The sequence below is a fragment of the Rutidosis leptorrhynchoides genome, chromosome 5 (genome assembly GCF_046630445.1).
Source record: "Rutidosis leptorrhynchoides isolate AG116_Rl617_1_P2 chromosome 5, CSIRO_AGI_Rlap_v1, whole genome shotgun sequence".
In the NCBI taxonomy this organism is placed as follows: Eukaryota; Viridiplantae; Streptophyta; class Magnoliopsida; order Asterales; family Asteraceae; genus Rutidosis; species Rutidosis leptorrhynchoides.
In genome coordinates, this window is record NC_092337.1 from 7,004,952 (window position 1) to 7,077,040 (window position 72,089).

At 31.9% G+C, this 72,089-nt stretch overlaps 4 protein-coding genes across 4 annotated transcripts; 1 reads left to right on the plus strand and 3 right to left on the minus strand.

Annotated features, from left to right (window-relative positions):
- Nucleotides 1-27,651: 27,651 nt before the first annotated feature.
- Nucleotides 27,652-28,635, minus strand: LOC139847361 (wall-associated receptor kinase-like 2). The gene is made up of 2 exons (XM_071837023.1): nt 28,494-28,635; nt 27,652-28,232 (listed from the first exon to the last, which is right to left on the minus strand). Exons 1-2 carry the CDS (start codon nt 28,633-28,635, stop codon nt 27,652-27,654), a joined length of 723 nt encoding a protein of 240 aa, XP_071693124.1.
- A 6-nt stretch (nt 28,636-28,641) lies between these two features.
- Nucleotides 28,642-31,340, minus strand: LOC139847363 (wall-associated receptor kinase 2-like). The gene is made up of 4 exons (XM_071837026.1): nt 31,090-31,340; nt 29,399-30,078; nt 28,846-28,989; nt 28,642-28,751 (listed from the first exon to the last, which is right to left on the minus strand). Exons 1-4 carry the CDS (start codon nt 31,338-31,340, stop codon nt 28,642-28,644), a joined length of 1,185 nt encoding a protein of 394 aa, XP_071693127.1.
- A 12,619-nt stretch (nt 31,341-43,959) lies between these two features.
- LOC139847367 (wall-associated receptor kinase 5-like) lies at nt 43,960-46,560 on the minus strand. Its single transcript, XM_071837029.1, has 4 exons — nt 45,711-46,560; nt 45,129-45,299; nt 44,949-45,059; nt 43,960-44,879 (listed from the first exon to the last, which is right to left on the minus strand). Exons 1-4 carry the CDS (start codon nt 46,558-46,560, stop codon nt 43,960-43,962), a joined length of 2,052 nt encoding a protein of 683 aa, XP_071693130.1.
- A 7,301-nt stretch (nt 46,561-53,861) lies between these two features.
- Nucleotides 53,862-56,300, plus strand: LOC139850727 (small ribosomal subunit protein eS6). The gene is made up of 6 exons (XM_071840279.1): nt 53,862-53,930; nt 54,032-54,096; nt 54,641-54,698; nt 54,794-54,902; nt 55,012-55,284; nt 55,844-56,300. The coding sequence occupies exons 1-6, from the start codon at nt 53,925-53,927 to the stop codon at nt 56,080-56,082; spliced, it is 750 nt and encodes a 249-aa protein (XP_071696380.1). The 5' UTR covers nt 53,862-53,924; the 3' UTR covers nt 56,083-56,300.
- Nucleotides 56,301-72,089: the final 15,789 nt, after the last annotated feature.

Genomic DNA, 72,089 nt, shown 5'->3' on the forward strand with positions numbered 1-72,089 from the left:
TTTAAAACTATATGTAACATAATTATTAATTAAATGATAAGTTATTTTAATCATTATATATATTTTTAGCTTATAAAAAATAAAAATAAAAAGAAATAAGATTTTTTTTATAAATTAAATAATGAGCCCATGAATTTTGACTAAATATTTTCAAAAACAAAAACTTATTAAAAACATTTTTAACATGTTTTTATTATTTTGTCAAAATTGGCACCTTTATTTTATTATTTTTTTCTTTTCACCAACCATTTTTTACCTATAAATACATGGCTCCTCATTCATTTTTTCTTGCCAAACACAAAAACTTAAGTTATTCTCTCAAAACCTTGAAGAAAATTTGAGGTACTTTCTATTTTTATTAATTTTTTTTCAATATTGTCATTTATATTTATATTTATTGTATATTCTTTGTAAAATTCGAAATTAATTATGTTTATATGTTATAATTAGTATTATAAGTGTTATGATGCATAAAAATAATTTTGATAATTTATGGAATATTATTTATAATTAAATACGAATTATGTAGTGTTTAAACGTAAAAACAATGTAAAATTCGTAATAAATACTTTTAACCAAAAATAAAATATATATAATTTTTTTCCGAGTTTTTAAAACTTATATAGATCTTAAAAAATTATAAAAATAATTACTTGGGTTGATTTGGTATTTATTATATAATTAAACTCTATTATTATGTAATTCGAAGGTAAATTAAGAATAAATATAAAATAATAAAAAATATTTTTTTATATATTTTTCTACAGGTTATTGGACTGATAGAAACTTATAAAAATTATAAAAATAATTATTTGGGTTTATTTAGTAATTATGTAGAATTAAAATTGTTTTGTGAATACATTAAGGGTAAAAACAAAAATAAATACAAAAATATAATAAAAACATTTTCTTAAATTTTTCTACTAATCTATATGATTAACTAAGACTATAAAAATTATGTATGTAATTTTTAGATATTTAATTTATTATTTAAACATTTTTGAATAATGTTCGATTAATAAAACACTATTATTTTTGAAGTAATTTGGGTATTTATTTAAAGGTAATTATATTTAATATATATAAGACATACTAAGGTATAATAACTAAATATTAAATAAAACTTAGGTTATATTATCACATATATAATTATTAAGTACATTAATAATTCGTTGTGTGTATACACCTAAAGTGAAGGTTAATCAAAGATAATGTATAATTCATGTGAACTTCATCGCTACTCACGGTCGTAAGTGAATGATGTCTAGGTTGCCATTTATGGGTAAGCTTGTGGATCTCGAATGCCATGACTTAGATTCTGGTCAAGAATCCTGGGCTCCCGGTTACATCTGGTCATTCCTGACTTATTTGATAGCAACGAAGTTTGAGTAGAGTTGTACAACATCTTGCTAAAGATTAACCCGAACTTTCTAAAATTGGAAAATTACTATTAGTGGAAACTTTCCATAAATAGTAACCTTCCGAAAATGGAAATTCTTTAGTGAACCATTACTATCAATATAGTACTATATACTATTGTCTGTTAGGCAATGTCTGATCATACGTTCTATCTCTAGGTTGAGATCTCGGTCACGTCCTTCCGTTCAATTCTTTCATGTGCTACTAAGGTGAACTTCATAGCCCCACTTTTTACTGTTTCATAACTGTTTTATAACTTTTGGGGTGAGACACATGCTTGCTTTATAACTGTTTTACGCTTAAACACAAGTACTAAATTGTTAACTATGCTGTCATGCTTTGATTCATGCTAAATCCCTACCGTAATATCGTCAATTGCTACGTTTAAATGCAAACTTAATTATTGTGAGTAGGCCTATTGAGAGTAACGTCTCTAACTATTCGACCGTTGGTCTTTGGTTACATAATAATGATTCCACGACACTGACAGTACAAGGTGTCATAGGGTAAACTTGTTTAGTAGCGATATTACAAACTGCAGCAACACTTTTAGATTGATATATCTATATTGATCAACTTTAAACTAAATCTTGTGCTCTAAAACTTTGGATATTATTTATAAACCTATGAATTTCACTCAACCTTTTTGCTTGACACTTTAAGCATGTTTTGTCTTAGGTGATGATTGAGCTAGCTGCTACTTGATTCTAGATGATTGATGTATGCTTTGCTGCTTGCATGGAGTCCATCATTTATATTTATCATGTTATTTAGACATTTCCCATTTACTGTACTCTTATGATGTAAAACTTTGAATAATGCTTCCGCTGTTTATTTAATAAATAAAACGTCTCATTTAGAGTCGTTCTCGTTTGTACAACTGTGATTTGATATAATTAGTCACAAATACCCTAGGCCCTATTTGGGGGTATGACAGATTGGTATCAGAGCAGGTTGTTGTAGAGAACCAGGATTGCATTTTATGTGTGCCTTATACAATTAGGTACCTTAGCAATGTAGGACTACAACTTCCTTTGACTATAGTACCTTTAATTGTTGCCTTAAACTGTTAAATGCTACACTATACTTTAGAAACTTTACTTATCTTAGAATGCCGAGCCAACCTAAGAACTCTGCTCACTTTTATATGTACTATTCAATTCCGCCACCACATTTAAATGCGACACCGTTCTCGACATTCCTATGTCATCTATCATAGTTTTGTGTATTACATATGTATTACATGAAATGTTATCCATGATTTTTGAAACTCCTATATTTGTTACTATTCATATTCAAATGTATATAACCTCCTTGTTATATCACGTACCTATATGCTTTATGCCTTTATGCATCGGTTTGTGAACCGGAAAATGTCATTGAGTTATCTCAAAGACATTATAATGTCATCACTACTCATATTCATTACTTTTAAATCTTTGATTTCTCGTTATTTTTTTATCATTGAATTTTCTTGACGGATGGCGTCTACGAAACTCTAGAATAGAAGGGTTTGGATTATCGATTTAAAGGATCCTATAGCTCAAGCCGTAGACCTGAATAGGCCATTACGAATTGAAAGTCTTTAATCGAAAGATTATCAGATTACATACTTATCATTTTATGATCTCGACACGTCATACTGCTATTATTGGAGTATAGACACATCAAATCTTATTATATCTTATCATATCTATCTTAATAGACTTTTTCTAAGACTTTTTCTAACACTTTTTCTAAATTTCCTCCGTAAATTACGGAAATCTTTTTGCTATATATACGTATATCAAGAAGACAAATATATCATTCAATATTCAACACTCATCTTATAACAAAAACCCTTATTCCGATAAGATAATATGGATTTCTCACTTGATTCCTTGAACTCCTCAAGCTCTAATGGCAGCGTAACCGGAATGAACCAACCAATTAGTCATCACCTTTTCTGGATGAATTGGGGGTGAGTTCGTAGTCTACTTAATCAATGGAGAAGTGAAGAAGGTGATCCTTTTCACCCACCACATTGCCCTATTGGCGAAGAACCTGAAGCACTTACTGGCGAACCCGTTCGGAACACTATTTTCACCCTCATTTCCAGGATATCCCGTCACGAATATATAATATCTAGAATTTCTGATCTTATTCATCCCCTTGTCCGAACCGCCAATCATCCCGGAATAATAGAAGAAGTCAACGAGCTTCGCGCTCGAGTAGTGGCTTTGGAAAATATGGTGCAAAACCTACGAGCACCAGTAGCAGCACCAGCAGCATAACCAGCACCACCAGTACCATCAGCATCACCGCCAACAGCATCAGCTTCACCAACAACAACATCTGCATTCCACGCCTCAACATCACACTCAGTACCTCAAACATTAACATCATACACCCCATAGATACCAAGGAATATTAGTAATAATGAGTTAAGATGTATTGACTCATTCTTCCTGAAGAATTATATATGTATACTTTATATATATATGGTTTGGAACAATAATAAATATTTTCGTACTAAGCTATTACGTGTGAATCCTAACTAGTAAATACTACTCGGTTAATTCATATCACTAATATGCTATGATGTACATCCTTCGTTAATGACTTAACAATCATTAATCACTGCTTCAGCACACTAAACTCCATTTTCATAATAAATCAAGTGTATTTTTCAAATACATGTTTGATTTTACACTTCCATTTTTGATGTACTCAAAACTTTCTAGAAAACATTATTCGTGCCTTGTGACTTTCACAAGAAATCCACGAGCACCAACATCATATACCGAGATATATCAATAACAATGAACGATGAATTATTGATTCATAACTTCATTAGCGAAATATTTTGCGACAATTATTAAATCTCTAAGGTTTTGGAGATTATTAATTCTCATTTCAACCGTAAATCAAATGAGTTTTAAATTATATTAACTCATTAAATTCATGATTACATCTGAAAGAAAATATATATGTACGTATATTTTCATAAAGATTGTAATTAAATATTCTGTTGTACAAACTGTTGACGGTGAAAATATTTTTACGGGTAGGTAATACCCGAGAAATATTTATATCTCACATTAATATGTTACACCGTACATTCTTCAATTCTGATTCAACAGTCATTAACTATACTACTTACATCCACATATGTATCCGTTCACTAAAGAACAACCATTTTCATACAAATTCAAATACATATTCTGATTTTGACATATCGGAATTTAAGTAAAACTTTAGCAAGTGTTATCTTCTTAAAGATCACTACATTCATGAATTATATTCATTCGTATTCTATGATGAATTATCACATCAAATCACCGAACTTACCATTCCTTACTTTTGAAAATCACAAACATTTCTTCGTCAACTGTTAGATCCATTGATGGATGCAACTTACGCTTAAACACTTCAAATTCAAAATTCTTCAAAACATCCTTTGAATCTTGACGATCACAATCAGCGTTTAATCATCTAAAAACGAAATTTTTTGAAACCATCTCGGATTGATAACCGATGATTCAAATATGGCTGCATTAAATGCAGAGGAAACAGAAAAATTGTAGATGGTCTTAAGGGCCAACAGTTTGATAATAAAGAATGGTACGTTGGAAAAGCTCAAAAAAAAATTTGGAACTGAAAAACGGATTGACCTAACCATGGAGGAGACCAAGGAAAAATACAAGGACAAAACCCTATATTCAAAGAATCCAGGTAATTCTGGATCCAATGAAATCTTTAGAGAATATCTTGCTCCGAAGTTATGTTAAAAGCTTGCGGAAAATTTTTCTTCATCAACCTTTGAACTTAGAAATTCCAAAATGTCGTTATAAATATCCTCTATATTTCTGAAGATATTTTCATAACGATTCTTGTCCACAATTAAGTGTCTCTTTGCGATATCTTTATAAAGGAAACTATTTTAGTTTCTATATTCAGTAAAATTCAAGTTTAAATTATAAATGTTTTGAAGAAATGTTGGAAATTGAAGCATGAGTTAGTATAATAAAATGACGTCAGGCCAACGTGATTATATTACAGTAAGTCATGCTAAATTTTTAATGGAAGATGATGATTCATAGACTTTATAATCATCATTTGCCATGTTACACGACTCTTACATTCTACTTAATCTCTAAACATATCAAGAACATATATTCTTGATAGTTCCATCCTCAGTAATTCTGGTAATTTACCAAATCAAATCGTGATATTACGCTTAGAACATTAGGTTCATTCGAAACTTCATACCTACAAATTCTGGACCATTACTCGCTTAACTTAGAGTCGAGAGCAGAATAAAAAGGTAAAGAGCTCCGACATATAATGGAAAATACAAAGCTCGATAACAACACAGAAATTACAAATTGAAAGGACCCATTCATATACATTATAAATGATTCACAATAGTTGATTACATCGCGAGGTATTTGACCTCTATATGATACATTTTACAAACATTGCATTCGTTTTTAAAAGACAAACTTTCTTTACAACGAAAGTTGACGGCATGCACACCATTTCATAATACATCCAACTATAATTGACATAATAATAATTTTGATGAACTCAATGACTCGAATGCAACGTCTTTCAAAATATGCAATGAATGACTCCAAGTAATATCCTTAAAATGAGCTAATGCACAGCGGAAGATTTCTTTAACACCTGAGAATAAACATGCTTTAAAGTGTCAACCAAAAGGTTGGTGAGTTCATAGGTTTATCATAACAATCATTTCAATATATTAATAGACCACAAGATTTTCGTTTATAAATATGTGTACACTCGCAAGTGTATAAAAGTATTCTATAAGTTGTAGGCACCCGGTAACAAGCCTTAACGTTCATGTTTTACCCTATGAAGTACAACAGATCAGGTGTGTTTAAAATAACCTCGAAGTACTAAAGCATCCCATAGTCAGGATGGGGTTTGTCAGGCCCAATAGATCTATCTTTAGGATTCGCGCCTACCGTACATAGACAAGTAGTTTAATGTTACCAAGCTAAGGGTATATTTCTGGTTTAAACCCACGTAGAATTAGTTTTAGTACTTGTGCCTATTTCGTAAAACATTTATAAAAACAGCGCATGTATTCTCAGTCCCAAAAATATATATAAAAGGGAGCAAATGAAACTCACCATACTGTATTTCGTAGTAAAAATACATATAACGTCATTTAACAAGTGCAAGGTTGGCCTCGGATTCACGAACCTATATTAATTATATATATTTATATGTTGGTCAATATTTGTCTAACAATTTTTGGTCAAGTCATAGTGTACCACAATCCTAATGCTCGAGACTAATATGCAAAAGTCAACAAAAGTCAACTTGACCCAAAATGACTTCTAAAATTTATACGTGTTTATTATATAACTTAACTATAGTCGTTTTATATATTTAAATATATTTATTAGATTTTATAATAATAAAAGTCATTTATTAATAAAAATTTATATTAACTTTTATATATAATATATACTTTTATATATCTTAAGTAGTAAAATTTATAAAGTTCACTTAATATCATAAAACTATAGTGGTAAGTATTATTAATGTAATTATATTACGCGTGGTGAAAAATATCTTTGTATCCCCTATTTATTTGATAAAATAATATTGATCATAATAATAATAAGTAAAAGTTGTATTATTTTGTAATAATAATTATTATTATTCTATAACAATATTTATATTTACTAAAAATGGTATTATGATAAAATGATAATACTAACATAATAGTAATAATGATATTTTATAATAACAATGATATTTCTATTAAAATAATAACGACGATAGTAATAATAATCATTTTAACAATAATACTAAAATTCAGTTGACTATAACTTCTAATCCGTTCATCGAAACCATTCGATATCTAAATGAAAAGTTCTTAATTTTTCGCTAGCTTTCCAATGACATGCATATCATATACCCTATCTCAGTAGCATATGTATCTAATTCAGGATTCAACAAACCTATCTAAGGACAATATCGAATGTACAAGCATGCATAATCCTATAAACTCGAGCACTAGTCAGGGATACATTATTGATATATAAAAGTTAAGTTATGAGTGCTCACGTATCAATATTGAGATTCAATATTGCAGGAAAGTACGTAGACGCAACGGAGATGATAAACACTAGATTGACCTCACGAGCATACCCATGAACCATACCCATCACCTCCATAGCTATAACCCATAATTTCCTTAGCTTCGACTCATTCAAAAAACTATTTTAAAATCACTCGGACATCACTCCGTCGTAATATTTTATGTATACTAATAATATCTTGAAATAATACAGAGCAAATATATATATATATATATATATATATATATATATATATATATATATATATATATATATATATATATATATATATATATATATATATATATATATATATAAATCGATTGAGAGAGTTTAGAGAAATATATTTTCAAGTTTCTATGAAATAATGAAACCTATTGAATTCTATTTATAATAGATTTTTGAATTATTAAAGTGAATTATTAAAGTATGAATTATTAAAGTGAATTATTAAAGTATGAATTATTAAAGTGAATTATTAAAGTATGAATTATTAAAGTGAATTATTAAAGTATGAATTATTAAAGTGAATTATTAAAGTATGAATTATTAAAGTGAATTATTAAAGTGTGAATTATTAAAGTATGAATTATTAAAGAGAATTATTAAAGTTAAAGTAATGTAAAGGTAAAGTAAAGGTAAAGTTAAAGTATAGTAAAAGTATAAAAACTATGTATGTATAATACGCGTATAAATATATATAATATTAATTTAAATCGTTATATATATTTAATGAAATAAAATATAAATATCGTTATATTTATTATACTGGTTAAGTAATGAGTTGTCAAAAGTGATTCTAGATATTTATAAAAGTTATATACGTTTTAATAATAAAGTTCTTTTTAAACTGAAAATGTTTTTGTACGTTTGAAAATAGATTAATAGAATATTATGGAAACCAATTTTGCACTAGCTTTTGTCTAACTTTCGTAAATGACACTTTTTATTTTTATTTATAAATAGCTTTATAAATTATTCCGAATATCGTTAAGAGGAATAGATTTTCTCAAATCATAGTGGACCTCTCAACAGAGACTTGTAATCATAATTCAATGTTTCTGATAATTCAATCATTTAATATATATTTTTTTTAATTTCGTCGATAATCATATTGAAACAAATACGTTCATATAAAGCATTATACGTTTAAATACTTTGTTTACATTTTTAATTTATAACATATACACATATACATACATATTCATATATGTTCATTTAATGGTTCGTGAATCATTGGAATTTGGTCGAGATTTAAATGAATGTATAAACATAGTTTAAAATCCTTAAGATTTAACTTAACACTTATCGTGTCAGAATAATATAAAGATAAAGTTTAAAATTAGTCAGAAATTTCTGGGTCGTCACAGTACCTACCCGTTAAAGAAATTTCGTCCCCAAAATTTGATAGAGGTCATTATGGCTAGCAATGAGAATGTTATTATGACTTAACGATTATGAAGTTTTATCATGTCTAAGAAGTATGGATAAAATGATACGATTACTCGAAGCGTATGAGGGAAGTTATTTTAAATGAAGGAAATAAGATTATAGTGATTCGTCATATCTTTTGACGTCATCACAATTGATCTCCGAATTTAAAGAAAATCTTTGTAATCTATGTTGGATTTGATGCTTCGGTGATTAAGGAGATTATGATTCTCTTCGAATTAATACGATAATCCATCTTGATTTCTCTGTCGGGTATTTCACTATAAATCCACCTCCTTCGTTTCCTTACAACTCACACCTTCTATTCTTTCTCCCTCAACTCATATTTTAATGTATTTGTCAATATGCTTCATCCAGTACTGATTCTCGATATACTCCTCACTTTCATATCTGCCATTCTTCTTTTTCATCTGCCTCCAGAAGAATCTATTTACTTCTACTATACTATCAGTTTTATAGTGTTTTTAGTTCTCCCGTGTCTTTATATTGCTATATGCATCGATATATACGGTTTATAATTTTTGGGTGGTTGTTGGATTTTATATCTTCCTTTATATTTCAAAGCCCCTGCTTTTGTCTTCTATAATCATTGACATCCATAGTTAATACTCCATTCTATTTGCTGCGATTTATACCCCAATTTCTATTTTGGAGTTTTGTCCTTTCGTTTCTTCTTCTTGCGATTAAGCAACGTTTGTAATGGTCCAGTATTCGCAGATATGAATTTCAGAATGAACATAGTTAATGTTCTAAGAAGGAAATGGTAATGGCACGATCTTGATTTGTTAATTTACCAGAATACCCTGAAAAGACCGAATCATCAAGAAAATATATTCTTGATATTTTTTAGAGAATAAATAGAATACAAGAGTCATGTAATATGGAACATGATGACGGCATGGTCTGTGAATCGTCATGTCCCATTAGAAACTCAGTATGACTTACTGTAATATAATCACGTTGATCAAGTGTCATTATATTATACTAACTCATGCTTCAGTTCCCAACACTACTTCAAAACATTCATAATTTGAACTCGAAAGTTTATAGAATATAGAAACTAATAGTTTCTTATATGATGTAACACTGATAGCGCAAAGAGATAAATGACTTCAGATAAGATTAGTTGTGAAAATATCTTCAGAAATATCGCGGATATTTATAATGAAAGATATGATAATATCTTAGAATTTCTAATATTGATGGATGATGATGAAGATTTGTCTGTAAAGGTTTAGAATAAAGAGTAAGGTATTCGTTAATGACTTTAGCAGGCACTGAATCATTTGGATTCTTTGAACGCAGATTTAGTCTTTGTGATTTGTCCACAGCCTCCTTCATAATCTGTTCAATCCGTTTTCCAGTTCCAAATCTTCTCTTTTTCTCAGCTTTACCACCTTACTATTCTTTGTCATCAAACTCTTTACTGTTAAGATCGTTTACAATTTTTGATACTTCGTCAGCATTTCAAGAACTAGTTTGCAGTTCAAAATATTTTTCAGAACTTCACATTCAAAGTATATAAGTCCAGGAGATAGACGTTTTACGTACACCTATAACTGTTGGCTTAGACATGCTGCGAGATTTCAAAATACTGGTTACTGTTTTTCGATGATTCGTATGACAATTCTCGTTACAAGATGCAAATGAGTAAATGATGTGATTTCAATAAATATAATGATTTTTAGAAAAGTCAAAGATAATTGAAGTTGTTGGTAAGTTTATTGCTAAGGTGGCGGGATATGAAAGGTCCCCAGTAACGATGACGAAAGGGCAACGTATCTATCGAGGTTATAATAAGACTAGTCCGACTGAAAATTCGAAGTTGACTTGCTAGAGCTGTGACAAAACTGTCTACTTTGAAAAGGAATTGAAAAGTCATTTTAGCTAATAAATGCCAAAGGGTCTGACACGGATACGCGTCGAACTATGACTTTGGCTTCGAGAGCTTTTTAGGTACATAAATGTGGGTAATATGTGGTTGGATCATCATTTTGATTGTTCATTGTTTGAAGTGTCTTCAAAAACTTCGGAGAGTTTGAACACAGTTTGTAATCGTTAATATACATATGATGTTCTAACACAGTTTTGAAGTTAAAGTATAGCTTTGAAAGATGTAGGAATCTAAGAGTGATGTCTTCTGTTAAATCATGACTTGGATTTTGATTTGTCAAAATCAGAATGCGTAATCAAATTTGGGTGAGAATGGTTGTTTTGATTACTATACAAGAATGTATATTGTTGTGAGATTTTGGGAGTGTAGTTGATGATTTGCTTAATCAGATTCGAAAAATGTAACATATTAATTGTGAATTTATATATCTCTCGGGTATTACCTACCCGTTAAAATTTTTTTTTCACAATTAATATTTTGTACAACAGAATTTTATTACAGTCTTTATGAAAATATATATGTGCATATTTTCTTCAGATGTAACATAGATTTAATGAGTTAATATTAAATTAAACTCATTTGATTTACGGTTGAAACTACAACTGAATAATCCCTAAAGACTTTAGAAATTACATAACTTTTACGGAGTATTTATTCAATAAAATTGAAATTATGAATTAATACTTCGTTATTTGTTGGTGTTTGTAACCCTTGCACCATATTCTCTAAAGCCACTACTCGAGCGCGAAGCGCGTTGACTTCTTCTATTACACCGGGGTGATTGTCGGTTCGAACGAGCGGATAAATAAAATCTAGAATTTGATGTAGTATATAATCGTGACGAGATACTCTGGAAATGAGAGAGAAAATGGTGTTTCGGACCGGTTCGCCGGTAAGTGCTTCAGGTTCATCGCCAAGAGGGCAATGTGGTGGATGGAAGGGATCACGTTCTTCTTGTCTCCAATTATTGAGGAGGCTACGAACCTATCCCCAATTCATCCAGAATAGATGATGGCTAATTGGTTGATCCATTCCGGTCACACTGCTTTCGGAGCTTGAGTGGGATTCCATATCGGAATTCGAGGGACTTGAACTAATGACGAATTCCATTTCGTTCGATTGAATAAAGGATTTTTTGATATGAAATGGTTTTTTTGGCTATCGGGTGGTATTCTAATTACATAGAATATCTATATATATAGTGCAAAAGATTTCATAGATTACGGAGGAATTTACGGGATATGTCAGGCAAAGTTTACAGTAACAGATACGCTAAGATATGGATTAGCAGATACGCTAAAATATGAATTTTGTCTATACACTATTCATGCAATCAATGTAGTAAGATGTGTCTAGACTAAGAATGATAAGCAGGCAATTTCCGACAAAAAAGATAAGCAAAACTTTTGACATGCAGACACGGTCGAAGTCCAGGCTCACTAATGCATCCTAACGACTATCAGTTAGACACACTAATGCAGACCTGGTTCGCTAAGACCACCGCTCTGATACCAACTGAAAGGACCCGTTCATATACATTATAAACGATTCACAATAGTTGATTACATCGCGAGGTATTTGACCTCTATATGATACATTTTACAAACATTGCATTCGTTTTTAAAAGACAAACTTTCTTTACAACGAAAGTTGATGGCATGCACACCATTTCATAATACATCCAACTATAATTGACATAATAATAATTTTGATGAACTCAATGACTCGAATGCAACGTCTTTCAAAATATGCAATGAATGACTCCAAGTAATATCCTTAAAATGAGCTAATGCACAGCGGAAGATTTCTTTAACACCTGAGAATAAACATGCTTTAAAGTGTCAACCAAAAGGTTGGTGAGTTCATAGGTTTATCATAACAATCATTTCAATATATTAATAGACCACAAGATTTTCGTTTATAAATATATGTACACTCGCAAGTGTATAAAAGTATTCTATAAGTTGTAGGCACCCGGTAACAAGCCTTAACGTTCATGTTTTACCCTATGAAGTACACCAGATTAGGTGTGTTTAAAATAACCTCGAAGTACTAAAGCATCCCATAGTCAGGATGGGGTTTGTCAGGCCCAATAGATCTATCTTTAGGATTCGCGCCTACCGTACATAGACAAGTAGTTTAATGTTACCAAGCTAAGGGTATATTTCTGGTTTAAACCCACGTAGAATTAGTTTTAGTACTTGTGCCTATTTCGTAAAACATTTATAAAAACAGCGCATGTATTCTCAGTCCCAAAAATATATATAAAAGGGAGCAAATGAAACTCACCATACTGTATTTCGTAGTAAAAATACATATAACGTCATTTAACAAGTGCAAGGTTGGCCTCGGATTCACGAACCTATATTAATTATATATATTTATATGTTGGTCAATATTTGTCTAACAATTTTTGGTCAAGTCATAGTGTACCACAATCCTAATGCTCGAGACTAATATGCAAAAGTCAACAAAAGTCAACTTGACCCAAAATGACTTCTAAAATTTATACGTGTTTATTATATAACTTAACTATAGTCGTTTTATATATTTAAATATATTTATTAGATTTTATAATAATAAAAGTCATTTATTAATAAAAATTTATATTAACTTTTATATATAATATATACTTTTATATATCTTAAGTAGTAATTTATAAAGTTCACTTAATATCATAAAACTATAGTGGTAAGTATTATTAATGTAATTATATTACGCGTGGTGAAAAATATCTTTGTATCCCCTATTTATTTGATAAAATAATATTGATCATAATAATAATAAGTAAAAGTTGTATTATTTTGTAATAATAATTATTATTATTCTATAACAATATTTATATTTACTAAAAATGGTATTATGATAAAATGATAATACTAACATAATAGTAATAATGATATTTTATAATAACAATGATATTTCTATTAAAATAATAACGACGATAGTAATAATAATCATTTTAACAATAATACTAAAATTCAGTTGACTATAACTTCTAATCCGTTCATCGAAACCATTCGATATCTAAATGAAAAGTTCTTAATTTTTCGCTAGCTTTCCAATGACATGCATATCATATACCCTATCTCGATAGCATATGTATCTAATTCAGGATTCAACAAACCTATCTAAGGACAATATCGAATGTACAAGCATGCATAATCCTATATACTCGAGCACTAGTCAGGGATACACTATTGATATATAAAAGTTAAGTTATGAGTGCTCACGTATCAATATTGAGATTCAATATTGCAGGAAAGTACGTAGACACAACGGAGATGATAAACACTAGATTGACCTCACGAGCATACCCATGAACCATACCCATCACCTCCATAGCTATAACCCATAATTTCCTTAGCTTCAACTCATTCAAAAAACTATTTTAAAATCACTCGGACATCACTCCGTCGTAATATTTTATGTATACTAATAATATCTTGAAATAATACAGAGCAAATATATATATATATATATATATATATATATATATATATATATATATATATATATATATATATGTGTGTGTGTGTGTGTGTGTGTGTGTGTGTGTGTGTGTGTAAATCGATTGAGAGAGTTTAGAGAAATATATTTTCAAGTTTCTATGAAATAATGAAACCTATTGAATTCTATTTATAATAAATTTTTGAATTATTAAAGTGAATTATTAAAGTATGAATTATTAAAGTGAATTATTAAATTATGAATTATTAAAGTGAATTATTAAAGTATGAATTATTAAAGTGAATTATTAAAGTATGAATTATTAAAGTGAATTATTAAAGTATGAATTATTAAAGTGAATTATTAAAGTATGAATTATTAAAGTGAATTATTAAAGTTAAAGTAAAGTAAAAGTAAAGTAAAGTTAAAGTATAGTAAAAGTATAAAAACTATGTATGTATAATACGCGTATAAATATATATAATATTAATTTAAATCGTTATATATATTTAATGAAATAAAATATAAATATCGTTATATTTATTATACTGGTTAAGTAATGAGTTGTCAAAAGTGATTCTAGATATTTATAAAAGTTATATACGTTTTAATAATAAAGTTCTTTTTAAACTAAAAATGTTTTTGTACGTTTGAAAATAGATTAATAGAATATTATGGAAACCAATTTTTCACTAGCTTTTGTCTAACTTTTGTAAATGACACTTTTTATTTTTATTTATAAATAGCTTTACAAATTATTTCGAATATCGTTAAGAGGAATAGATTTTCTCAAATCATAGTGGACCTCTCAACAGAGACTTGTAATCATAATTCAATGTTTCTGATAATTCAATCATTTAATATTTTTTTTTTTTAATTTCGTCGATAATCATATTGAAACAAATACGTTCATATAAAGCATTATACGTTTAAATACTTTGTTGACATTTTCAATTTATAACATATACACATATACATACATATTCATATATGTTCATTTAATGGTTCGTGAATCATTGGAATTTGGCCGAGGTTTAAATGAATGTATAAACATAGTTTAAAATCCTTGAGATTTAACTTAACAAACATTGCTTATCGTGTCAGAATAATATAAAGATAAAGTTTAAATTTAGTCAGAAATTTCTGGGTCGTCACACAAATCGTGTATATCAATGCGTATAGCAACATAAAGACACGGGAGAATTAAAAACACTATAACCCCAAGAGCATAGTAGAAGTAAACAGATTCCTCTGGTGGTAAAAGAAAAAGAAGCATGACTGCATATATGGTCAATATAATAACAAGTATCAATACGGGATTGAGCATATTAACAAATCTTTTGGGAAGTATGAATCTAGGAAGAAAGTATAGAAGTGGTGAAGATAATGAAACGGAAGAAGCTAATTTATAGCAAAATTTCCAAACACAGCAATCGAGGCAATTCACCGCATTTAATCAAAGAAATCCCAAAATTCCGTAAATACCGGAGAATCAAATCTTATAGATTACGAAGATTTCCTTTAATCCCTTAAATTCCGAAAATCAATCGTGACTACGTCAAAAGTTAAGGTGAACATTTAATTTTCTCATTCGCTCTTTTAAGATAACTTCATTTATACTCTTCCTATAATCGAATCGTTTTATCCATATTACCCAATATTGATAAAACAATATTTTCAACTCATATTCATCATTCTTGTTGTAAAGAATGACAATCTCTATCAAATTTCACGACTATGATTTTCATGAACTCCTCTCTATTTTGTCTACCCTAGCGTGGTGGCATAAACGCTCAAGGTTTAAATGAGCTCGATATTATTCATAACACATTTTATAAATCCAATTTACTGAAATGACTTGTATAACATCATCATTTTGAATGATCTCCGCATTAATAATAAAATGCACTTCGTAGAAGAACTTGTAGAAATTATGGTTTGTATGATTTTAATTCTTGAAACAGAACAATATTCTATCCGTTGGAATTCACGCAAGGCCCCGAGCATACCTGGGAACGTGAAAACCAAATAAAACGTAAATATCCTCGTCTATGTACGAACAACACCGATTAATGGCAACAACTAAATTTCGGGACGAAATTTCTTTTAACGGGTAGGTACTATAACAAGCCTCATATTTCCATGCCTGAATTGACTAATTTGACTATAGGGTTGTTATCCATACGTAATATATAATTAAATTTGACATTGATCAAATATTTATTTTTAGTCGACACTTTTTGTTAACTAAAGTTTACACTAATTATATAAAATAACTTTAGTTAATATTAATGCGTATTATATTTAAAACTATATGTAACATAATTATTAATTAAATGATAAGTTATTTTAATCATTATATATATTTTTAGCTTATAAAAAAATAAAAATAAAAAGAAATAAGTTTTTTTTTATAAATTAAATAATGAGCCCATGAATTTTGACTAAATATTTTCAAAAACAAAAACTTATTAAAAACATTTTTAACATGTTTTTATTATTTTGTCAAAATTGGCACCTTTATTTTATTATTTTTTTCTTTTCACCAACCATTTTTTACCTATAAATACATGGCTCCACATTCATTTTTTCTTGCCAAACACAAAAACTTAAGTTATTCTCTCAAAACCTTGATGAAAATTTGAGGTACTTTCTATTTTTATTAATTTTTTTTCAATATTGTCATTTATATTTATATTTATTGTATATTCTTTGTAAAATTCGAAATTAATTATGTTTATATGTTATAATTAGTATTATAAGTGTTATGATGCATAAAAATAATTTTGATAATTTATGGAATATTATTTATAATTAAATACGAATTATGTAGTGTTTAAACGTAAAAACAATGTAAAATTCGTAATAAATACTTTTAAATAAAAATAAAATATATATAATTTTTTTCTGAGTTTTTAAAACTTATATAGATCTGAAAAAATTATAAAAATAATTACTTGGGTCGAATTGGTATTTATTATATAATTAAACTCTATTATTATGTAATTCGAAGGTAAATTAAGAATAAATATAAAATAATAAAAATATTTTTTTATATATTTTTCTACAGGTTATTAGACTGATAGAAACTTATAAAAATTATAAAAATAATTATTTGGGTTTATTTAGTAATTATGTAGAATTAAAATTGTTTTGTGAATACATTAAGGGTAAAAACAAAAATAAATACAAAAATATAATAAAAACATTTTCTTAAATTTTTCTACTAATCTATATGATTAACTAAGACTATAAAAATTATGTATGTAATTTTTAGATATTTAATTTATTATTTAGACATTTTTGAATAATGTTCGATTAATAAAACACTATTATTTTTGAAGTAATTTAGGTATTTATTTAAAGGTAATTATATTTAATATATATAAGACATACTAAGGTATAATAACTAAATATTAAATAAAACTTAGGTTATATTATCACATATATAATTATTAAGTACATTAATAATTCGTTGTGTGTATACACCTAAAGTGAAGGTTAATCAAAGATAATGTATAATTCATGTGAACTTCATCGCTACTCACGGTCGTAAGTGAATGATGTCTAGGTTGCCATTTATGGGTAAGCTTATGGATCTCGAATGCCATGACTTAGATTCTGGTCAAGAATCCTGGGCCCCCGGTTACATCTGATCATTTCTGACTTATTTGATAGCAACGAAGTTTGAGTAGAGTTGTACAACATCTTGCTAAAGATTAACCCGAACTTTCTAAAATTAGAAAATTACTATTAGTGGAAACTTTCCATAAATAGTAACCTTCCAAAAATGGAAATTCTTTAGTGAACCATTACTATCAATATAGTACTATATACTATTGTCTGTTAGGCAATGTCTGATCATACGTTCTATCTCTAGGTTGAGATCTCGGTCACGTCCTTCCGTTAAATTCTTTCGTGTGCTACTAAGGTGAACTTCATAGCCCCACTTTTTACTGTTTCATAACTGTTTTATAACTTTTGGGGTGAGACACATGCTTGCTTTATAACTGTTTTACGCTTAGACACAAGTACTAAATTGTTAACTATGCTGTCATGCTTTGATTCATGCTAAATCCCTACCGTAATATCGTCAATTGCTACGTTTAAATGCAAACTTAATTATTGTGAGTAGGCCTATTGAGAGTAACGTCTCTAACTATTCAACCGTTGGTCTTTGGTTACATAATAATGATTCCACGACACTGACAGTACAAGGTGTCATAGGGTAAACTTGTTTAGTAGCGATATTACAAACTGCAGCAACACTTTTAGATTGATATATCTGTATTGATCAACTTTAAACTAAATCTTGTGCTCTAAAACTTTGGATATTATTTATAAACCAATGAATTTCACTCAACCTTTTTGGTTGACACTTTAAGCATGTTTTGTCTCAGGTGATGATTGAGCTAGCTGCTACTTGCTTCTAGATGATTGATGTATGCTTTGCTGCTTGCATGGAGTCCATCATTCATATTTATCATGTTATTTAGACATTTCCCATTTACTGTACTCTTATGATGTAAAACTTTGAATAATGCTTCCGCTGTTTATTTAATAAATAAAACGTCTCATTTAGAGTCGTTCTCGTTTGTACAACTGTGATTTGATATAATTAGTCACAAATACCCTAGGCCCTATTTGGGGGTATGACATAGGGTTTAATAATTAATTAGGTTTTTAATAAAACTAGGGTTTTGATTAAAGTAGTATAATTCAAATTTGGGTTTAGGGTTTTAGTGTATATATGTATATGATATCGTGTGTATATATATATGTATACAAAAATTTATTTTCTACATGTATATATATGTATGTCGATTTATATGTATGTATATATAAGTTTATTTTGTTTCCTTAATTAACCACTAACAAATCTCCTAATTGTATCTAGGGTTTTAAAGATCAAAGTTTCTTCCCCCCCCCCCCTTTTTTTAGTCGACATGTATATGTATATGTATATATTTATATATATTTTTTTACATGTAAAGATCTAGGTGTTTATGTAATTACTTGTGTATAACATGTTTATAATATGCATACGAATTAACAAAGATCAAAGTTTATGAAAATAGTTTAGGGTTTATGTTGTACCTTTGAAGATCCAAGAAGATTAACAAAGAAAAGAAGAACTTGATGAAGATGGAAGATCAAAGCCTTGAATATCTTGAAGAACACCTTGAAGATTCTTGAAGATTACGAAGAACGCGAAGAACACTTGAAGATTACTTGGAAACCCTCAAGGATTTCGATGGGTGGTGGTGGATTTCGGTTTTTGGCCGAAATTTAGAGAGGGAGAGAGAGAGAGATTTGAGAGTGAGATTTGATTGTGATTTGGTACATGGAATGGTTTAGCCTAGGTCCCTATTTATAGGAGGGTTAGGAATATTCTAGAATTAGGGTTTTATAAGGAATTACTTAGGGAACAAGTTAGACTTGGAGAAGGGGTTAGGAGGGCTCATTAGGGCCGAAAATTAGAGGGGTAAAAGGGGTATTTTACCCTTCAGAATCGGCTAGGGTTTTTGTGGGTTAGGGTTTACATTTTTCACTTAAGTCCTTGTACTTTAATTTAGCTTAATAAACCCTTAATTATTCAAGTTTATTTATTTTAATTACACAAGTCTTTATAGTTATTTATTTACTCACAAAAGTTTATTAACTTATTATTTTTATTAACTTGTACAAAGTGAATTATCGTATTTATAATTCTTAACGCTTAACTTTTATAGATTAAAGTTTAATTATTAAGTTTAATTATTTTATTGGGCATTTAATAAGGAAAAGTATTGAATGGAAAAATGAGAAATATAGAATGGAAAAATGAGAGTTGTTATAATTAATTAGGGGTTTCAACTTACTAGCCGCAATATTCATGTTATAGGCTTATAGCCATATATTGGTTTGTTATTTTTTTGAAAAGCCATATCGACAACAAGTGCTCTCATTTTTCACCCACACACGCTTTTGGAGGAAAACCAACTCGCGACGATGTTGTTAGTACCATCGAATATTGGGAAACCCTCAAAGACCTTTTTAAATCGCATTGATGTTGACAGTACCATCAAATGTTGAAAACTCCTGCATGGAGTGCATGGAGTGAGAACCGAACCTGGTGATCGAGCATTGAATAATCGGGTCGGGTTCGGTCCATGCTTGACATAAATGAAGGGGGATTTAAGGTTCAATTGGGTTTAACTCTCCGGTCCGGAGTACCATGAATAACCCCTCACGAGATGATGATCTCTGTAGGGGTGGTTAAACATAGACCCACCATCGACGAGTTATCCGGTTAGTGATGGCTCGTGCAAGAAATAAGGTTTATGTTCATAGAACGTTACCTGTAGATCGAGAGTATCTAGTGATATGCTGTGAATCCGGTAGTGCGGGTTGAGAGGGCGCTATATAGATAGCGCAGTTAGTCCGTACGTGGGTACTAAAAATAGTATGTGTGTAACTTCTCAAAAATGAACTTCTTTGCCTTGTGATTCGAGTCCGTTATTTATAGCTACAGTGCCATTTTCTTATTGGAGCCACGTGTTCCACGGTGCTTTCTTGTCTGTACTACCTGGTCGTTCGGTGGAGGGGATCAGGGAACAATATTGTTACTCTTTGTTAGATGTCGGTCCTTTTACAGAGATCGTGGTAAGTACAGGATACATCATCTTCATGTAGCACTCTATCCTAACCTGGCGTACACTAGCGCACATTTACTTGCGCCTGAAGTGCCAGGGCACGAGGAATATGCACATATGGTGCAAGTGTGATGCGCAACACGAGCCAATCGGGTATGCGTATCATTACCTGGGTTGGCAGTAGTGCAGTACCCCAAGTTAGATCCCACTACCCCCATATCACTCAAGCCAAGTTTCGGCGGTTTGTTTGGTTTTGATTGTTGGTTGCGGTTAAATGAGATTTTAATTTTTGAGTTCCTGTTGGATGTTTTTATGTGTTCTGGGAGAAGATATGTTTTAGGAGAAGGGAGAAGAAGCAAAGGGGTGGAAAAGAAGATGTAATATGTAAAATGTCAAAAATACCCTCACATGTCTACACATGATTTGACTTAACAGAAATTTTTAACGATCGTCGGTCGGAGGGACGATCTGTACAAAATATGAAAACCACGGGGACAAGCAGTGAAAAAAGTTTAGGAATTAGGAGTGTAATTTCATACAAAGCATATAGAAGAGACGTGTAATTTGTCAATAAAATGACAATATCTGCAGCTCAAATCAAATTCATAATAATATTTTGGAATTCCAAAATGAAAACCCAACCACGTAATCTTCCCTATAAATTCAAAACAAAACAATTCATACAAATAAAATAAACCATCATTTCTCAAACAACACAAATCCTTCAATTTAGCTTAGGGTTATTAATCATTCAAAAAAACAATGACTACAAATTAAAATCAAATGCTGAAGTGATGAAAGATTACAAAGAAAACCTAAAGCTACCAAATCCACCTTTAGAACTTCAAAGTCGGTCTCCAGTTCATTTCGGCGGCATCAGAGCGTCGATGTACCTCGCGGCGGAGATCCGATGACGGTGCTGGTGGAGAAGTGGTGTGTTACGATCCTACATCGCCCAAGTATGGGATTGAGTGATCGCTTATAAGTTAAGGTGTTCTCTCCTCCTACAAGCTAGCTTTTGGGAGTGAGTTCTTTACTTGGGCTTATGGCTAGCCTGAGCTCACCTCCGGTTCATCCCACAGTGAGAATTAGGGCCTTCTCCGGTTCGTCCCTCGAAGACCATGATAATTGGTAGCCTCATCTTTGGGACCCGACACCTCGGAGTGGTATGGAGTGGTGGCTTGAACCCGAGAAAAGGGTGCCAACCGTGACCAACATAGCCGTGACCATAGCCGTGACCAACGAGGTCTTGGAGTGGTGGCCTATAGAGTGGTGGCTTGGACTCGAAGAAAGGGTGCCAACCGTGAGTTCGTGATCAACGAGGATGTGAACTTTTTAAGGATGGGGTATTGTTACAATTCAACATTGCCCTAGTATGGGACTGCGTGATTGCTTATAAGTCAAGGTGTTCCCTCCTCCTTCAAGCTATGTTTTGGGAGTGAGTTCTACATTTGGGCTTATGTCTAGTTCGAGCTCACCTCCAGTTCGTCCCAGGGTGAGAATCCGGGTATTCTCTGTTTCGTCCCAGGAAGACCTTGACACGATGGAAGGTGTACTTCGAGGCGAAGCTTTGACGCCATTCACCACCACTGCAAACCCTCTGTTTTTTCCATACCCAGATCATCTTGTTGATGGTCAATTTGTTGCTTTAGATGAAATTAAATTAATGGTTTTATTTTGATAAAGATGATAAGATGATATTGCTTGTTTTTTTAAATAAATAAAATGGAGTACAACAACGAAAAAGACCTAGAAGCTGTGGATGAAACTGAAAAGAGTGATTAATTAAAATGAGTTGTAATTATAATAGGTTTATATAGATATTTTTATAGTAAGGCCTCCTATTCTTGTAAGTTTTATACTTTTATGAATTTCCGAAGTTAGGCCAAGGTTATGTCTAGTTTTTCGAAAACAATTCTTTGTACTTGTTTATGTTTTACTTAATTTGCTAGTGATTAAAGGTTATTAGCTCCTTACCACTTTGATGATATGAGGTTGAGGGGATGGCAACGGACATCCGATCCAATGGACATCCACCCGCCCCGATCCATTATAATGGATATGGATAGACTAAATGGATGAATATTGGATATGGATATGGATATGGATGTTTAGTGGATCGGATATGGATGACAATTTGTAATCCATGGATATACCCGTTTCACCCGATATATATAATTAATTATAAATATATATACTATAGATGTATCATAACACACGTAACTTAAGATACTTTCATAGCCTTCATTCTTCGTTCTAACTTTTAGTTTTGATTGAAAGTTCACTTTTGTTGATAAACGATTTTAGCTTATTAAGTTTGATCAACACTTTTAAGCTTTGATAGTCTGTTACATGTCAAATAGAACCATGTCAAATGAAAGTAATTACTTGATTCACACCATTCTGATATATGTTTCCATTCATCATGTACAAATCTAGTCTGTTACATGTTAAAACCTCTTTAGATTTTGAGTTTGATGCCAAATCCTTATATTTAGCAACCCGATGACACATTTAAAAGTTAATATGTAGTATATATTTATTTATGGATATGGATAATATCCATTAACCCGGTTCATCCACGGATATGGATATGGATGGATGAAAATGAAATTAAATGGATACGGATATGGATATGGATGTAAAAAAATAAATGGATATGGATGTGGATATGGCATCACCCGATCCATATCCGATCCATTGCCATCCCTCACTTGAGGAGCAACGTGGATGAATATATTTAGATAGCTGGTTAAAGATTTATTTTCTATATTGAAATTTTCAGTTTGTTTATTTGCAATTACTTATATAAATCACTTAGCCATTCAAGATTAATTTCTACATTTGTAATTGATACAATTGTTACGGCTCAAGTTATTGAGTCGACAACAAGCGTCAATTTATTGGCGTCTTGACTGACTCTTAGAGCCTAAATTAAATTTCAGGCAGGATTTAAAACCCATGGGAATTTGATTTTACCACTTTCATGGCGTCTCAATTTAATTTTTTTAAAATTTTTTTCCTACTTATTGGCCGGAGGTTCACTCGGAAGCAATCTCTCTATCCGTCGAATAGAGAGAGAGATGACTTTCTCTACTTTTGAGAGTGTTTTCACTATGGGTGGAGAAATGACTTGTCTTTATTCTCGAATAGGGGAAGGATTGTCTACATCTCACCTCCCCCATACACCACTTATGTGGTATTGGGTTTTGTTGTTGTTGTTGTTGTTATTGTTGTTGTTGTTGTTGTTGTAATTGATACAATTGTCATGTCAAATGAGAATATAATCACACAGCCTGAATTGTTGATGGATACAAGTCATGGTTATGATACCTGCTATGTCTCATTTTGAAGGTTTGTTTGGTGCCCTAAATTCAGTCAAGGATGTACCTTAAATGGATGGCTTAGGTCCATTACCACTCCTATTATAATAGCTTTCAATAACCAGGTCACATGCTTCATGTTTATATGGTTATGCAACATACATGTGTGCCATTGTAGTAGGTTTAATTAAGTTATTTAGTTGGTAATGAAGCTTGAAATGCCAAGGAATATGAATGTAGATAAAAGCAAAAATCAGGATAAAGTGGTCCCAGAATTTGTTATTTTCTGTTTGTATTCTATTGGTTGAAGATGGTTGTACTACGGAACCTCTTGTGATTTTCAGCTTCTTTTTTCTTTTCTTTTTTTATTTTTTCTTTTTTTTTGTCTAGTGAATAGAAGGTTCTAGAATCTAGAATTGACTCCTCTATAAAAGAAGAATGCTGGAATATATTGAGGCAGATTTGATGAATATGAATATTATGGAGTTTAAGCTCTATTTACCTTAAATATTCATTTTTCTTTATAGGTCTTTTGATCTTGGTGGTTTGAAGCATTTCCTTAATGTTTAATCTTGGTGTATTAACATCCTTCAGAGATTAAAGTGGTGGATTCTTTTATCTGTTTACTGTTTTATTCCTAAAACTCAGCAAGTTTCAATTTTCGTAGTGTTCTTGCATCAGCTTAACAAATTAGTCCAGCTTCTTTACAATATTTACAATCTGGTTTTTCAATTAATTTAGCATCAGTAATGGTGAATTGTTTTGTCATGCAGGAGATTTATCATGTGGGTGCAAGTGGGTAGTTGGTAGAGTTAGTAAGCAAAGAGGTATGTGCAAACTGGTAGAAAATGTTTTGATATTAGCACTCTAATTCATAATTAATGGAACATTATTCTTGCCTTTTTTTAGGTGGTTACATTTGTATTTTACAGGAAAATTTGTGACTTGATGGGTATATTAAAACTTAAAGTATAGATAAAAAAGTTTTCATACTTGAAAGTTTCGTTTAAAAGAGTTTTATATGTACTCTTTGGTAGGTTTTCATATTTGGCCTTCTCTTTTGTCATCATATCATAATTTTGAACTTTCAATTATCATATGAAGGATAATACTTTTTCTGTAATAATTTGAGTTGAAGTTAAGCTGTCAAGTGGAATGCTTCTGCTGAAGGAAACTTCGGTAACTAATTATCGTCATTGCTGAGAAAGGTACATAGTTCTAAATTGACTGGTATTGAAATCAGCTAAGAAAATAATAGAGATAAATTTATTTGAAGTCATTGTATTACTGTATTGTATATCTTGATGTACAAGAAATAGGCATTTAAAATGAAACTTAAATACTGGTTATATGAGATATGATATTACCAAACACCAATAAAGTTATCATTTGTTTTCTGTATATGATTTTGTTTTCAATGCTAACGCCGGTCTTCTGGGTTCGGGGGTCGCTATGGGTGAAGGAAGATTTTCCAACAAGGTGAGGATGGATGGACATGGAAAGTGCGCAATACTTCTTCGAAAGACATTCTTTTTCCAAATCCATTCAGCGCTGAAAAATCTAAGGTATCGACATCATTTTTCGTTGCCAATATCCCTTATCGTGTGGGTAATAGAGGTTTGTAGTTACTATGTGAACCATATGGGATTATTGTGGATGCGTTTATCCCGAAGAAAACACGACAAGTATGGTAAGTGATTCGGATTTGTTCGGTTTGTGGAGGTTATGATCCTGAACGTTTTGCTAGGGCTCTATCATTAATATGGGTGGATAATAGTCTTTTATTCGTATTTGTTGCCAAGTTCCAACGCGGAGATGTTCGTTCAAGACTATAGAGCCACCACCTCTTAGGGTTACTAAGCAGCCTGAGATTTTAGTTGATCACAGACCATCTTCGTATGCTTCTTTTTTTAAACATCCGGTTCCCAAATTTGTGGATTTAGCTTCATCGATCAAAAAACATTGCACGTTACTTGAAGATGGCGTAGTTCAGTTGTCGAATCCAATGGAGGTGTTGTTGGTAAAGCTGAAGGATGTGGTCACTATGGAGGGTATGCACACGTTGTGTAAAGTAGAGGGTTTTAGGGATATCACTATTCACCATGCAGCCCTGGGTTTGGATACATACTATTTATGTCGAGGAATGTAATGCTTTCAAACGTAACGTGCAGATGAAATCTCTTTATGTTGCTAGTAAGCCTTTATCTAAAAACTTGTAGTGGATGAGCAAATGGCATGGATCGAGATAGCGGGTGCCTTTAAGAAGGTGGCTGGGTTGGTTCATGTTCTTGTGGACACGTTGAGTATTGGTAGATTGTGTGTGGCGGCTAAATATGAAAATGTTATTACAAAAGAGGCTTTTGTGTCGATTCTTGGATCGAATTATGATGTTTGTACTCCCGAGACTGGATCATGGAAATATAATTTTGATAATTCAGATGAGGATTCGGAGGAGAGTGAGTCTAGTTTGAATTCTTTTGGTAGTTGCAAAGATACTGTCAAGATGTTCTTGTACCTTTGGGTAATAAAGATGTGCATAGGGAAGCAACAAATAGTAAAACATTTATGTGGAGTATTTAGCGGAAGATTTATATGAAAGTGTTTAAATGAATAATGGCGGATTGAATCGGGAGATCCCTTGTAAGTAATGAATCAGAGTTTAATACTCATCCTAATAGGGATTATGGCCATTTCTGATCATGTACATAGGAGTGGATTTTCGTGGTTTTGTGAGTTTGATAAACTACGTGTTGTTGGTATTAAGTTAGGTTACGATAAAAAGGTGTGTGATGATATATGCTCGGATATAACTAGTAGGGGTGATCATGGTTGATAAGTAAATGTGTTGTCGTTAAACATTTACGGGAGCAAAAAGATGAGAAAACGTGATTGGGTCAAGGAACTTTGTTTTTCAAACAATGTTAACTTTCTAACAAGTATATTAAATTCAGATATTATTTGACCCTGTTGTGGATCTTAGGTTTGCCCAATTTTGTTATAGTGAATAAATCATAGTGACATTTAGCCCATTTTGCTGCCATTTTAAAGATGTTAATGTTTTGAGTAATTAGGTACTAGAGTATTATGTGGGAAATTGCAGAATTAGTGTAGATGTATGTGTGTGTGTTTGGTCACGACTGTTGCTAAATCCTGTTTGCTCATGGCTACTGATAAACCTGAACTTGACCCTGTAATGATTGACCCTGTAAGGAATGGTTCGATTATATTGTAGTTACACCTGTATCAAGTTATTTTAAATTTTAAAAACTAATGTATTCACAGGTCAATAAACTAGTTTAATAAAAGACACCGAAATAGTATACCTTATTATTACAATTTACCCCGATTAGATTTTCACAAAAACAATTAAAAACTCGTTATTCTGGTACATCTGAATTGCTAATGAAACTTACAATTTCCTGAGTAGAATGCACCAAACCTAAACTTGTTTGAACAGACAACAGATCCTCCTTCACTTTTCGCATCATAGGTTTTGCCTGTCTTTCACGCTGCAGGCACGATTTAACAATATAAACAACTTGATTAAGCTGTCCAGGTTCACAGTCTACCTTTACTTGATCATCTAAAATTTCAACCAAACTTTCCGCATTAACCAACGACATAATAAAGTGATCTACAAGGGACCTGTTTCTTTTAATCGCTGCTAAAGAATTTACTTTTTCCCCTGTAAGCAACTCCACAACTAAAACTCCAAAGTTATAAACATCACTCTTCTCGGTTAAAATACCCGAGCTGAAATATTCAGGGCCTATGTATCCAAGTGTACCTTGTACTGCAGTCAAAACTTCCATTATTTCTTTAGGAACAGAACGCGAGATCCCAAAATTTGAAACTTTAACCGTATAATCATCATCCAATAGTATATTAGAAGATTTGATATCTCTGTGTATGATTTTGGTGCTTGAATGCATATAATCAAGAGCTCCTGCAGTTTCAACTGCAATATTTAACCTCATTGACCAAGTCAACAAACATCCACCTTGCTGTCCATGTAAGTGGTGGTGCAATGTCTCGTTGACTATATACTCGTAAGCTAGTAACGGGACGTTTGTTTCAAGACAACATTCCACGAGCTTAACAATGTTAGGATGGTTGATTTGTGACAAAAGTACTACCTCGTTAACAAACTATCGTATTTGGTTCGGATCGATCACTTTTGACTTTTTTATCGCTACCACAGTACCATCTATTAAAATACCTTTATACACTGTCCCAAAACCTCCTTGACCAATAACATTATTCGAGTTGAAGTTGTTAGTTGCCTTCTTTAGTTCTTCTTCAGTGAAAATTTTGATAATCTGTTTCGATTCTTCACAATCAGATAGCAACTTCTCGAACATCGTACCTCAGTTTCTTTTGAATAACTCTTCTTTTTGTTTGGCAGCACGTCGTTGTTTCAACAAACAATACGATAGGAAAGTGGTGATGGATGTTAAAATAACTCCCATACTGATGCCTGCATAAAATATAATTTTAGTCGCTTGTCGAGTACCTTAATAGAACGAGTTATTAACGATGAAGTTACCAATATAGAGGCCAAGTTTCTGTACATTTGTTTTTTTTTGTGCAACGTGATCCATCCTTGCGGCCATCACCCGAGTGACCCTTTGGACAATGGCAAGTATAATTTCTGATAGTGTTGTAACATAGATGTGTGCAGTCGTTTAGACTAGAGTCTTCGCACTCATTCATATCTGATAAATAAAATTTAAGCATAGAAATAGTTACAACACAAAGTGTGCGTTTTAAAACATATTGATTAAGCGTTGAATAGTTTATACACTTAATGATTCAAAGATTCCGAATGACAAAATACTCATTTTGAATGAACAATATGAATGTGAGGTACATATTTAACATTTCACATGAATAGAAGGTGGGTATTTAAACTCTGAATGATTCAACACCGTGTTGAACCATTCAACATCATATATCATTTAATATATCATTTAGAGGTCGGAAATAAACACGTTTAATGTTGAATGGTTCAGCATTCAACGCTTGACCATTCAACAAATGGGTAAATAAATGCACCCATAGATGGAAAACAGACATAGTTACAATCTTAAACAGAGTATATGTCGTTTTTATAAGCATACATACCTTGGCAGCCGTTTTCCAGATATGGGTTTCCCCTGTAACCAGCTGCGCAGTTACGACGGTAGCTTCGAGCGTTAGTTGAATCAAAGCACTCACTGTTATCTTTACACAAGTAAGTGCTTGTGTTATTTTGTGCTTTTTGACAGTCTGTTTTACCTACCGACCAATCTAGTACCATTTCATACGACTCGAGCATTTCACTTGTTAAGTTATACGAATCAAATCGAAAATTAATAATACCAGCTTCACGAATAAATGCATAGCTACAATTAGTATAACCAGGTTTCCCAGCATTATGTTTAACACTCTCTAGTTTAAACTGGAAGGTTTCGAATGGCTTTGGTATTGTAGTTTGACAACAGTTAGCCGTATTTGTACATGAATTCACATTGTGTAGGCATTTTTCTCCTGTGGTGGTGCACGAGGCTTTAGTTATGTTGCTACTTTCAATCGTTGACTGAGTGTCGCAACCAATGATTATGAGTGTGTTTCGATTTGGAGAAAGTGGGAATCTTGATAAATTCACATAAGGTTCGTCCAATAAAACCTGATCGGTCTCATTGTAACATACACGACCCACTTGTGTATCATCGCGTAGGATATGATCTTCGAGTGATATGTCTACCACATCTACATTCATACCCAATATCGTAATTTTACCAGAAGTTGTATTGCAGGTTACACTGTAAGAAGGGTGTAGGTAACAATTTTGTGCTATACCAAAAGGGTAAGGAATGGTAATGTTTCCGCATTTCTCGGAGCATTCAGGGCCCAGTTTGGATTAGATTTGAGTGCAAAACAAGTTTTAAGAATAGTAGTTGAAGTAGTTTATGAAAACTCATAGCTAGAATATTGGTTCACTCACAGCTTTATTTAGTACGAGTGTATAAGTAACATAATCATCAATGAAATTGTCAAAGAATTGGTCGGCTAATATAGAATCAGATACTGTAATATGTGAATATTCTTATTCTTCAGATAGAATAGACGATAAAGTTACACCTAATTGTGTTTGTCGTTTTACACTTTTTCGATGGTGAAGTATATATAAACAATTGACTAGAACAGATTGTCTCTTACTATGATTACGAGTTAAGATCAGATAGTGACATGGTTTAAGACAATAGTTGGTTTAAATAGTCGGTCTAGTTTGAATCATTCTTTGTCTTATCTTTGTTTCATCATATATATAGAAGATATATTATATATACAGTACTTCATCATGTCATGAGAATTAAAACAAGGGTTTAGTTTCTCAAACTTTGAAATGAGTAAGAATTGTAGTTTACAAAATTATTTCTCACGAGCATTATACGACTACTAGCAACGGGGCCGCCGTTGCTAGCCCCGTGATACCCTGCGCTGTTGATGGGCTGTCGGTGATTATGCCATGGTTTGGCAGGTTGTAGCATGCGAAAGATTAATAATAAAAAAATGACAAAATATAAAACTAGCTGTTGCACACTAGCCGTTTGGTATATATATATATATATATATATATATATATATATATATATATATATATATATATATATATATATATATATATATACTACAACCCTTACTCATAATTTTCATACATAAAACTACAACTCAAACAATTAAAAAATTATACTTTTTTATTTTTTTGACTATGAATCGAGATCGAGAAGATGCGGTTTAGACGATCATCTAGGGTATCTTTTATACTGTACCATTGATCATCAGTACGGAGATAGCTGGCCTTTAAATTCGGATCACAATCATCTTCAAAATACAGCACATCTGTGTATTCGCACAGAACCTTTTCTTTCAAAAACGCTAGCAGATCCTGTAAACCAACCTCACGAACATCGATTCCTTCAAATGACATTTTTTTACCGAACTTGTAAAGTTTCATTTCATTACGGAAGTCACCCCCGTAATGAACGTCAAATGCAACAATCATTGGGGGAATTGTTTTCATTTTTGAGTAGTTTGGTGTGCTTTGGTTTTAAGTTGTGAAGTGAAGTGTGTGAAAGGATTTGAGTTAGTGGATGTATTTATAGAGGCAAAACTAGTCGTTTTTTTGAAAAAAAATAAAATAAAAGATTAAAAAAAACGGTCGGAACCATAGCTGTTAGAATTTCAAATTTAAAAAATAAAGATAATAATATTAATAATAATAATAAATTAATTATTAATTAAAAATTTGAAGTGGGGTCAATGTGATTGGTGTGATTGTTGTTATTGAATGTGGTTGGTAATGTGAAAGGAATAAGCTGCTGAGGTGACGCTAATATGGCACAATGTGGTTGTATGAGGGGTGTGATGGTTGAGAGTAGTTTAAGGTCCAATTACAATATAGAAAACAAAAACTAGTTTGATTTTATATTTTATGTTTTATTTTTTGCAATAGTTTACATACAAAAATACAAAGTATAAAATGCAATTATCACATGTTATTTTTTGTTTACTTTATAGTTATCTTTTAATTTTTAATAATTTTTTTGTTTTACATACGTAAACATATATATAAAAGAATTTTACCATCTTTTATTCATTTATATAAGTGAACTATCAATTTTAGACAGTTGAAAAAGAAACTGGCCTATTAAATTTAGACGGAGGAAATTGTATATTTCTAAGATCGTCCATTATGGTGTGGGTTGATGATGTGAGTGTGGATGTGAGTTGAGGTTTTTTTAATGACGTGATGGTGTGGATGAAAATGTAAAGTTATTGTGGTGTAGGTTGAAATGTTAGTGAGATACGTAGTGTTAATGTAGTGAAATATAATTGATGAATTTAGTAAAAGGAGGATAAAAATAATTTTAATGAGAACGATTAACAGGAAAAAGAAGAAAAATTTTACCAATGGCAACAACTCACGCGTCTTTTCTTCTTTCGTGGGTTTCTCCCCATGCCCATCCAAAGAATAACCATAACCTAAATTATGACCTTGGCTTTCTTGCCACCTTGGCTCAACACCCATGCCGTGAGTATATTGGCGTAAGGCATGGTCTTAGGTGTCAGGTAAGTGTTACATATTCGACATTTAAAATGAGGTAGAAACTATGTAATTTGAGTTTAAGTATGTAAAAAATAAAAATAAAAAGTATTCGAAATTGTAGGCTAAAATATTTGAAACTGTGAGTGAAAATTCACCCGTTTGAACTTAGGAGATACTTGGTTCATTTGAAGGAATGGTAATGACATTAACAAGTATGATGGAAGCAGAATGATGATACCATCAACGTAAATTACAAGTATTTTCAGTGCAATTTAATTGTTTTATTGTGAGTTGGTAAAATATTTTAAACTTTACCAAGCATTATTAATAGAGTGATAATACTCATAACATTCCTTAATTAATAACATTAACAAGTTCAAAATTTTAGTAAGTACTTTACGTGATATCACAAATTTGTAAAAGATAGATGAAAATTGAATCTAATCAAAATTGAGAAAATGAAAAAAATCATATTTTCCAATTGGATATTTTATTTGAGTATTTCATTATTTATTTCTCCATATTACTCTCTTTACTGTTACAATACTCTCTTTATTGTTAATGAACAAGAGTGACAATTACTAATTAGCAGTTCTTCCATATTTTATTATCCAATCTTCATCTTCAATACCTTTAATTTAAAAGGTAATGTTCCATTACCCACTATTTAACATTGATTCCTTATACCAAGCATAGTTGATGATAATCATTGTCATTCCTTACCCTCTAATACTCCGAACCACATTTAAAATTTAACTTTTTTACGTCCATTTTACAGTACTTGCGAACGGTCTTTTGCGTCTTGCGTCGTACAAATAAAAGAAAAACTATATGTTACGATATGTAATACTTTGAAACATAGTATCAAAGTTTAAAAACTTATTAACTACAAGGGTGCGAAACGTATATTTATACAAAAACAGAGGATCTGTATAAACTTACATACACGTATTTCATAACTGACTTAGCAGCATCATTATAAGAAGGATAATATTGAGGACCGGCTTCTTCATGACGTTTTCCTTTATCTTCGATTCTTGGAGTTGGATAATATTGAGGAGACCTTTGTGAATTTCGCAGAGTATTTGGACTATAGTTTGGTGAAGCATGACTGTAAGAAGGACTTCGAACAGGTCTTGATGTTTCAGAATGTCCAACACCTACTTCGGTGGTAGGGTTGTGAGTTACCTTATTGGGCTTGTTAACGCTTGAGCTTGACATCCTATCATTAGGAAAGAGACTTTGATTAGAATCTTTTAGTCTAGTTTTGGAAAACATAAATGTTAAGATTATAGGGCAATCCTAAGTGCTTTAAAGTTTAAGGTAGGAAAGGTTATAGTTTCCTAGATTGCTAAGGCACCCTAGCTAGCAAATAAGGCACACATAAAGATGCAATCCTGGTTCTCTATAACAGCCTGGTTATGCTCTGATATCAATATATCACACCCCCAGTTAGGGCCTGGGCGAAATGTGACTTAATACCAAAATATACCAACATATTATGATAACGAGAACAATACTAAATGAGAAAATTAACTTTAATGAGTACGCAGTGGAAAATGAAATGTCGTTACAAAGGAATAAAGTAAATGTTTAAATGCAATAGTAAAATATGCAATAATCTCTTGATCCTATGTCCAAGTAGCATCACATAAGCAGTAGATAAGTAAGCTTGAATCAAACAGCACCTGAGACAAAACATGCTAAAGTGTCAACCAAAAAGGTTGAGTGAAGTTCATAGGTTTAACAAAAGTTTGACCGTTGTTTTAGACCACAAGATTTAGTTTGTAAAGTTGATCTCCCGCAGGATCTAAAGTTATGCCAAAGCGTGATATTTAGACTAAACGTTTAAGTTTGCCCCATGACAAGTTGTGTCTGTCCTTGTCGGTTTTAATTTCATTATCAAGTAATACAAAGACTTAGTCAAATGTATCGGGGACGTTACTCCCGATAGGCCTACCCCCAATAATTAAGCATGCAGCAGCAATTAAAAATATCACTGTAGGGACTTAGTCGGACATAGCCGGGTATAGCATAGTTTAACAGTTTGGTACTTGTGTCTAAAGTGTAAAAAGTAAAAACAGCATGTGTCTCACCCCAAGTAAAGTAAATAAGTTTGCTAGCAATAAAGAGGGGCTATGAATTCACCTTAGTAAGTAGAGAGAGAGTTATTCCTCGGAATAGAGAGTTGAACGAGTGAGCAGAAAAGTCAACCTATTGACATTTAAGAGTAGTTAAGTGTTTTGCCCATGTTTGAGTTTAAGTATGTGTTTATGTATAGTTTGTTTCACTAAGTTTCTATTCCTAGTAAGTTTCTATTTTTAGAAAGTTTTCTATTTTTAGTAGGTTCCCTATTTTAGTAAGTTTCTATACTTAGAAAGTTTCTACCTAAAGAGTGTTTTCCATTTTAGGATACTTGTCGTATTAGATAAGCTTTCAATTACCCCTTTCCCTTTGAATGGCCATTTCAGATCTAGGGGCTTGAGCTATAGGACCCTTTAAATCAGAAATCCAAACCCTCTGCCTAGAGTCTCGTAGAAACCATTCGTCAAGAAAGTTCGAAGATCTATACATCTCTAATACATATCTCAAAAAGGTTTTTATGTGTTAAAATATAAGTAGTAGGTTATAGGTGCTAATAATAGTAACTGTGTATACATGTTAATTAATAGTATAAGTAGTATTAGGGTTTCATTAATTAAGGTTAGTTAATTAGAGTAGTAATAAATAATTATGGTTTAGTAATTAATGTCCCAGGGTTTAGGTTTAATTAATTAGGGTTTAAGAATTAGGGTTTTAATAAATTAAGGTTAGGTTTAGGGTTGCAATTAATGTAGTAATGATTAAGTAATGATTAGAGTTTAATAATTAAAGTGGTATTAATTAATTAGGGTTAGGTTTAATGAATTAGGGTTTAATAATTAATTAGATTTTTAATAAAACTAGGGTTTTGATTAAAGTAGTATAATTCAAATTAGGGTTTAGGGTTTTAGTGTATATATGTATATGATGTCGTGTATATATATATATGTATACAAAAATTTATTTTCTACATGTATATATATGTATGTCGATTTATATGTATGTATATATAAGTTTATTTTGTTTCCTTAATTAACCACTAACAAATCTCCTAATTGTATCTAGGGTTTTAAAGATCAAAGTTTCTTCCCCCTTTTTTTTAGTCGACATGTATATGTATATGTATATATTTATATATTTTTTACATGTAAAGATCTAGGTGTTTATGTAATTACTTGTGTATAACATGTTTATAATATGCATACGAATTAACAAAGATCAAAGTTTATGAAAATAGTTTAGGGTTTATGTTGTACCTTTGAAGATCCAAGAAGATTAACAAAGAAAAGAAGAACTTGATGAAGATGGAAGATCAAAGCCTTGAATATCTTGAAGAACACCTTGAAGATTCTTGAAGATTACGAAGAACGCGAAGAACACTTGAAGATTACTTGGAAACCCTCAAGGATTTCGATGGGTGGTGGTGGATTTCGGTTTTTGGCCGAAATTTAGAGAGGGAGAGAGAGAGATTTGAGAGTGAGATTTGATTATGATTTGGTACATGGAATGGTTTAGCCTAGGTCCCTATTTGTAGGAGTGTTAGGAATATTCTAGAATTAAGGTTTTATAAGGAATTACTTAGGGAACAAGTTAGACTTGGAGAAGGGGTTAGGAGGGCTCATTAGGGCCAAAAATTAGAGGGGTAAAAGGGGTATTTTACCCTTCAAAATTTGCTAGGGTTTTTGTGGGTTAGGGTTTAAATTTTTCACTTAAGTCCTTGTACTTTAATTTAGCTTAATAAACCCTTAATTATCCAAGCTTATTTATTTTAATTACACAAGTCTTTATAGTTATTTATTTACTCACAAAAGTTTATTAACTTATTATTTTTATTAACTTGTACAAAGTGAATTATTGTATTTTATAATTCTTAACGCTTAACTTTTATAGATTAAAGTTTAATTATTGGGTTTAATTATTTTATTGGGTATTTAATAAGGAAAAGTATTGAATGGAAAAATGAGAAATATAGAATGGAAAAATGAGAGTCGTTATAATTAATTATGGGTTTCAACTTACTAGCCGCAATATTCATGTTATAGGCTTATAGCCATATATTGGTTTGTTATTTTTTTGAAAAGCCATATCGACATCAAATGCTCTCATTTTTCACCCACACACGCGTTTGGAGGAAAACCAATTCGCGACGATGTTATTAGTACCATCGAAGATTGGGAAACCCTCAAAGACCTTTTCAAATCGCATTGATCTTGACAGTACCATCAAATGTTGAAAACTCCTGCATGGAGTGCATGAAGTGAGAACCGAACCTGGTGATCGAGCATTGAATAATCGGGTCAGGTTCGGTCCATGCTTGACATAAATAAAGGGGGATTTAAGGGTCAATTGGGTTTAACTCTCCGGTCCGGAGTATCGTGAATAACCCCTCACGAGATGATGATCTCTGTAGGGGTGGTTAAACATAGACCCACCATCGACGGGTTATCCGGTTAGTGATGGCTCGTGCAGGAAATAAGGTTTATGTTCATAGAACGTTACCTGTATATTGAGAGTATCTAGTGATATGCTGTGAATCCGGTAGTGCGGGTTGAGAGGGCGCTATATAGATAGCGCAGTTAGTCCGTACGTGGGTACTAAAAATAGTATGTGTGTAACTTCTCAAAAACGGACTTCTTTGCCTTGTGATTCGAGTCCGTTATTTATAGCTACAGTGCCGTTTTCTTATTGGAGCCACGTGTTCCACGTTGCTTTCTTGTCTGTACTACCTGGTCGTTCAGTGGAGGGGATCAGGGAACAATACTGTTACTCTTTGTTAGCTGTCGGTCCTTTTACAGAGATCGTGGTAAGTACAGGATACGTCATCTTCATGTAGCGCGCTATCCTAACCTGGCGTACACTAGCGCACATTTACTTGCGCCTGAAGTGCCAGGGCACGAGGGATATGCACATATGGTGCAAGTGTGATGCGCAACACAAGCCAATCGGGTATGCGTATCATTACCTGGGTTGGCAGTAGTGCAGTACCCCAAGTTAGACCCCACTACCCCTATATCACTCAAGCCAAGTTTCGGCGGTTTGTTTGGTTTTGATTGTTGGTTGCGGTTAAATGAGATTTTAATTTTTGGGTTCCTGTTGGATGTTTTTATGTGTTCTGGGAGAAGATATGTTTTAGGAGAAGGGAGAAGAAGCAAATGGGTGGAAAAGAAGATGTAATATGTAAAATGTCAAAAATACCCTCACATGTCTACACATGATTTGACTTAACAGAAATTTTTAACGATCGTCGGTCGGAGGGACGATCTGTACAAAATATGAAAACCACGGGGACAAGGAGTGAAAAAAGTTTAGGAATTAGGAGTGTAATTTCATACAAAGCACATAGAAGAGACGTGTAATTTGTCAATAAAATGACAATATCTGCAGCTCAAATCAAATTCATAATAATATTTTGGAATTCCAAAATGAAAACCCAACCACGTAATCTTCCCTATAAATTCAAAACAAAACAATTCATACAAATAAAATAAACCATCATTTCTCAAACAATACAAATCCTTCAATTAAAGCTTAGGGTTATTAATCATTCAAAAAAACAATGACTACAAATTAAAATCAAATGCTGAAGTGATGAAAGATTACAGAGAAAACCTAAAGCTACCAAATCCACCTTTAGAACTTCAAAGTCGGTCTCCAGTTCATTTCGGTGGCATCAGAGCGTCGATGTACCTCGCGGCGGAGATCCGGTGACGGTGCTGGTGGAGAAGTGGTGTGTTACGATCCTACATCGCCCAAGTATGGGATTGAGTGATCGCTTATAAGTTAAGGTGTTCTCTCCTCCTACAAGCTAGCTTTTGGGAGTGAGTTCTTTACTTGGGCTTATGGCTAGCCCGAGCTCACCTCCGATTCGTCCCACGGTGAGAATTAGGGCCTTCTCCGGTTCGTCCCTCGAAGACCATGATAATTGGTAGCCTCATCTTTGGGACCCGACACCTCGGAGTGGTATGGAGTGGTGGCTTGGACCCGAGAAAAGGGTGCCAACCGTGACCAACATAGCCGTGACCATAGCCGTGACCAACGAGGTCTTGGAGTGGTGGTCTATAGAGTGGTGGCTTGGACTCGAAGAAAGGGTGCCAACCGTGAGTCCGTGATCAACGAGGATGTGAACTTTTTAAGGATGGGGTATTGTTACGATTCAACATCGCCCTAGTATGGGACTGCGTGATTGCTTATAAGTCAAGGTGTTCCCTCCTCTTTCAAGCTATGTTTTGGGAGTGAGTTCTACATTTGGGCTTATGTCTAGTTCGAGCTCACCTCCAGTTCGTCCCAGGGTGAGAATCCGGGTATTCTCCGTTTCGTCCCAGGAAGACCATGACACGATGGAAGGTGTACTTCGAGGCGAAGCTTCGACACCATTCACCACCACTGTAAACCCTCTGTTTTTTCCATACCCAGATCATCTTGTTGATGGTCAATTTGTTGCTTTAGATGAAATTAAATTAATGGTTTTATTTTGATAAAGATGATAAGATGATATTGCTTGTTTTTTTAAATAAATAAAATGGAGTACAACAACGGAAAAGACCTAGAACCTGTGGATGAAACTGAAAAGAGTGATTAATTAAAATGAGTTGTAATTATAATAGGTTTATATAGATATTTTTATAGTAAGGCCTCCTATTCTTGTATGTTTTATACTTTTATGAATTTCCGAAGTTAGGCCAAGGTTATGTCTAGTTTTTCGAAAACAATTCTTTGTACTTGTTTATGTTTTACTTGATTTGCTAGTGATTAAAGGTTATTAGCTCCTTACCACTTTGATGATATGAGGTTGAGGGGATGGCAACAGACATCCGATCCAATGGACATCCACCCGCCCCGATCCATTATAATGGATATGGATAGACTAAATGGATGAACATTGGATATGGATATGGATATGGATGTTTAGTAGATCGGATATGGATGACAATTTGTAATCCATGGATATACCCGTTTCACCCGATATATATAATTAATTATAAATATATATACTATAGATGTATCATAACACACGTAACTTAAGTTACTTTCATAGCCTTCATTCTTCGTTCTAACTTTTAGTTTTGATTGAAAGTTCACTTTTGTTGATAAACGTTTTTAGCTTATTAAGTTTGATCAACACTTTTAAGCTTTGATAGTCTGTTACATGTCAAATAGAACCATGTCAAATGAAAGTAATTACTTTATTCACACCATTCTGATATATGTTTCCATTCATCATGTACAAATCTAGTGTGTTACATGTTAAAATCTCTTTAGATGTTGAGTTTGATGCCCAAATCCTTATATTTAGCAACTTCAATAATGTAGCGATGACACATTTAGAAGTTAATATGTAGTATATATTTATTTATGGATATGGATAATATCCATTAACCCGGTTCATCCACGGATATGGATATGGATGGATGAAAATGAAATTAAATGGATACGGATATGGATATGGATGTAAAAAAATAAATGGATATGGATGTGGATATGGCATCACCCGATCCATATCCGATCCATTGCCATCCCTCACTTGAGGAGCAACGTGGATGAATATATTTAGATAGCTGGTTAAAGATTTATTTTCTATATTGAAATTTTCAGTTTGTTTATTTGCAATTACTTATATAAATCACTTAGCCATTCAAGATTAATTTCTACATTTGTAATTGATACAATTGTTACGGCTCAAGTTATTGAGTCGACAACAAGCGTCAATTTATTGGCGACTTGACTGACTCTTAGAGCCTAAATTAAATTTCAGGCAGGATTTAAAACCCATGGGAATTTGATTTTACCACTTTCATGGCGTCTCAATTTAATTTTTTAAAATTTTTTTTCCTACTTATTGGCCGGAGGTTCACTCGGAAGCAATCTCTCTATCCGTCGAATAGAGAGAGGGATGACTTTCTCTACTTTTGAGAGTGTTTTCACTATGGGTGGAGAAATGACTTGTCTTTATTCTCGGATAGGGGAAGGATTGTCTACATCTCACATCCCCCATACACCACTTATGTGGTATTGGGTTTTGTTGTTGTTGTTGTTGTTGTTGTTGTTGTTGTTGTTGTTGATACAATTGTCATGTCAAATGAGAATATAATCACACAGCCTGAATTGTTGATGGATACAAGTCATGGTTGTGGTATCTGCTATGTCTCATTTTGAAAGTTTGTTTGGTGCCCTAAATTCAGTCAAGGATGTACCTTAAATGGATGGCTTAGGTCCATTACCACTCCTATTATAATAGCTTTCAATAACCAGGTCACATGCTTCATGTTTATATGGTTATGCAACATACATGTGTGCCATTGTAGTAGGTTTAATTAAGTTATTTAGTTAGTAATGAAGCTTGAAATGCCAAGGAATATGAATGTAGATAAAAGCAAAATCAGGATAAAGTGGTCCCAGAATTTGTTATTTTCTGTTTGTATTCTATTGGTTGAAGATGGTTGTACTACGGAACCTCTTGTGATTTTCAGCTTCTTTTTTCTTTTCTTTTTTTCGTTTTTCTTTTTTTTTGTCTAGGGAATAGAAGGTTCTAGAATCTAGAATTGACTCCTCTATAAAAGAAGAATGCTGGAATATATTGAGGCAGATTTGATGAATATGAATATTATGGAGTTTAAGCTCTATTTACCTTAAATATTCATTTTTCTTTATAGGTCTTTTGATCTTGGTGGTTTGAAGCGTTTCCTTAATGTTTAATCTTGGTGTATTAACATCCTTCAGAGATTAAAGTGGTGGATTCTTTTATCTGTTTACCGTTTTATTCCTAAAACTCAGCAAGTTTCAATTTTCATAGTGTTCTTGTATCAGCTTAACAAATTAGTCCAGCTTCTTTACAATCTTTACAATATTTACAATCTGGTTTTTCAATTAATTTCGCATCAGTAATGGTGAATTGTTTTGTCATGCAGGAGATTTATCATGTGGGTGCAAGTGGGTAGTTGGTAGAGTTAGTAAACAAAGAGGTATGTGCAAACTGGTAGAAAATGTTTTGATATTAGCACTCTAATTCATAATTAATGGAACATTATTCTTTCCTTTTTTTAGGTGGTTACATTTGTATTTTACAGGAAAATTTGTGACTTGATGGGTATATTAAAACTTAAAGTATAGATAAAAAAGTTTTCATACTTGAAAGTTTCGTTTAAAAGAGTTTTATATGTACTATTTGGTAGGTTTTCATACTTGGCCTTCTCTTTTGTCATCATATCATAATTTTGAACTTTCAATTATCATATGAAGGATAATACTTTTTTGTAATAATTTGAGTTGAAGTTAAGCTGTCAAGTGGAAAGCTTCTGCTGAAGGAAACTTCGGTAACTAATTATCGTCACTGCTGGCGGAGAAAGGTACATAGTTCTAAATTAACTGGTATTGAAATCAGCTAAGAAAATAATAGAGATAAATTTATTTGAAGTCATTGTATTACTGTATTGTATATCCTGATGTACAAGAAATAGGCATTTAAAATGAAACTTAAATACTGGTTATATGAGATATGATATTACCAAACACCAACAAAGTTATCATTTGTTTTCTGTATATGATTTTGTTTTCAATGCTAACGCCGGTCTTCTGGGTTCGGGGGTCGCTATGGGTGAAGGAAGATTTTCCAACAAGGTGAGGATGGATGGACATGGAAAGTGCGCAATACTTCTTCGAAAGACATTCTTTTTCCAAATCCATTCAGCGCTGAAAAATCTAAGGTATCGACATCATTTTTTGTTGCCAATATCCCTTATCGTGTGGGTAATAGAGGTTTGTGGTTACTATGTGAACCATATGGGATTATTGTGGATGCGTTTATCCCGAAGAAAACACGACAAGTATGGTAAGTGATTCGGATTTGTTCGGTTTGTGGAGGTTATGATCCTGAATGTTTTGCTAGGGCTCTATCATTAATATGGGTGGATAATAGTCTTTTATTAGTATTTGTTGCCAAATTCCAACGCGGAGATGTTCGTTCAAGACTATAGAGCCACCACCTCTTAGGGTTACTAAGCAGCCTGAGATTTTAGTTGATCACAGACCATCTTCGTATGCTTCTTTTTTTAAACCTCCGGTTCCCAAATTTGTGGATTTAGCTTCATCGATCAAAAAACATTGCACGTTACTTGAAGATGGCGTAGTTCAGTTTTCGAATCCAATGGAGGTGTTGTTGGTAAACTGAAGGATGTGGTCACTATGGAGGGTATGCACACGTTGTGTAAAGTAGAGGGTTTTAGGGATATCACTATTCACCATGCAGCCCTGGGTTTGAATACATACTATTTATGTCGAGGAATGTAATGCTTTCAAACGTAACGTGCAGATGAAATCTCTTTATGTTGCTAGTAAGCCTTTATCTAAAAACTTGTAGTGGATGAGCAAATGGCATGGATCGAGATAGCGGGTGCCTTTAAGAAGGTGGCTGGGTTGGTTCATGTTCTTGTGGACATGTTGAGTATTGGTAGATTGTGTGTGGCGGCTAAATATGAAAATCTTATTACAAAAGAGGCTTTTGTGTCGATTCTTGGATCGAATTATGATGTTTGTACTCCCGAGACTGGATCATGGAAATATAATTTTGATAATTCAGATGAGGATTCGGAGGAGAGTGAGTCTAGTTTGAATTCTTTTGGTAGTTGCAAAGATACTGTCAAGATGTGCTTGTACCTTTGGGTAATAAAGATGTGCATAGGGAAGCAACAAATAGTAAAACATTTATGTGGAGTATTTAGGGGAAGATTTATATGAAAGTGTTTAAATGAATAATGGCGGATTGAATCGGGAGATCCCTTGTAAGTAATGAATCAGAGTTTAATACTCATCCTAATAGGGATTATGGCCATTTCTGATCATGTACATAGGAGTGGATTTTCGTGGTTTTGCGAGTTTGATAAACTACGTGTTGTTGGTATTAAGTTGGGTTACGATAAAAAGGTGTGTGATGATATATGCTCGGATATAACTAGTAGTGGTGATCATGGTTGATAAGTAAATGTGTTGTCGTTAAACATTTACGGGAGCAAAAAGATGAGAAAACGTGATTGGGTCAAGGAGCTTTGTTTTTCAAACAATGTTAAATTTCTAACAAGTATATTAAATTCAGATATTATTTGACCCTGTTGTGGATCTTAGGTTTGCCCAATTTTGTTATAGTGAATAAATCATAGTGACATTTAGCCCATTTTGCTGCCATTTTAAAGATGTTAATGTTTTGAGTAATTAGGTACTAGAGTATTATGTGGGAAATTGCAGAATTAGTGTAGATGTATTTGTGTGTGTTTGGTCACGGATGTTGCTAAATCCTGTTTGCTCATGGCTGCTGATAAACCTGAACTTGACCCTGTAATGATTGACCCTGTAATGAATGGTTCGATTATATTGTAGTTACACCTGTATCAAGTTATTTTAAATTTTAAAAACTAATGTATTCACGGGTCAATAAACTAGTTTAATAAAAGACATCGAAATAGTATACCTTATTATTACAATTTACCCCGATTAGATTTTCACAAAAACAATTAAAAACTCGTTATTCTGGTACATCTGAATCGCTAATGAAACTTACAATTTCCTGAGTAGAATGCACCAAACCTAAACTTGTTTGAACAGACAACAGATCCTCCTTCACTTTTCGCATCGTAGGTCTTGCCTGTCTTTCACGCTGCAGGCACGATTTAACAATATAAACAACTTGATTAAGCTGTCCAGGTTCACAGTCTACCTTCACTTGATCATCTAAAATTTCAACCAAACTTTCCGCATTAACCAACGACATAATAAAGTGATCTACAAGGGACCTGTTTCTTTTAATCGCCGCTAAAGAATTTACTTTTTCCCCTGTAAGCAACTCCACAACTAAAACTCCAAAGCTATAAACATCACTCGTCTCGGTTAAAATACCCGAGCTGAAATATTCAGGGTCTATGTATCCAAGTGTACCTTGTACTGCAGTCGAAACTTCCATTATTTCTTTAGGAACAGAACGCGAGATCCCAAAATCTGAAACTTTAACCGTATAATCATCATCCAATAGTATATTAGAAGATTTGATATCTCTGTGTATGATTTTGGTGCTTGAATGCATATAATCAAGAGCTCCTGCAGTTTCAACTGCAATATTTAACCTCATTGACCAAGTCAACAAACATCCACCTTGCTGTCCATGTAAGTGGTGGTGCAATGTCTCGTTGACTATATACTCGTAAGCTAGTAACGGGACGTTTGTTTCAAGACAACATCCCACGAGCTTTACAATGTTAGGATGGTTGATTTGTGACAAAAGTACTACCTCGTTAACAAACTGTCGTATTTGGTTTGGATCGATCACTTTTGACTTTTTTATCACTACCACAGTACCATCTATTAAAATACCTTTGTACACTGTCCCAAAACCTCCTTGACCAATAACATTATTCGAGTTGAAGTTGTTAGTTGCCTTCTTTAGTTCTTCTTCAGTGAAAATTTTGATAATCTATTTCGATTCTTCACAATCAGATAGCAACTTCTCGAAAATCGTACCTCCGTTTCTTTTGAATAACTCTTCTTTTTGTTTGGCAGCACGTCGTTGTTTCAACAAACAATACGATAGGAAAGTGGTGATGGATGTTAAAATAACTCCCATACTGATGCCTGCATAAAATATAATTTTAGTCGCTTGTCGAGTACCTTAATAGAACGAGTTATTAACGATGAAGTTACCAATATAGAGGCCTAGTTTTTGTACATTTGTTGTTTTCTTTGTGCAACGTGATCCATCCTTGCGGCCATCACCCGAGTAACCCTTTGGGCAATGGCAAGTATAATTTCTGATAGTGTTGTAACATAGATGTGTGCAGTCGTTTAGACTAGAGTCTTCGCACTCATTCATATCTGATAAATAAAATTTAAGCATAGAAATAGTTACAACACAAAGTGTGCGTTTTAAAACATATTGATTAAGCGTTGAATAGTTTATACACTTAATGATTCAAAGATTCCGAATGACAAAATACTCATTTTGAATGAAAAATATGAATGTGAGGTACATATTTAACATTTTACATGAATAGAAGGTGAGTAGTTAAACTCTGAATGATTCAACACCGAATGTTGAACCATTCAACATCATATATCATTTAATATATCATTTAGAGGTCGGAAATAAACACGTTTAATGTTGAATGGTTCAGCATTCAACGCTTGACCATTCAACAAATGGGTAAATAAACGCACCCATAGATGGAAAACAGACATTGTTACAATCTTAAACAGAGTATATGTCATTTTTATAAGCATACATACCTTGGCAGCCGTTTTCCAGATATGGGTTTCCCCTGTAACCAGCTGCGTAGTTACAACGGTAGCTTCGAGCGTTAGTTGAATCAAAGCACTCACTGTTATCTTTACACAAGTAAGTGCTTGTGTTATTTTGTGCTTTTTGACAGTCTGTTTTACCTACCGACCAATCTAGTACCATTTCATATGACTCGAGCATTTCACTTGTTAAGTTATACGAATCAAATCGAAAATTAATTATACCAGCTTCACGAATAAATGCATAGCTACAATTAGTATAACCAGGTTTCCCAGCATTATGTTTAACACTCTCTATTTTAAACTGGAAGGTTTCGAATGGTTTTGGTATTGTAGTTTGACAACAGTTAGCCGTATTTGTACATGAATTCACATTGTGTAGGCATTTTTCTCCTGTGGTGGTGCACGAGGCTTTAGTTATGTTGCTACTTTCGATCGTTGACTGAGTGTCGAAACCAATGATTATGAGTGTGTTTCGATTTGGAGAAAGTGGGAATCTTGATAAATTCACATAGGGTTCGTCCAACAAAACCTGATCGGTCTCATTGTAACATACACGACCCACTTGTGTTTCAGCGCGTAGGATATGATCTTCTTGTGATATGTCTACCACATCTACATTCATACCCAATATCGTAATTTTACCAGAAGTTGTATTGCAGGTTACACTGTAAGAAGGGTGTAGGTAACAATTTTGTGCTATACCAAAAGGGTAAGGAATGGTAATGTTTCCACATTTCTCGGAGCATTCAGGGCCCGGTTTGGCTCGAGTTTGGATTAGATTTGAGTGCAAAACAAGTTTTAAGAACAGTAGTTGAAGTAGTTTATGAAAACTCATAGCTAGAATATTGGTTCACTCACAGCTTTATTTAGTACGAGTGTATAAGTAACATAATCATCAATGAAATTGTCAAAGAATTGGCCGGCTAATATAGAATCAGATACTGTAATATGTGAATATTCTTATTCTTCAGATAGAATAGACGATAAAGTTACACCTAATTGTGTTTGTCGTTTTACACTTTTTCGATGGTGAAGTATATATAAACAATTGACTAGAACAGATTGTCTCTTACTATGATTACGAGTTAAGATCTGATAGTGACATGGTTTAAGACAATAGTTGGTTGAAATAGTCGGTCTAGTTTGAATCATTCTTTGTCTTATCTTTGTTTCATCATATATATAGAAGATATATTATATATACAGTACTTCATCATGTCTTGAGAATTAAAACGAGGGTTTAGTTTCTCAAACTTTGGAATGAGTAAGAATTGTAGTTTACAAAATTATATCTCACGAGCATTATACGACTACTAGCAACGGGGCCGCCGTTGCTAGCCCCGTGATACCCTGCGCTGTTGATGGGCTGTCGGTGATTATGCCATGGTTTGGCAGGTTGTAGCACGCGAAAGATTAATAATAAAAAAATGACAAAATATAAAACTAGCTGTTGCACACTAGCCGTTTGGTATATATATATATATATATATATATATATATATATATATATATATATATATATATATATATATACACTACAACCCTTACTCATAATTTTCATACATAAAACTACAACTCAAACAATTAAAAAATTATACTTTTTTATTTTTTTGACTATGAATCGAGATCGAGAAGATGCGGTTTAGACGATCATCTAGGGTATCTTTTATAATGTACCATTGATCATCAGTACGGAGATAGCTGGCCTTTAAATTCGGATCACAATCATCTTCAAAATACAGCACATCCGTGTATTCGCACGGAACCTTTTCTTTCAAAAACGCTAGCAGATCCTGTAAACCAACCTCACGAACATCAATTCCTTCAAATGACATTTTTTTACCGAACTTGTAAAGTTTCATTTCATTACGGAAGTCACCCCCGTAATGAACGTCAAATGCAACAATCATTGGGGGAATTGTTTTCATTTTTGAGTAGTTTGGTGTGCTTTGGTTTTGAGTTGAGAAGTGAAGTGTGTGAAAGGATTTGAGTTAGTGGGTGTATTTATAGAGGCAAAACTAGTCGTTTTTTTTGAAAAAAATAAAATAAAAGATTAAAAAAACGGTCGGAACCATAGCCGTTAGAATTTCAAATTTAAAAAATAAAGATAATAATATTAATAATAATATTAATAATAATAAATTAATTATTAAATAAAAATTTGAAGTGGGGTCAATGTGATTGGTGTGATCGTTGTTATTGAATGTGGTTGGTAATGTGAAAGGAAGAAGCTGCTGAGGTGACGCTGATGTTGTGACGACCCGGGAATTTCCGACTAAATTTAAACTTTAATTTTTATATGAATTCGACACGATAAGCAAAGTCTGTTAAACTGAATCTCAAATTTTCGAACTGTGTTCATGTATTCATTTACCCTTTTACATTCCCAACGATTCACGAACAGTTAATTGTATATAAGTAAATTGTAAATAATATATATATATATATATATATATATATATATATATATATATATATATATATATATATATATATATATATATATATATATATATAGAAATTTATAATAACTTAGTTCATATAAATAGTTATGTAGTAATATTATTTGTTAAATTAAAAGGTATTAGCATTCTTATTATTAAAATTATTATTAATTATTGTTATTAATATTAAAATACAACTTATTATCATTATCATTAATATTATTATTAATATTATGATTATATTTATTAGTATAATTATTATTAGTATTTATTATTATTAATATTATCAATATTATTATTTAAATAAGATTTATGGATACTAATAGATACAAAATCGGTTTTCAATCCCATCTGCTTTCATTACTTTATATGATTTTCTTCTTTGATTGAACCTTTCTTGCTCCAATCACATGCATCTACGAATGAGTATTATTAACAAAGGTTACTGTATAAGATTTGATTGACACTGTGTTTAATTATCACTGCTTTTAATTGATTGTCATTTGTCCTTAAATGATTGTCATTCGAATCAATACATACACAACTGCATGATTATTAAAGTTAAGATTGTGTTGTGATTTCATCTATCTATTTTCTCATATACATACAAACACATACTAAAGATATAGATATCTTTCTTATGGAGTTCTTCTTCTTCTTTCCCCGAGACAACCAATCACCATCTTTTTTTCTATTATATCTATTTCATTTTTATCAAATACATTCACCACCTACGGGTTTATACTACTACTATTCTTGTGTTTATATTCGAACCATGGTGAACCACCACCACCGATGGTCAACACCATAACCTCCACATCAAACCTTGCCACCTTACTCTTTCACCTTTTATCTCATGTGAGACTCACCACTAACGAATCACAAATTGAAACCGTTAACCACCTTTAATCATCTCCAACCCAAAAAAACCACACTCCTTTGCTTCTTGATCAAATCATCGTGACCATCACTGCAACTACCACTATATATTCTGTTACATTAAGGTGCAACATCCTCCTTCTTTTTCTGATTATTTCTGTTCGAATAAACCAATCAACCACTTGTGTATGCAGCTGTAATGATAGTTTCTGCTGCTGCATATTACTGTGTTAAACGAACAAGAAAACCATTCGAACATCTAAAGTCGACTGCCATAGCTGCGAGAAAAGGAGAAACAAGAAGGGATGAAGTAAAGAAATTGATTGATTGGAGTTGCTTTACAAATAAAAGAAGAAGAGTGAGAGATTATTATATGGACATATTCTTGGATTCTCAAAGCACATGGCCACCATCGAAATTATTGCTACTACATATGATTGTTTATTCTTTGCTGCTACTTTTCAATATCCCACTACCTTAGTCACTTTTTAGTGTTCCACACCTTATAATTTCTTTATTGTTGGGCCATACTCCAATTTGACTAAAGTACCGAAAACCATTTGTCATATATTCAAAGTTAATGGGTGATCGAAATACTATGATGATGGTTACACGTTAATACTTGGGGACCACCTTGAAAACAACCGTGTTCCAATAAACCTACTGTTGGGCCTAGATAATCTCATTTTTTTTTGGCTGCTTGAACGTGCTATTATGTTGGACCATTCCTATTTTTCTGCCTTGCAGCGTTTGAACAATCCCAAGAAAACCATTCAGGCGACTAAGATTTGCTTCTGTTTTTATTTCTCGAACGCCATAAACCAAAGGAAACACAGTTGCTATTAGTTGTTGTTTCAATGATGATTATGATCATGAATCATAGATGAGAGTGATGATACAATAATAATGATTAAAGAGCCATGCTAATCGACGGTTTGTTTCCTGTTTAAAACTCGTTACCTGTTACAATTCGATGGCTCCCTGTGTTGTTACTCAATGATACGTAAAGATGAGGTGGTGTACAATGATGGGTAATGATGATGATAACGAAAGTAGATGGTGACGGGTTATGATAATATAACAAAGATAATTATGATCATGATCTTATGTTATTAATGATGATGATTGATCACGATAATGATACATGTTAACGATGTTATAATAACAATAATTATGTGACATAAGATAACGACGATGCATATTAGTGTTGATAAAATGATAAGTGATGATGAGTTAATTTAAAAGAGGAAGAAACAGAAAAAGAGCTGAAAGGATTTAAAATCCTAATTGAATCAGAAAGTTATGAGTAGAGTGATGGTTAGTGGTGCGTGTAGAGGAACGAGAGGTCACAAGTTCGAGCCCCAGCTTGGGCATTATTTTTAAAGCCTATTTCTTTTGAGGTAGAATTTCTATCATTATTATTATTAGTTATTAATATGTTTATTATTGTTATTATTATTATTATAAACATTATTGTTGCTAAAATTATTATGAAAATTATCATTTTAGTAAAAGTACTATATTTATTAAAATTATTAACATTATTATTACAAATAACATTTTTATAAAAATTATCATTTTTATTATTATTACTAGAATTATTATTACTAGAATTATTATTATTATTATTATTATTATTATTATTATTATTATTATTATTATTATTATTATTATTATTATTATCATTTCCATTAAAAGTATCCTTATAATTACAATTATCAAAGTTATCATTTTTATTAAAACTATAATTAAAAATTAACATTATTAGTAAAGTTATTATCTTTATTAAAATTATCATTTTTATTAAAATTAACATTAATATTATTATTATTATTACTATTATTACTATCATTATTATTATTATCGTTATTACTATTATTATTATGAAAATAATATAACTCTAAAATTCATCATCATTAATATTATTACTTGTCATATTAACAGTATTATTATTATTATTATAACAAATAAATATTATCTATATAAGAATGTATTTATTTCAAGTATCATAATATTACGTATAATTATATTTGAAGATATAAATCTTAATACATTATAATAAATATATGTATATATAAAAACTTAGTCGATTAATATTATATGTGTTAATATATACTGATATAGGTTCGTGAATCCGAGGTCAACCCTGCATTGTTCAGTTGTTCAATATAGTCATATGTATTTTTACTACAAAATACATTAGGTGAGTTCATTTGCTCCCTTTTTTACTCATTACATTTTTGGGCTGAGAATACATGCAAATGCTTTATTAACTATTTTACAATATTTATATGCGTGAGTTTCATTTGCCTTTTTACCCTTTATATTTTTGGGCTGAGAATACATGCGCAATTTTTATAACTGTTTTACTAAATAGACACAAGTAATCGAAATTACGTTCTATGGTTGAATGATCGAAACTGAATATGCCCCTTTTTATTAAGTCTGGTAATCTAAGAATTAGGGAACAGACACCCTAATTGACGCGAACTCTAAAGATAGATCTATCGGGCCCAACAAGCCCCATCCAAAGTACCGGATGCTTTAGTACTTCGAAATTTATATCATGTCCGAAGGAGGATCCCGGAATGATGGGGATATTCTTATATGCATATTGTGAATATCTGTTACCAGGTGTTCAATCCATATGAATGATATTTTTGTCTCTATGCATGGGACGTATGTTTATGAGAAATGGAAATATGAAATCTTGTGGTCTATTAAAATTATGAAATGATTATTTATGTTAAACTAATGAACTCACCAACCTTTTGGTTGACACTTTAAAGCATGTTTATTCTCAGGTATTAAAGAAATCTTTCGCTGTGCATTTGCTCATTTTAGAGATATTACTTGGAGCCATTTATGACATATTTCAAAAGACGTTGCATTCGAGTCGTCGCGTTCATCAAGATTATTATTAAGTCAATTATAGTTAGGTATATTATGAAATGGTATGCCTGCCGTCAACTTTTGATGTAATGAAAGATTTTCTTTTCAAAAACGAATGCAATGTTTGTAAAATGTATCATATAGAGGTCAAGTACCTTGCGATGTAATCAACTGTTGTGAATCGTTTATAATCGATATGGACTTCGTCCAGATGGATTAGGACGGGTCGTTTCAGATGTGGCACAATGTGATTGAATGACGGGTGTGATGGTTGAGAGTAGTTTAAGGTCCAATTACAATATAGAAAACAAAAACTAGTTTGATTTTATATTTTATGTTTTATTTTTTGCAATAGTTTACATACAAAAATACAAAGTATAAAATGCAATTATCACACGTTATTTTTTGTTTACTTTATAGTTATCTTTTAATTTTTAATAATTTTTTTGTTTTATATACGTAAACATATATATAAAAGGATTTTACCATCTTTTATTCATTTATATAAGTGAACTATCAATTTTAGACAGTTGAAAAAGAAACTGGACTATTAAATTTGGACGGAGGAAATTGTATATTTCTAAGATCGTCCATTATGGTGTGGGTTGATGATGTGAGCGTGGATGTGAGTTGAGGTTTTTTTAATGACGTGATGGTGTGGATGAAAATGTAAAGTTATTGTGGTGTATGTTGAAATGTTAGTGAGATACGTAGTGTTAATGTAGTGAAATATAATTGATGAATTTAGTAAAAGGAGGATAAAAATAATTTTAATGAGAACGATTAACAGGAAAAAGAAGAAATTTTTTACCAATGGCAATAACTCACGCGTCTTTTCTTCTTTCGTGGGTTTCTCCCCATGCCCATCCAAAGAATAACCATAACCTAAATTATGACCTTGGCTTTCTTGCCACCTTGGCTCAACACCCATGCCGTGAGTATATTGGCGTAAGGCATGGTCTTAGGTGTCAGGTAAGTGTTACATATTCGACATTTAAAATGAGGTAGAAACTATGTAATTTGAGTTTAAGTATGTAAAAAATAAAAATAAAAAGTATTCGAAATTGTAGGCTAAAATATTTGAAACTGTGAGTGAAAATTCACCCGTTTGAACTTAGGAGATACTTGGTTCATTTGAAGGAATGGTAATGACATTAACAAGTATGATGGAAGCAGAATGATGATACCATCAACTTAAATTACAAGTATTTTCAGTGCAATTTAATTGTTTTATTGTGAGTTGGTAAAATATTTTAAACTTTACCAAGCATTATTTTATTAATAGAGTGATAATACTCATAACATTCCTTAATTAATAACATTAACAAGTTCAAAATTTTAGTAAGTACTTTACGTGATATCACAAATTTGTAAAAGCTAGATGAAAATTGAATCTAATCAAAATTGAGAAAATGAAAAAAACCATATTTTCCAGTTGGATATTTTATTTGAGTATTTCATTGTTTATTTCTCCATATTACTCTCTTTACTGTTACAATACTCTCTTTATTGTTATTGAACAAGAGTGACAATTACTAATTAGCAGTTCTTCCGTATTTTATTATCCAATCTTCATCTTCAATACCTTTAATTTAAAAGGTAATGTTCCATTACCCACTAATTAACATTGATTCTTTATACCAAGCATAGTTGATGATAATCATTGTCATTCCTTACCCTCTAATACTCCGAACCACATTTAAAATTTAACTTTTTTACGTCCATTTTACAGTACTTGCGAACGGTCTTTTGCGTCTTGCGTCGTACAAATAAAAGAAAAACTATATGTTACGATATGTAATACTTTGAAACATAGTATCAAAGTTTTAAAACTTATTAACTACAAGGGTGCGAAACGTATATTTATACAAAAACAGAGGATCTATATAAACTTACATACACGTATTTCATAACCCTCTTCAACTGTCGATTAGAAAACCCTAGTTTTCGTCGCAGCCGCCACCGAATCAAAAAATTAGTGAAGATGAAGGTATGCATTTCATCCAACATTTCATCGTGTATTCAATTATACGTATGGTATGATGATATGATATGTTACTTATAATTTATTTATTACGTATATATTTGTAGTTCAATATCGCTAATCCCACCACTGGTTGCCAAAAGAAGCTCGAGATTGATGATGATCAGAAACTGTAAGTTCAATTCATTAATTTTATATTCAAGCATTTTTTAGTCATTTAATTATGATTTCCGTGATTCTTAACTGTATTTTATGTAGAAATTTGAGGAATAGTATTGGTTTTGTAGCTATGTATATAAGATCGTTATTATACATAGGTGATAGGTGTGCTTGAGAACCATTGTGGTAGGTTAAGTAAGGGTCTGTTTGTTTACCTCTCAACATTCAACGCGTTATGATGCTGAATGGTTCAGAAATGCTGAACCATCAAGCACCAAAATTTTCTGTAATATCCTCCTCAAATACTATTACTATTCAGAACACAAAACAAAAAGTATATTGAATTTTTTATTCATGTAACCTGTGAATTAGGTAATTTTGCCCAATTTATGTCGTCGTTAATTCAAAATGATTATCAAACAACTTCTTTTTATTCAAAACTAAGTTTATTCAGAGACTTTGAATCATTCAGATTCTTTAAATCATTTAGATTTTAAGGGCTAAATTATTCAGTTTTATCAAACGCACCCTAAGCCACTTTTTTTATTATTTTGTAGCCGAGCATTCTATGATAAGAGGATCTCTCAGGAAGTCAGTGGAGATGCTCTTGGGGAGGTAAAGTCTTTACTGTTGAATCTTTATATGCTAAACGTCATTATATTTCTAATGTTTATTTATTACTTAATATTTCCATTTCATTGTTTTTTTAGGAGTTCAAAGGTTACGTCTTCAAAATCATGGGAGGATGTGACAAGCAAGGATTCCCAATGAAACAGGGAGTCTTAACTCCAGGGCGTGTTCGCCTTCTGTTGGTGCGAGGTAACTCTAGTAGTTCAATAGCAATATTTGTAACAATTGCTTACTATTACGAACATTTGTTTTACATCCGATAATTGTTTTGAGCCAATTAATGTTATTATAATAACAGGAACACCTTGCTTTCGTGGTTATGGAAGGAGGAACGGAGAGAGGAGGAGAAAGTCTGTACGTGGTTGTATCGTTAGCCAAGACCTTTCGGTTCTGAATTTGACGATTGTGAAGAAGGGGGAGAATGATCTTCCTGGTTTGACTGATGTGGAGAAACCTAGAATGAGAGGTCCTAAAAGAGCATCAAAGATCCGTAAACTGTTCAATCTTTCGAAAGAGGATGATGTTCGAAAGTATGTCAACACTTATCGCAGAACATTTACAAACAAAGCTGGTAAGTTCCTTACATGCAGCACATTTATTTGTTCTTAAAATGATTTTTCAGCTACTTAATTGGTCTGCTGGTATATTTCATATTCAGTGCAGTGGTAAAGGGTTACAATTGTAGTCGTAATATTTTCAGATACCCAATTTTCTAAGTTGACCTTAAGTTTGAAAATGTGAAATTGCAGTTTAAATTGCAATATATCAGTCCAACTACTCCAGTTTTTATATGATTAATCAAGTCATAAATCAGAACCTCAATTTATTGCGAAAACGCAAGCACTTGTTCGGCATTTTGTTTTGATTTTGAAATACATGTTATGTTATGACTTGTTACTCAATGATTCAGCCTTTTTTGTGTTCCTCTCAATAGACTACATTGTTAGTCTTAAAATAGTCTTTGGATACAGATGTTCAAAACTAGTTTTTCCCAGGGAAAATTTTTCCAACGTAACCGACTGATTGTTCTAGACTAATATTAGGGTGTCAGTGGGCTTGCATTGAAAAGTTAAAGCATATAGTAATTGCTAAAACATGCCTGTTGAAACTGTGTTCTTGTGTCTTTACAGGGAAAGAGGTGAGTAAAGCACCGAAGATACAAAGGTTGGTGACCCCATTGACCCTGCAGAGGAAAAGAGCAAGAATTGCCGACAAAAAGAAGAGAATTGCCAAGGCAAAATCAGAGGCTGCTGAGTACCAAAAGCTTCTTGCTTCACGATTGAAGGAACAAAGAGAGAAGCGTAGTGAAAGTTTAGCCAAGAAAAGATCCAGGCTTTCTGCTGCCTCTAAGCCATCTATTGCAGCATAACTTAAGGTAAGAAAAACTTCCGAATGCGCTTAGTGTTCTTTTTTTATTAAAGAAAGACGACTTTTTTGATGGTGATAACATCTATGTGAGGATTCTTGATATTTTGTTATGGCTTGTTTTATGTACTTTTAGTTTTGGATTCGATATGGTTGGTTGCTACTTTATAAACCCGATTACATCATCTTATAGTTGATGCAGTTAATTTTGTGAGTTGCCAAGTCTACTCTTATCCATGACACCTATCTTCACAATCGCATTGTGGCACATCAGTGTCCCTTCAACATTTTTTTCATGTCACTAAACTCATCACGGTCCACTAATGGATCCACTAATATCCATGACATGTCTACAATCACATTGGCTCTACTTCTAGTATTTTATTATTATACTTATTATATTATACAATGTTATTAAATCTTATTTCTATAAATATTACTCCGTATCATATATGAAATACAATTTCACAAAACTAAACATTTTTTTATTAAAATAATACGATTACATAATTAAAATGTCTTAAAAATAAAAATTACATTGATTGAAATCCTAAAGAAAAAGATTATGTTTTACATAAATGAAAACTACGAGTACGAAAATTAATTGTTGTGGTATTTCTCATCAACGTTATGAGGAAGGTCGTCAAATATACCCTTGGTGGATAACTCAATTTGTTACAAGAGTATCACAGCTTTTCCGACTATTTCATACCATATTTTTTCGTTTTTAAGAAAACAGAGTTCTTAGTATTCATTATAATATGCAAAATCTGATTCTAAGAGATCAAATTGTCTTAATAAATCAAACAAACTTCCTAAATTTAAGGCCTAAATTAAAGTTGATAACGTCAACATCTTCTAATGTTTTTTTCCCACTTCCGCGGTACTCTCTCTAATGTCTTCGCTAAATAATCCACCGTAACGATCGTCAAATGTAACATAACAAGTAGTCATGATGAATTTGGAAAAGTTTGGATGAAATTGAAATGTTAGTGAAGAAGCATGAAATGTTTGGTAAAAATTGAAAGTGAAATGGTAGGTTGTATTTATAGTTGGATAAATATTCGTTTAAAAAAACTCAAATGGTTTCATGTTTAATGTTGTGCGACGGCTAGAATCATTTTTTTTACTCAAAATGTATGCGGTTACATATGTTGAACAACGACCAAATTAACCACGATAACCAATGGCGGTTGCTAGTATCGGCGTCGTTGAAGGGCGTAGGCAACGGCGACCCAACGACGGGCCGCATACTAGCAGTCTAATTGTGTCAACGGTTTTATTCCTTGTGAGATGGTAATGGTATTCATAGGCACCGTTGTAAAAACACTTTATTGGTCCTTTTTAAGAACAGTCTATTTTGATTTTCTAAAATTCGTTTAATCTGATTTTCTAAAACACTAATTTCTAAAGTCCTAAAACAAAACCTTGATATTTAGACAAATATTAAATGACGTTTACAAAGTAAATATGTGATGAAATATTTCATTACCATTTTTGGTCTGCTCGCAGAATAGGTGATTCTGAAATATGTTGATAGTTCCGGTTAGATGGAAATAAATAATATACAGCGACGAAAGTAAACTATATCAGTTCATGATATGCTGTGTTTGAGTTGTTTTTGGTTGTTTTTATACGTGATGAACCCACGCTAGTGGTCCAGTGGTTCACCCTTTTACACTTGTGTATTGAGATGCGGGTGAGAGGTCTCAAGTTCGAGTCTATCCTCTTAAAAGTATTCGTGGGATTTATTTTCTGAAATTCGGATTGACTCGGGGAGGTTCTACTGACCCGTATTCAGGACTCAGGCCGACTTGCCTGCCCCTCGGAATTGTAATATCCTATAAAACCAAACCAATAACTCATAACTAGTGATTTGTACATACAAATTAAAATAACTCAAACTAAAATAATTAAAATACATAAGATAGATACATGCTATAGATTAATTAAAATAATAAGTGGTAAATATGTTAATTGGTAAATTAATTAACATCAACTAACTTAATTTTGTATCCTACTCAACTAACTTGATTTTGTATCATGCTATAAATCAATTAAGATCACTAAACTTGTCACTAACTTTGTACTAATATGCAAAACCAAATTTTTTAATTCAATATTTAAATGTGAAAGGTCATATCATCAGATTAGATGGAAATTACGTTGGCCAACATATATTAAAAGAGGGAATGAGATAGGTCTTATTAAAATTATATATCTACTAGTACCATCCATCTAGTATTGTGTTTACTAAATGAAATGAACTAAACTATCCATAGACCCATACTACTACTCACTACAACCTAACATCATTTTTAAAAGGAAGAGAATAGAGATATTCAAAGAAGAGTACAATATATTTGCGGGTCTAGTTTCGGTTCTAACATGAACATGTTGTAAAGGTAACTACTAATCACCATCTTTGTTATTGATGTATAATTTGTTTATTGTTTTTCTTTTGTTTATCAACTTACAAGTTTAGATTTACTACATATCACATGAATTATTATAGGGATGAGATGTTAAGATTTTGAGTACGAAATGAGCATCTTTTGTGAATATTAATCTTAATGAAATGGTAGTCATATATTTAGTAATGGATTATTCAAAACCTTTATGTAACTAGTCCATCAAATTATTACATGATTAAATTAAAGTCTATAAATTTTTATGGTAGTAGTAACTCTATGCTTTTTTTTAAACATATATACAAGAACTTATAGAATTAAATGAAAAGCGGCATGTAAATTAATACCCTTGCAACATATCATTTGGTATTGTATAAGTTCCACTCAGTATTGAATACTAAGTTTGAAGTACGAAGTAGTATTTAGCAATAAAATTAGTTTATTGCTCTTTCATAATCTATTTCATAATCTAATACGGAGTATCAATTTTCCTTTCAATAGTTTTTGTTAATTTAGATCTAGATTACCATCAGTTAATAGTTAATAATACTTCGTAATAAATTACTATTACTATATTTAAATTAAAAAAAAATGAAACTATTTGGATAGAAATAAAAACATAAGAATCATATGGTAATACTATTAATAAAGGATATTACATACTCCCTATTTAAATGCGTTTTGTACTCATACGTGCGTATTCATTAGATTTGGCTCGGTGATCGCATCATTTGGTGGTATTTTTTTGTCCTTGGAATTTCATCATTCAACATAAGGTACGGATATTCTAGGTGGTTCTAGGCTCGCTTCGGTAAATCTTTCCTCTCAAAACCTTGTTTCGAATTGTGTATAAAAATTATTGGTATGACATGCTTATTTGGAAATTCGTTATATTTGTTAGTCTATATATTGTGTTACGTTTTCCTCATTTGGATGTACTAACGAGGTTGCTAATTATGTTTGTTAATTAAGGAAATCATAATATTTTGGCCTTTGGAAATTGTATCAAAACTGTGCCTCGAAACAGCCCCGAAAAATGTCGTAAACATTTCGGTAAAGAACTTGTGTGAGTGTGGCGAGTGGTACGGTGATTCGTATCGAGTGTCCCTCATTCCATTTTGCTTTACGTCCCGTTAAGTCCCGTCTAAACATTTTAAGTATTTGGTCAAACGTAAAATATTTAAGTCATTTCATTAATTCTTTTTAAATATATTTTAAAGTCTATTAATCACATTAAAGGATATTTAAACATTTATAATTAATAAATCGGTTAAAACATTTTATTAAAATGTGCCTAAGAGTAACCTATTCATGGAGGTCCCATGAGTGCGTTATTGTGACACCGGTAACGTGGCATCGACCGTAGCGGTGTATTTGTTATATCTACGGCGTCTCCTTTTGATTACCCGGTGGTGGTACGAGCTCTTTGTTATTTGTATTTTGATAGGAGGCGTATGGATCGATCCTAGGTATTTTGTTTTGACGGCGAACGTTTATCGTAGTGTCATACGAAACGTCACCGATATGAATGATTAGTGGAGTAATTACCCTATGATTTCATTTTGGATAATTTTATATATATTTGTTTAGGTCTTAGTACGTGACTTTGATAATTTAACATATTCGTTATTAAGGATCTATACATATTTGCACCTTGATTTAAAAATAAGTTAATTTGTAAATAAATTCGTTTTGAAATTTGTCATGCATGTCATACTGTACTCTGTCCTTTGTTATATCCGTTCACTGGGCTTTGGCTCAGTCGTATTCTTTGTTTTCCTTCTCATACGACAGGTAATCAAGGGGGCGTTGGGAACGAAGGAAGAGTGTAGAGTGGAGTGAACTTAGCACCTTGCCTTAGAGATTTCCATCAAGATTTAGTAGTTTATTTTGGTTTAGTAGTACTTTTGAATAAGTTTGTCAACTTTGGTGTTTTGACTATGGTTTGAATTCGAATAAGAATAATTGTGAAGATCCGTCCTAATCCATCCGGACGAAGTCCGTATCGATTATAAACGATTCACAATAGTTGATTACATCGCGAGGTACTTGACCTCTATATGATACATTTTACAAACATTGCATTCGTTCTTGAAAAGACAATATTTCATTACATCGAAAGTTGACGGCATACATACCATTTCATAATATATCTACCTATAATTGACTTAATATTAATCTTGATGAACTCAACGACATCGAATGCAACGTTTTTTTTTTTTTTTGAAATATGTCATGAATGACTCCAAGTAATATCCCTAAAATGAGCAGATGCACAGCGGAAGATTTCTTTCGTACCTGAGAATAAACATGCTTTAAAGTGTCAACCAAAAGGTTGGTGAGTTCATTAGTTTAACATAAATAAGCATTTCCATCATTTTAATAGACCACAAGATTTTCATTTCTCATAAATATACGTCCCATGCATAGAGACAAAAATAATCATTCATATGGATTGAACACCTGGTAACCGACATTCACAATTTGTATATAAGAATATCCCCATCATTCCGGGATCCTCCTTCGGACATGATATAAATTTCGAAGTACTAAAGCATCCGGTACTTTGGATGGGGCTTGTTGGGCCCGATAGATCTATCTTTAGGATTCGCGTCAATTAGGGTGTCTGTTCCCTAATTCTTAGATTACCAGACTATAAAGGGGCATATTCGGTTTAATAATCCAGCCATAGAATGTAGTTTTACTCACTTGTGTCTATTTCGTAAAACAGTTATAAAAGCAGCGCATGTATTCTCAGTCCAAAATATATTTCAAAAACATTTAATAAAGCAGTTGTAAAAACAGCGCATGTATTCTCAGTCCCAAAAATATAAAGAGTAAAAGGGAGCAAATGAAACTCACCTAATGTATTTTGTAGTAAAAATACATATGTCTATAACGAACAATGCAGGGTTGGCCTCGGATTCACGAACCTATATCCAGTATATATATTAACACCAAATAGTAATCAAATAAGTTTATACATTAAATGTTATCTTAATAAATTTTGTGTTTCATTAATAACCTAGTTAAACATATTTGTTTTATATACTTTATATAAAAGGATAAATGTTTAAGAAAAAAATAATATAGTTATGTTATATGTAGTAATATAGTTTTATCTATCTAATAGCTATTTGATAAAATAATGTTGATAATAATAAATAAAAAGTTGTTTTATTTTATAATAATAATAGTAATTATGATAATAACTATAATATCTCTAATACTTTTACTAATAATGAAAATAATAATGTTATTAATAACAATAATAATACTTATAATATTAATAATAATAATAATAACAATAATAATAATGATAATAATAATAATAATAATAATAATAATAATAATAGTAATAATAATAATAATAATAATAATAATAATAATAATAATAATAATAATAATAATAATAATAATAATAATAATAATAATAATAATAATAATAGAAGTGCTACCTTAATGAAACAAGCTTCTTTTTTTAAATAAAAAAAAAAAGAAAACACCCCTGCCAAGGTTCGAACCCACGACCTCCTGCTCACCCACAAACACTCTTAACCATGGATCTGTTTCAATTTTTCTGAAATTATACCAGTTCGAAAATACTTAACCCGTATTATACGTTTCTCTTAATCCTATTTCCTGGCCCATATTGTTTCGGCCCAACAACAGAAACTTGGATCATAGCAGCCCATAACTCGATTTAATGAACCCAAGTTTAATATAATAGCCTGTTAACACTGGAGTACAGTTTAAATTTATTTGATGTTTATAATTACAAATCTCCTACTCAAGATTGTCTGCCAACAAACGTATTTGGAGACGTGTAAGCTGCATCTTCAGCAACTCACTCTTCAACAATCATTATCGTAAAAAAAAATATATGTATATATATAACTATCATCACCATGGAATCGTGTATCATATCACCATCATAATCTTCATCCATCTCGTTACATCATCATTACAAACATATTAATCACTGTAGCAACTTCGTTGATGTCGTTGGTGGTGATTTATACAGACACAAATAGCAGCTGTACAGTAGTGGTAACACGAGCAGTAGCACAACGAAGGTGACAGAAATATTAACAAGAATGTCACAGTTTGTAGTCGATGGTGTTCCAGTTATGGTGGTGGTTTTTGGTAGTTTAAAACAGGAGACAACCAAATAAAAGAAAGAGATTTGATGGGGTTTCACAAATGAGAAAAGAAAATATAGAAAGGTGGTTAGTTTTAAATGGTGTTGAAGAGTGATTCGTGGTTTGTGATTGCCGGTTGTTCAAAAGTGGTTCAAAGAAGATGGTGGAAATAATATGATGATCGATTAGAAGTGATGGTGGTGGTTTGGTGATTCAAACAAATAGAAATATAAAGATATAGCAGCTGCATTTTTATGCTCTAAATGTTGTGGTTATTGTTCAATCGAAAATAGAAATCTTAAACACTTACGGTTATATGTGGTGGGTTTTGCTGATCGAAACAGAAATTGCTGCAGCTGCAGAGGTGATCTTGTGTGGGATTTTGATGATGGTTTTCGACAAGGATGATGATGCTTGTGGTTAATCCGACAGTGTTCTTGGCAACAAGGAAATATGAGTGTAGGTGATACGAATGGGTCTGTGGTGGGTTTTAATCATGAAAAGAACTCGAATTTAATAGCAACATAAGTGAGCTTGGTTATGTTGGTTGCTATGGTAGCCGGAGGTGAGTTGAGGTCGAGTATGGGGATGAAGAAAATGGTGATTGGTTTGATGTTACACATATGGTGGTGAAACAAAATCAGGAATGGGAGAGAGATATAGAGAAAGATAAGATGGTGGTGGATTATTATCCGGACAGTAGTAGGTAGATAGGAGTTGTTTGAGTATCTGTAATTGATATTGATGGGAAAATCAAATGACTTTATTCTCTAACTTCATCTAATCTATTGGTCATATATTGAGTGGGAGTTGTTGAGTTCACGGGTAGTATAGAAAAGAAACAAGGAAGACAGCGATATTAAACATACTTAATATACTTATCTTATTTGTATTTAATTAATACTAATGACTAATAAATATAATTATGTTAACAATAATAGTACTTTAATATTATTAATAGTATTAAAAGTAATAATAATAATACTTTTATAGTAAGAATAATGGTAATAATGTTAATAATAATAATATTGATAAAGGAAAGAAGAAAAAAAATTATATATATATTAAGTTTACTAACAATTCATAATTCTTTTAAATGTAAATTATAATTTTAATCATTCTCTTATGACTTTTACTAATTAACCTCGAAATCAATTATTTTCCATTTACTCTCTATCTAAATATAATCAGTTTTAAATAACAAGTTTTATCACATAAATATATATTATATATTTTTAAACAAATAGATTTAATATTATTTTATATACTTACAAGTAGTATTTATATACATATTTATATACATATTTATGTATATCTATATATTCTATAGTTTCCATTAATAGCATTTTATTTTATTTATTTTACAATATAAATCCTAATAATTACATTATATAATAATCTAAATTATATTTCAAATTATAAATACCTATTTAAATATATATGTTGTCTATTTACAAATAGTTGTTCGTGAATCGTCGAGAATGGTCGAAAGTCAAACGAATATATGAAACAGTTCAAAATATTTGTGACTCAACATTACAGACTTTGCTTATCGTGTCGGAAATATATAAAGATTAAGTTTAAATTTGGTCGGAAATTCCCGGGTCATCACAGTACCTACCCGTTAAAGAAATTTTGTCCCGAAATTTGAGTGAGGTGGTCATGGTTAACAATAAAAATGTTTTCATGACGAATATGAGTTGATAAATAGAGTTTTATCATTATTGAATAATACAGATAAAATAATTCGATTATTCGAAGGACACGAATGAAGTTATCACAAAAGAGTGAGATGAATAAATGAAGTTTCGTTTTAACTTGACGTTGTCTTGGTTGAATTCCGGAATTCAAGGGATTTAAAGAAAATCTTCGAAATCTAAAAGATTTGATACTTCGGCGAGTAAGAAAATTAAGATCTCTATAATTAAATACGGTGTTCTACCTCGATTACTATGTCTGATAATTCCATTATAAATTTAACTCTTCCGTTCCATTATTCTCACTATTCCTATACTTTCCTTCTTATTTCATACATCCAAAAGATTGTGAAAATGCTTAATCCAGTTCTAATCCTTGATATTTTCCTAATTATCATTCCTGTCATCCTTCTTTTCAATCTTCCACCAGAAGAATCTATTCACTTCTACTATACTCTTGGTTTTATAGTGTTCTTAGTTCTCCCGTGTCTTTATGTTGCAATACGTATTGATATACACAGTTTGTAATTTAGGTGTTGTTTTCGGGCTTTATACTTTCCTTATATTTCGAAGTCCCTTCTTCTGTTTTCCATAATCATTGTCATCCCCAGTTAATGCTCTCTTTTATTTACAGCGATTTATACCCCAATTTCTATTTCGGAGCTTTGTCCCTCCGTTTCTTCTTCTTGCGATTAAGCACCGCTTGTAATGGTTCAGAATTCGCAGATATAAACTTCGGAATGAACATTGTTAATGTTCTAAGAAGGAAATCGTAATGGCACGATTTGATTTGTCAAATTACCAGAATCACTGAGAATAGAACTATTAAGAATATATTTTCTTGATATGTTCGGAGGTGAAGTAGAATAAACGAGTCGTGTAACATGGCACATGATGACGTTATGATCTGTGAATCATCACGTTCCATTAGAAACTCATCATGACTTACTGTAATATAATCACGTTGATCAAGTGTCATTATATTATACTAACTCATGCATCAATTCCCAACATTACTTCAATAACATTCATAATTTAAGCTCGAAAGTTTACAGAATATAGAAACTAACAGTTTCTATATGATGTAATACTGATAGCACGAAGAGATTAAATAATTTCGGATGAGAATATTTATGAAAATATCTTCAGAAATATCGAAGATATTTATGATGATATTTTGGAATTTCTAAGTTCGATAGTTGATGAGGAAGATTTTCCGCAAGATTTTACATGAGTACCGAGCAAGATATTCGTTGAAGGTTTCATCGGATCCAGAATTTCCTGGATTCTTTGAATATATGGTATGGTCCTTGTATTTGTCCTTGGTCTCCTCCGTGGTTAGCTCAATCCGTTTTCCAGTTTCAACTTTTCTGAGCTTTTCTAACATACTATTCTTTATCATCAAACTTCCGATGATTAAGGTCATTTACGGTTGTCTATGGTTTCTGCTGCTTCATTCAGCTTTTTCAACATTCAGAGTATTAATTCGCAGACTGGGTGCTTTTCAGAATTTCTGAATGGAAGATCATAGTTCTAAGAGATAAATGTTATATGGATACATATAACTGTTGATGTGGAAACGTTGCGAGATTCACAATACAGATTTACTGATTCCCGGTAATTGGTATGACAATTCTTGTTACAAGATACGGATGAGTACATGATGAGACTTCAATAGATAACTATAGTGATTTGTCGGAGAGATTTAAGCCAAGGAGCAACGAGGTTGCTGGTACGTCTGCTGGTAATATGATGGAATATAAAAGGTTCCCCTGTAACAATAAGAGAGCATGCATATATATCAAGGTTATAATAGGGTTGTTTAGAACGAAAAGTCAAAGTTGACTTGTTGGAGCTGTGACAAAATTTGCTACTTTGAAAGGAATTACCAAGTTATTTTGGGTAATAATAACACTAAGGAATTAGCATAGCTATGTGTTAAACGTTTACTCAGTTTCTGAGAGTTTTTCAGATGCATAACTGTGAAGACCCGTCCTAATCCATCCGGACAAAGTCCATATCGATTATAAACGATTCACAACAGTTGATTACATCACGAGGTACTTGACCTCTATATGATACATTTTACAAACATTGCATTCGTTTTTGAAAAGACAATATTTCATTACATCGGAAGTTGACGGCATGCATACCATTTTATAACATCTAACTATAATTGACTTAATAATAATCTTGATGAACTCAATGACTCGAATGCAACGTCTTTTGAAATATGTCATGATGACTCCAAGTAATATCTTTAAAATGAGCAATTGCACAGCGGAAGATTTCTTTCATACCTGAGAATAAACATGCTTTCAAGTGTCAACTAAAAGGTTGGTGAGTTCATTAGTTTAACATAAATAATCATTTCCTTCATTTTAATAGACCACAAGATTTCATATTTCCATTTCTCATAAACATACGTCCCATGCATAGAGACAAAAATATCATTCATATGGATTGAACACCTGGTAACCGACATTCACAATATGCATATAAGAATATCCCCATCATTCCGGGATCCTCCTTCGGACATGATATACATTTCGAAATACTAAAGCATCCGGTACTTTGGATGGGACTTGTTGGGCCCGATAGATCTATCTTTAGAGTTCGCGTCAATTAGGGTGTCTGTTCCCTAATTCTTAGATTACCAGACTTAATAAAAAGGGGCATATTCGATTTCGATCATTCAACCATATAATGTAGTTTCAATTACTTGTGTCTATTTTGTAAAACAGTTATAAAAACAGCGCATGTATTCTCAGTCCCAAAAATATATATTGCAAAAGCATTTAAAAAGGGATTAATGAAACTCACCTAATGTATTTTGTAGTAAAAATACATATGACGATATTGAACAATGCAGGGTTGGTCTCGGATTCACGAACCTATATCATTTGTTTATTTATTAATACACATAATTGTAATCGAACAATATATATATAAATTTATTAGTTATATCATTTTTATATCAAAAAAAATTTATATATATATTTCATACATTCATTTTGTATATAAAAATATTAATTTTTGTTATGTTATATGTATTTAATATATTATTTGTATATTAGTAATAGTAGTTATAATAATACTACAATACTTATACATTTAGTAGTAATAATAATTTTTAACACTAATGATAACATAACAATAATTATACTAGTCATAATAATACTAATAATACTAATAATAATAATAATAATAATAATTATAATGATAATGGAAAAGAGATCAAAAGTGTATACCCTCTTTAATTGTTTTTCTAAAAAGAAAAATTCCAGACGAGACTCGAACCCGTGATCTTTTGTTAACCCAACTCACACCCAAACCATTATGCTGCTTCTCATTTTCTGTTCTAATTCTCAATATTCATTTTATTTAACTCCTTTTTCTGTTCCATCTTTTTTTTCTTAGTAAACCGTTACCATCACCTTCGAAACATCATCATCAAATTATCTTTATAAATTCGTTAACCACCATTATCGTCATCTATTGGTATCATTATCGAATATATCACTTAGTTCTATATATCTCATCCCCATGATTATAGGCTTTACGAAAAAGAAAAAAAATAAATAACAAGTGCCACTTTACGTGCCCCTTTGGTTGACCAATTAATCAACTTGTTCCACTTTTGCAAAGTTGATACAGCATTATATATATTAGCATCCATTATGCTCCACTTTAAACTGTATCATATTATCCATTTTTTTTATTCGCTAAGTTTCTCCACAGAGAGATTATAGTTACACTAGGTTTGCTCATGTCCCAGAAATTGAAATAGAAATAGTCAATCTCGAGCAATAGCTGCAACAGGAGGACCGATACAAAAATATAGAAACGCAAAAGGAGTAAGAGAAGAAAAGAATAGCATAATCCTACGATGTGGTGGTGATGCTTTTATCGAGTTTTAATGGTGGTGTATCACGGCGGAGATAGAAACAGAAAACAAACAAGTGTTTGGTGATGGGGTTGAATCATGGGTTTGTGTGGGTTGTATGACGAAGGAGAAGATGGTTTTTTTTTTTTCTTTCTTTTTCGGTTTACTCAGAAACAGTCCAAGAATAGCAACAGTTTGCGTGTGATGGTTGTGTGGTATTCGCGATTGATGAGTGTGATTATTTTATTTGAACAGAAACAGCCACGATAGAAGTTCATACATCAACGAGCACTAATGAGTATTGTAGGTCGTGGTTTACACAGGAGGTATTGAGTAGATGATGGTTGTGACAGAAACTGAAGCAGCAACAGCTGCAACAGAAAACATAAAATAGCAGCGGCAGTTTCATGGTGAAGGTGGTTTGATTGGTGTTTCATGGTGATGACGAGTTTGAGGAAGATGGTGGTGTTCACTATGGTTAATAAACGGGTGTTTTGTGGTGTCCAAGGTTCGACTAGAAACAAGGTAATAACAAAGCTAGTAGCAGCAATCGTTCAATGATGTGTGGTGATGGTATTTGGCCTCTTAATGGGCCGTTTGCAATGAATGGTTAAAAAATAATTTTAGGCTTCGTTGATTGACGGAAACAATGAATAAAAATGGGAACACGTTGTAGAGAGGGAGAGAGAAGGTAGATGGTGGTGATAGGGTTGTTGCAGGGTGGCCGGTGACGGGTTATGGTGGCGGGTGGTCATGGTGAACCGTGACCATGGTGAACGGTAGTCATGGTGAAAGGAGAAGAATAAAACCAGGGTGGTGATGAGATGGGTGACGGTTTTAGAAGAGAATGCAAGATGGTAAATTGGTTGATCATGGTGCCGGTTGAGGGTGATGAAAGTTGGAGCTTCGGTGGTCATGGGTGGTTGTTTGAGATGGTGGTGATTGAGCAAAGGGAGAAGAGTTGATGGATATTTGGTTTAGATTGATATCTTCCACGTTCTGTATATATGTAGATAAACATATATAGAATATAATATATATATTTTAGTAAAAGTAATATTTAGTGGAAAATGATAGATTTAGCTGTATGAAGAAAACAAAAAAAACACGGATACTTTAATAATCAAGTTCCCAATAGTTAGCAGCCACAAATATTGGCATCTTCTTATCCACATCGGATATTATTTCGTGTTCCATTGTTAAACAGTGACAGATAAATATCTTCAGAAAAAAATCCCAAATTTTTATATTAATTATCTTTATTTATTTCAGTCTTTTAGGGTGTAAAATTGGTCATTAATTATATACAATTATTTAAATAAAAATTAAGTTAATTATGAGCTCCCAACCCCAAGTAAAAATACTAAATGTTAAAATTAATCAAATAGATTCTAATTATATTTTTAACAAAGCTATAATCCGTTTAACTTATTTTCGGATCACCGTTTATTTCGAAATTACAATAGTTTGAATTTAACTTGCTTAATATTGATCGAATGATAAATTAGTGACACCGTCGTTCACTAAATAAATTCAAAATCACATATATATAGTATACTTTATATATTCATTTAATAATAATAATAAAATTTATTATATCTTATATTAATTTACATATAATTAATAACAACAATAGCATATAACAGTTTTCTTATATATAATTATTTATATTTACCTATTTATATATATACCTATCTATTTACAAATAATGGTTCGTGAATCGCCGAAAATGGTCGAAGGTCAATGAATACATGAACACAGTTCAAAGTTTTTGAGACTCAACTTAATAGACTTTGCTTATCGTATCGAAATCATATAAAGATTAAGTTTAAATTTAATCGGAAATTCCCGGGTCATCACAGTACCTACCCGTTAAAGAAATTTCATCCCGAAATTTGAGTGAGGTGGTCATGGCTAACAATAAAAATGTTTTCATGAAGAATGTGAGTTGATAAATAGAGTTTTATCACCATTGAGTAATATAGATAAAATAATTTGATTTTGTGAAGAGTACGAGTGAAGCTATCATAAAAGAGTGAAATGAGTAAACGAAGGTTTGTCTTAACCGGTGATGTAGTCACGGTTGATTTCCTGAATTCAAGGGAAAAGATAGAACTATCAAGATAATATGTTCTTGATATGTTTAGAGGTTAGATGGAATGTAAGAGTCGTGTAACATGGCACCTGATGACGTTATAGTCTGTGAATAATCAAGTTCCATTAGAAACTTAGCATGACTTACTGTAATATAATCACGTTGATCAAGTGTCATTATATTATACTAACTCATGCATCAATTTCCAACACTACTTCAAACTCGAATTTTAAAGGAATTTAGAAACTAAAGTAGTTTCCTTTATGATGTAACATAGATAGCACGAAGAGATAAATAAATTCGGACGAGAATATTTATGAAAATATCTTCAGAAATATCGAAGATATTTATGATGATATTTTGGAATTTCTAAGTTCGATGATTGATGAAGAAAATTTTTCGCAAGATTTTAACATGACTTCGGAGCAAGATATCCTCTAAAGATTTCAACGGATCCAGAATTACCTGAATTCTTTGAATATAGGGTCTGGTCCTTGTATTTGTCCTTGGTCTCCTTCATGGATAGCTCAATCTGTTTTTCAATATCCAATTTTCTATCGAGCGTTCCTAACACTCCTTTCTTTATCATCAAACTTTTGGTCGTTTAGACCATCTACCATTTTTCTGTTTCCTCTGCATTTAATGCTATGATATCTGAATCATCGGTTATTAATCCGAGGTGGTTTCAGGAAAATTGTGTTTTTAGATGATTAAAAGCTGATGGTAATATGGTGGAATATGAAAGGTTCCCTGGTAACAATAAAAAAGCACGCGTATATATCAACGTTATAATAAGGTTGTTTCGTACGAAAAGTCGAAGTTGAATTGCTGAAGCTGTGACAAAATTGGCTAATTTGGAAAGGAATTGCAAAGTTATTTTCGGTGATAACAACGCCAAAGGAGCTAGTACAGATACGTGTTAAACATTTATACAGGTTCCGAGTGTTTTCAGGTGCATAATTATATGCATCAATCTTTTCTCTCGTAAATGAAGTGTGGTTGGTTCATCCTCTCGATTGAGGTGTTTTCAAGAATCATGAAAGGTTTGAACGCAGAATGTAATCGTGAAGATACAAATGATGTTTAAGACGAAATCAAGTGGCAACTTGAAGAATTGTTTAGTTTCATATGTTATAAACAATATTTTAATTCATTTTAATTGTCCAATGTTATTAGTCCACAGTCGATAGTCCACAGTTGACAGTGCAATCATTCATATATAGTTTAATATATAATATTCGAATTAATTAATACATGTCGTGACCCGTATACGTCTCAGACTCGATCACAACTCAAAGTATATATATTATTATAGAATCAACCTCAACCCTGTATAGAGAACTCGATCATTACTGCATATAGAGTGTCTATGGTGCTTCCAAATAATATATATAGATGTGTCGATATGATATGTCAAAACTTGTATACGTGTCCCGATATTTAAAGTGCGTAAAATAAATAACAGAAATTAAATGACGATAAATAAAGTGCGTAAAGTAAATAACAGAAATTAAATGACAATAAATAAAATTGCGAGAATATAAATTGCGATAAAATAAATTGCGATAATTAAATTGCGATAAATAAAATGTAGTACAGACTTAACAGTTAGCTAGGAACAGTTAGCTAGGATTTTGTTAGCGTGGTTTCTTAATAAAATTTAATATTGTTAATTAGTCTGTTTCTAATCAATTTTTATTGTCCATTATTTCTTCATTATGCCACTTGTTGGATTCTGATAGGTCAAAATCCAAATATGAAATTGAATTTGAATGAAAAT

Coding starts and splice junctions, on each gene's coding strand:
- LOC139847361 (XM_071837023.1), bottom strand. CDS start 28,635: ATGTTCGAGAAGTTGCTATCTGATTGTGAAGAATCGAAACAGATTATC. Junction 28,233..28,493: donor TTTTGGGACAGTGTATAAAG/GTATTTTAATAG, acceptor TAAATATTGCAG/TTGAAACTGCAGGAGCTCTT.
- LOC139847363 (XM_071837026.1), bottom strand. CDS start 31,340: ATGAAAACAATTCCCCCAATGATTGTTGCATTTGACGTTCATTACGGG. Junction 30,079..31,089: donor CTCCGTACTGATGATCAATG/GTACAGTATAAA, acceptor CCCTTCTTACAG/TGTAACCTGCAATACAACTT. Junction 28,990..29,398: donor TCTGGAAAACGGCTGCCAAG/GTATGTATGCTT, acceptor TTTATTTATCAG/ATATGAATGAGTGCGAAGAC.
- LOC139847367 (XM_071837029.1), bottom strand. CDS start 46,560: ATGAGTTTTCATAAACTACTTCAACTACTGTTCTTAAAACTTGTTTTG. Junction 45,300..45,710: donor TCTGGAAAACGGCTGCCAAG/GTATGTATGCTT, acceptor TTTATTTATCAG/ATATGAATGAGTGCGAAGAC. Junction 44,880..44,948: donor GTTATTCAAAAGAAACGGAG/GTACGATTTTCG, acceptor TTTTCACTGAAG/AAGAACTAAAGAAGGCAACT.
- LOC139850727 (XM_071840279.1), top strand. Junction 54,097..54,640: donor ATTGATGATGATCAGAAACT/GTAAGTTCAATT, acceptor ATTATTTTGTAG/CCGAGCATTCTATGATAAGA. Junction 54,903..55,011: donor TCGCCTTCTGTTGGTGCGAG/GTAACTCTAGTA, acceptor TTATAATAACAG/GAACACCTTGCTTTCGTGGT.